General features: G+C 31.8%; 3 protein-coding genes, 1 long non-coding RNA gene and 1 pseudogene across 6 annotated transcripts in view; 1 reads left to right on the top strand and 4 right to left on the bottom strand.

The window, feature by feature from the left end:
• The first annotated feature begins 5344 nt into the window (after positions 1 to 5344).
• LOC146923443 (uncharacterized) lies at positions 5345 to 7860 on the top strand. Its single transcript, XR_015009731.1, has 4 exons — positions 5345 to 5780; positions 6303 to 6436; positions 6946 to 7056; positions 7407 to 7860. It is a non-coding gene; the product is annotated as an uncharacterized LOC146923443 (long non-coding RNA).
• A 7043-nt stretch (positions 7861 to 14903) lies between these two features.
• LOC146923444 (WRKY transcription factor WRKY24-like) lies at positions 14904 to 18917 on the bottom strand. The gene is made up of 5 exons (XM_085708589.1): positions 18540 to 18917; positions 17819 to 18004; positions 16736 to 17373; positions 16285 to 16449; positions 14904 to 15554 (listed from the first exon to the last, which is right to left on the bottom strand). The coding sequence occupies exons 1-5, from the start codon at positions 18855 to 18857 to the stop codon at positions 15122 to 15124; spliced, it is 1740 nt and encodes a 579-aa protein (XP_085564715.1). The 5' UTR covers positions 18858 to 18917; the 3' UTR covers positions 14904 to 15121.
• A 12575-nt stretch (positions 18918 to 31492) lies between these two features.
• LOC146923445 (U2 small nuclear ribonucleoprotein B'' 2-like) lies at positions 31493 to 37325 on the bottom strand. 2 transcript variants are annotated; one of them, XM_085708591.1, is made up of 5 exons: positions 37197 to 37325; positions 35077 to 35249; positions 34481 to 34574; positions 32558 to 32643; positions 31493 to 32076 (listed from the first exon to the last, which is right to left on the bottom strand). In XM_085708591.1, the coding sequence occupies exons 1-5, from the start codon at positions 37267 to 37269 to the stop codon at positions 31801 to 31803; spliced, it is 702 nt and encodes a 233-aa protein (XP_085564717.1). In that variant the 5' UTR covers positions 37270 to 37325; the 3' UTR covers positions 31493 to 31800. The 2 variants fall into 2 exon arrangements, with proteins under 2 accessions (XP_085564717.1, XP_085564716.1); XM_085708590.1 differs by having other exon boundaries at positions 31493 to 32079.
• An 11293-nt stretch (positions 37326 to 48618) lies between these two features.
• LOC146923446 (senescence associated gene 20 pseudogene) lies at positions 48619 to 49645 on the bottom strand (annotated as a pseudogene).
• Positions 49646 to 56760: 7115 nt separating this feature from the next.
• The window catches only part of LOC146923447 (HEAT/U-box domain-containing protein), a 17161-nt gene continuing 1832 nt past the window's right edge, over positions 56761 to 72089 (bottom strand). Inside the window, exons 4-16 of one of the 2 annotated variants that reach the window (XM_085708592.1) lie at positions 70674 to 70751; positions 70303 to 70394; positions 69705 to 69807; positions 68135 to 68287; positions 65186 to 65838; positions 64591 to 65065; positions 63343 to 63872; positions 62057 to 62729; positions 61017 to 61698; positions 59711 to 60744; positions 58818 to 59276; positions 57908 to 58138; positions 56761 to 57538 (exon numbers count right to left, since the gene is read on the bottom strand). In XM_085708592.1, the coding sequence (XP_085564718.1) occupies positions 57311 to 57538; positions 57908 to 58138; positions 58818 to 59276; positions 59711 to 60744; positions 61017 to 61698; positions 62057 to 62729; positions 63343 to 63872; positions 64591 to 65065; positions 65186 to 65838; positions 68135 to 68287; positions 69705 to 69807; positions 70303 to 70394; positions 70674 to 70751 (5391 nt within the window). In that variant the 3' untranslated portion in view covers positions 56761 to 57310. Of the gene's footprint in view, positions 57539 to 57907; positions 58139 to 58817; positions 59277 to 59710; positions 60745 to 61016; positions 61699 to 62056; positions 62730 to 63342; positions 63873 to 64590; positions 65066 to 65185; positions 65839 to 68134; positions 68288 to 69704; positions 69808 to 70302; positions 70395 to 70673; positions 70752 to 72089 lie in introns of those variants that run through there. The other variant, XM_085708593.1, reaches the window with a different exon arrangement.

Raw genomic sequence — 72089 nt, forward strand, 5'->3', positions numbered from 1 at the left:
TCCAGGAAATTGGAGCAGCACCAATCATGAAGAGGTAGTCTGAAATACTCTTCTTATCCTCTTGATCTCCGCCGGAGTCAGAATCTAAATATCCATAGATTGTTGCCTTCTTATCTGGGTTTCTTTTATGAGGCACTAGTAACATACCCGTGCATCCGCACAGGTACTGGTTGATCGTGGATGATTTTGTGCAGTCTGAACTCGACAATATGTATTTGTGAGCAGTATAAATTTAGACCATTTAAAAGTTAATTATTATTAATTTTGTAATTTATAGAAAATGTATATAAAAAATAGTCTTTATTAAAAAAAATAGAATCTTAAAAAATGTATAGAGTAGTTTGGGATAATTTTGAGTAGTTTGAACTATATAGTTTGATCTATTTCTGAGATTTTAGTCCATGCTCACTTACCCCGTGCATTTTAGTTTATTAGAGTTCAATATCATTCTAGAATTGAAGGGATGTGATATTCTAAATAGTATAAACGTTTTATCAAGAACAATATTTTATAAATGAAAACTTGTCCCGTGTATCAAAGTTAGTTTATCCAGTAACAACTTCTCCCGTTTATTTGAGTTAATTCTAAAAATTTATTAATGAAATATTGTCAACTACATAATAGTTTATTTTAATCAATATCAACTTCTCTCCTGCAATTTATTAATGACAACATGTATCGTTTATGATTATACTATTTAATCAATGCCAGTTTCTCCTATGTACTTTGATTATTTCTGAAATTATTGTACATGGTCACTTATCCCATGTATTCAATATCATTGTAGAATTGAAGTAAGGTGATATTTTAAACAATAGAAACATTTTAGCAGGTTTTTTTTATTTATAAATTACAATTTTTCCCGTATATGAAAGTTAGTTTATTTAATCAATGTCAGTTTCTCCTATGTCACTTAATTTATTTACGATATTATAGACAATGTCCATTTATCCCGTGCATTTTAGTTAATGAGGGTTCAATATAATTATAGAGTTAAAGTGATATGATATTCTAAATAGTATAAACGTTTTTATTAAAAAAAAAATTATTAATAACAATTTGTCCCGTGTATCAAACATCGTTTAGTCAAAAACAACTTATCCAGTGCATTTGAGTAACTTTTGAATTTTTGTCAATCCTCACTTCTCCTATGCATTTTAGTTATTTACAAAATTTTATACAATGTCCACATATCTCGTGCATTTTAGTTGATGACTGTTCAATGTCATTGTAGAATTGAAGCGAGGTGATATTCTAAATAGTATAAACATTTTATCAAGAACAGTTTTTTATAAATGAAAACTTGTCCCGCTTATCAAAGTTAGTTTAGCCAATGACAACGTAACTTCTCCCATATATTTGAGTTAATTCTGAAAAAAAAAATTAATGAAAAATTGTCAAGTGCATGTAGTTTAATTTAATCAATGTCAATTTCTCTCATATATTTTATTAAAGACGACTTGTATCATGTATGACTTTACTATTCAATCAATGTCAACTTCTCCTATCTAATTTGATTATTTTTGAAATTTTAGTCCATGGTCACTTATCTCATGTATTTTAGTCGATGATGATTCAATATAATTGTAGAATTGAAGTGAGGTGATATTCTAAACAATATAAACATTTCAGCAGGATTTTTTTTTATAAATTATAGTTGTCCCGTATATCAAAATTAGTTTTGTTCGTGGCAACTTCTCCCATGCATTTGAGTTAATTTTGAAATTTTACTAAATACTCTCTTCTCTCATGCATTTTATTTATTTACGATATTATAGGCAATGTCCATTTATCTCGTTCATTTTAGTTGATGAGGGTTTAATATAATTATAGAGTTAAAGTGATATGATATTCTAAATAGTATAAACGTTTTTGTAAGAACAATTGATTTATTAATAACTTGTCACATGTATTAAACTTAGTTTAGTAAGTGACAACTTATCCGGTGCATTTGAGTTACTTTTGAATTTTTGCTAATGCCCACTTCTCCCGTGCATTTTAGTTATTTACAAATTTTTAGACAATGTCCACTTATCTCGTGCATTTTAGTTGATGACGGTTCATTGTCATTGTAGAATTGAATATCAAAGTTACAAATTTTAGTTGATGACGGTTCACTTATTTACAAATTTTTTTATAACTTATTATTTGTCCTGTATATCAAAGTTAGTTTTGTTAGTGACAACTTCTCCCATGCATTTGAGTTAATTTTGAAATTTTAGTAAATGCTCTTTTCTCTCATGCATTTGATTTATTTACGATATTGTTGACAATGTCCATTTATCTCGTGCATTTTAGTTGATGAGAGTTCAATATAATTATAGAATTAAAGTGATGTGATATTCTAAATAGTATAAACGTTTTTGTAAGAAAAATTGTTTTATTAATAACAACTTGTCACATGTATCAAACTTAGTTTAGTCAGTGACAACTTATCCGGTGCATTTGAGTTACTTTTGAATTTTTGCTAATGCCCACTTCTCCCATGCATTTTATTTATTTACAAAATTTTAGACAATGTCCACTTATCTCGTGCATTTTAGTTGATGACGGTTCAATGTCATTGTAGAATTGAAGCGATGTGATATACTAAATAGTTTAAACGTTCTATTAAGAACAATTTTGTATAAATAAAAACTTGTCCCGTGTATAAAAGTTAGTTAACCCAATGACAACTTATCCCATTTATTTCAGTTAATTCTGAAAATTTATTAATGAAAATTGTCAAGTGCATGACAGTTTAATTTAATCATTGTCAACTTCTCTCCTACAATTTATTAATGACAACTTCTATCGTATATGATTGTACTATTTAATCAATGCCAACTCCTCCTATGTATTTTGGTTATTTCTGAAATTTTAGTCCTGGTCACTTATCCCATGTATTTTATTCGATGATGGTTCAATATCATTGTAGAATTGAAGTGAGGTGATATTTTAAACAGTAGAAACGTTATAGAAGGTTTTTTATTTTATTTTTATAAATTACAGTTTGTCCCGTATATGAAAGTTAGTTTAGTTAGTGACAACTTATCGCATGCATTTGAGTTAATTTTTAAATTTTAGTAAATGGTCGTTTCTCTCTTGCATTTTATTTATTTACAAAATTATAGACAATATCAATTTATCCCATGCATTCTTTTTTTTTTTTTGGTACAATTTATCCCATGCATTCTAGTTGATGATGGTTCAATATAATTATAATGTTAAAGTGATGTGATATTTTAAATAGTATAAACGTTTTTGCACGAACAATTTTTTTTATTAATAACAACTTGTCCCGTGTATCAAACTTCGTTTAGTCAGTGACAACTTATCTCGTGCGTTTGAGTAACTTTTGAATTTTTGTCAATGTCCACTTCTCCTATGCATTTTAGTTATTTACAAAATTTTAGATAATATCCACTTATCCCATGCATTTTAGTTGATGACAGTTCAATGTCATTGTAGAACTGAAGCGAGGTGATATTCTAAATAGTATGAACATTTTATCAAGAACGGTTTTTTATAAATGAAAACTTGTCTTGTGTATCAAAGTTAGTTTAGCCAATGACAATTTCCCCCATTTATTTGAGTTAATTCTGAAAATTTATCAATGAAAAATTGTCAAGTGCATGATAGTTTAATTTAATCAATCTCAACTTCTGTCGTGCATTTTATTAATGACAACTTGTATTGTGTATGATTGTACTATTTAATCAATGTCAACTTCTCTTATGTATTTTGGTTATTTCTGAAATTTTAGTCCATAGTCACTTATCCCATGTATTTTAGTCGATGATGATTCAATATAACTGTAGAATTGAAGTGAGGTGATATTCTAAACATTAGAAACGTTTTAAAAGAATATATTTTTTTTATATAAATTACAGTTTGTCCCTTATATCAAAGTTAGTTTGGTTAATGACATTTTATCCCATGCATTTGAGTTAATTTCGAAATTTTAGACAATGCACGCCTCTCTCAAGCATTTTATTTATTTACGATATTATAGACAATATCCATTTATCTCATGCATTTTAGTTAATGAGGTTCAATATAATTATAGAGTTTAAGTGATTTGATATTCTAAATAGTATACACGTTTTTGTAAGGCCAGATTTTTATTGATAACAACTTGTCATGTATATCAAACTTAGTTTAGTCAGTGACAACTTATCCCGTGAATTTGAGTTACTTTTGAATTTTTTTGTCAATGCCCACTTCTCATGAGTATTTTAGTTATTTACAAAATTTTAGACAATGACAATGCTAACTTATCCTGTGAATTTAAGTTGATGGGGGTTCAATATTATTATAGAATTAAATTGATGCGATATTCTAAATACTATAAACTTTTTGGCAAGAACATTTTTATTTGTAAATAACAACTTGCACATGCATAAATATTAGTTGAGTCAGTGACAACTTATCTTGTTTATTTGAGTTAATGCAATAAAATTTATTACCGAAAAATTGTTAAGTGAATGATAGTTTAATTTAATCAATGTCAAGTTTCCTCTACATTTTATTAAAAGTAAATTACATTCCCCTTCATCAAGTATGCTTGAATTACACTCTCCTATCCTCTTGTGTTATAATATACATTCACTCATCTCTTATTCAAAACATATTAGAAAACATTTCATCTTGAATTACATTTTTTTCCCTCTTATGTTAAAATCAACACTTTACTCCATCAATAATTATTATATTTCTAATAATTTTACAAATAAATAATAATCTAAACACATCGAAAAATAGTATTGTGTGTCTATTTTAATATAATCAAAATATAAATACATATTTTTCGCTATTTTTATTCACAATTTCATTAAATATAGTTTTAAACACTATTATAGGGGATGTGAGTATAAAGTTTACTTTTCAAGAAAATGAAGTGTGTATTTTAACATAAGAGAAGATATGAGTGTAATTCAAGCTTCTTTTAGTGGAAGGGAGCGTAAATTACTCTTTTATTAATGACAACTTTTCTCATGTGTGATTGTTCTATTTAATCAATGTCAACTTCTCCTATACATTTTGGTTATTTTTGAAATTTTAATCAACGGTCACTTATCCCATTTATAAATGTTTACTTTTATGTTGTCGTAAAAAAAATGTTTACTTCTAAATATTATTCTCCTTTCTTAAAAAAAAAAAAAAACTCCTTAAACAAATATATTATTTATTATTTATTTAGATCAAGCCACTTAATTTTTTTTAAGGATAAGCCATTCAAAATATTAGTATTTAATTTAATTTTAATCTAATTGTTATGGTACGTACACTGCCAAGCTTTTCATTTTAAGTTTTCAATTTTTTCCTCTAAAAAAAAAATCAATTTTATTTCTCTCAATCTCTCTTATTTTCCACCGTCACTCTCTCATTTGGTATTTTATTTCTCTCTCTTCAACAAAATGAAACTTGAGAAGCTCTCTTCCCCAACAAACCCTAGCCGCCGCAAGAACACTGTTAACGGTGTTCTTAGTCCATTTTGACCGCCTTTGGCCAAGTTACCCTCACAATCTTCATCTATTTCTTCTCTTCCATCATCCTATTAAGTTTATTTTCAGATCTGATAGACATTTAAACATCCGAACCACCATCTTCTCTGATAGATCTAGACCAACATAAACAATATTTTGAAAAACTATCACCATAAAAAGACTCTCCTCTGTCTCCTCTACAAAACCCACAAAGAAAATCATATATCGAAATACCTTCGCCGGCGACCACCGTGCCGGAAATCGCAGCCGCCGCTGTTATGGTCTGAAATTTCTGGGTTGGTGTATCATTAGGTCATGTTCTTCACATCTTATGTCTCTATTCACCTCTTTTACTTTCCCTCCATCAATTTTTTTTACTTCCTTTTTTCTTTCATCATTCTGTCATTTTTATTTTCTTTCTGTTTAGAGGTTTAATTTTATTCACAGAAGGAAAATTCGTACTTTCTCTAATATTGGTATGAGTAGTTATTTATGGTAAAAAAAAAAGTTATGATATTTAATTTTTTCTTTCGCATCATTCTTATTTTGGTTATTCTTAGTTTTTTTTTTAAAAATATTTTTACCAGAAGACTCAGACATATTTAAGCGCTAAACTTTCTTCTTGTTAAATCTACAACCTGAAATCTAAACCTAAACTTATAAAAGGTGATGTTTAAAAAAAAAAACAGCCAAATATTGATATGTTATATGTTATATTGTCATTCATGTGACTTTCCAGTGTTTACTTGAGTCCTTAAACCTTGTCCATTCCAAATCCGAAAATTATTGAAAATTATTGATAGGACTGATAATATTTGAGTTTCTGTGTTGCAGATAATTTGAACTTACAAACTTCATGTCCACAAAATTCCATGTTTTGTTTGAAACTCTCATTTTGTTTCTATGTTTAAAATCACCATTGTTTGTTGGTGGTAATGACATGGATTTACATCTCAGTTAATGTTACTGTAAGTTCAGAACCTCTTCCTTCTTTATCTCTTTTTTTGTAAATATATCATGTTTTTTGTCTGACATTTTAATGTAAGAGTTCAAAATCAAAATTTCTACCTTACATTGTACTAATTTTTGTTCTTTCACCAATCAGTGATTCTTTTTGCCAGACATCATTACTCTTTGCCAAAATTTCTCCACCGTGAGCCACCAACACCCACCCTCATTCCGGCAACCTTTACTAAAAAATCATATTATTTTTTTTTTTGAGAGAAAAAATCATATTATTTATCAACCCATTCTACTATTTGTTTCTATTAAACCATATTATCAAATTTTCAGAAAAAGTTAACATGAAAATTTTGTTTTCATCTATCTATCTTTGGATGCACCACAGCTAAACTCTTTTCTTATATATATTTTTTCATAAAAACTATATTCACACAATATTTCATAATTAAACATTCAAAATCAAACTCTCCCCGTTGTTTCCTCATCATTTATTTAGACATGTCTTTCTTTGTAGTTTCTTGGAGGGACACCATCATTCGAGTTTCCTGCAAAACAAAACCATTTGTTGGAGTGACAGAACTTCATTTGAAGATGAAATATGCAAATAATGAATATGAACATAAAGGTACAATAAGTCTCTTACCCATCATTTATTTATGCTTGTAGTTTGTTAATCTATTGATGTAGATTTTTTTTCTTACAAACGAAATTATATGTATTTTCTCGAAGAAAGTTTAAATGTTATTTTTGAGTTGTTGGAGTGTTTAGTTGCATCTTTTTTTGCTTCTAGATTCTGTTCAAATCTTTTTGTAGAATTTTCATAATGATGAAGTTGAAGAAAAACAGAAGTTGTAGTATGTTAAAGATGATATGAACAAAATAAAAAATAATAATGAAGAATGCATATGTGTACAACTAAAAAATTGTGAAAAATTGGTGTTATGTCTTTTACTTACCCCTTTCTTGGTTGTGCAGAGACGAAAATCTTCAAGTTTTTTGCAAAAAATATCATCAGTTGGATATTGGAGTTTAAGATTACAAAGGGAGGAGAAAAATGAAGAGCAAAATGATAGATATGGAGGAGGAAAATAAAGAGCAAAATGATAGATATGGAGGAGGAAAAAGGCAATTTGAAATGAAAGAGATGTAGAGAGAAAAAGAAACTGAAAAAGAGATAAATAGTGTGAAGAAATAATGAAATTTGTGGGAAACCTATGTATGAGCAAAAGAAATTTGAATTTCAAATTTGAGAGCCACAATTCGAATTTGACAGCCAAGCATTATTCTAATCTGTAAATGTTGGTATCTGTGAGAATTTTGAATCACATGTTCTCTCAAAGTGGATTTGTTTTGTAAAAGGCAAATACTTGGTTACTTCTCAAGGAAAATGTGTTGTAATATGTAGTGAAAGTAAACTTTATGGTTACATGACATCATTAGAGTTGGATGACATAATCTTGTTAGAAAAAGTAATATTTAGACATGATTTACCCTTAAAAAAGTGATGTGGCAGAAATTCATTAAAGGTTAAATTTGTGTTTTCCACAACATGTTTTGTTCTTATATTAAGGAGGATTAGTGCTCTTCTGATGCAGAAGAAATATGCAGAAGATATTCTTCTGATGCAAACAAAAACTCCACCTATTGTACTCACAAACTCCATTCCCAGGAAATATGACAAGTTTCCTAAGTCAAACATCTCAAACTCAAGCACTAAACTAGCCTTGAATTTTCTTCAACTCATCAGTATTTGATCTTGTAAAGAGCAAATCATCTACATGTCATACAGATATAAAATGACTTGATTCTTTATATTTGAGCCTTTAACATATACTCCATGTTCAGATATGCACTTAGTTAATTCTGAGTTTGTGAGAAAGTTGTCCGTTCTTTTGTTCTAGGCTTTGGGTGCTTGCTTTAAACCATACAAAACTTTTCTCAGCCTATACACTTTCCTTTCATGACCTTTGATCTCAAAACCAAGTGGTTGCTTGACATATACGTCTTCTTTCTAATGGTCCATTCAGAAAAGCAGACTTTACATAAGTTGATGCATCTTCTGGCCTCTGTATGTTGTTATTGCAACCACTTTCTAATAGTTTCAATCCTTGCTACTAGAGCATATACTTCATTAAAATCAATACGAGGATTTTGTAGGAATCGTCTTGCTACCAGTCTTGCTTTATACTAAGCAATCACACCATTTGATCTCAACTTCAGCTTATAGACCCATTTTACATCTATAGCCCTCTTATCTGACATGTTAACAAGATCCCATGTCCTATTCTTTGTAGCTTTAATATCCTCTTTCATAGCAACTAACCAGTTTCGATCCATCATTGCTTGATTCAAATTTATTGGTTCTGATTCTGCTAGCATCGCTTCTTCTATTAGATTACCTTCTTCATCAACTGATTAATCAGGAAATCTATCGTACTCATTCAGTTTCACTGATTGAGTTCTGACTCTAGTTGACTTTCTTAAATATTGATCAGGCTCAACCTCACCAAATTGTTCTTCTTCTTCTTCTTCTTCTTCTTTATCTAACACATTTCCAACTTTATTTGTGTTTCCAGCATCCTTCTTTGAGATATTTGAATTCTGATGTCAATGCCAGCTTTTACTCTTTTCAGAAAGTTAAGAAATAGCTTTATGAAAGTTAAGTTGAATTCACCAGAAGGATGCAACTACCTCTGGTGAGCCTTCCAGCATCCTTCTTTGAGACATACATCTGGGGAATTCATCTATGAAAGTTAAGAAATAGCAACTACCTCCAAGCGATTTCACCTCAAATAGTCCACAGACATCTGAATGTACCACCTTTAACTTGTGCTTTGACTTCATAAGCAAGTCATTATTGAATGACTTCCTTGCTTGCTGAGCAACACATCATTCTTCGCACAACTGCTTAGGCACCTTAATCTGAGGGAGACCATATACTATTTTCCTGTTATGCATTAGGTTCAGGCTCTTTAAATTCAAGTGACCATACCTTTGATGCCAGATCCAATTCAGATCATCAGTTACTATTGAGATCATTATTTCGAAATTTTTATTGTTGGACAAAGGAGTTTTCAAAATCAACCTTGTTTATGCATCAAACCTTCAGTTCCTTGTTTTCTAGCTACATGGTATAATTCTTATCAAACAATTGACATAAACTTATCTTATTACTTGACATGGAAGGAACATATAACACATCACTTATGATTGCTTCATGACCATCTTTTCTGATCTTCACAAGAATGTTCCACATATCATCAAAAGTAACTTGGCTATTACCAGTCTTATTTGTCTAGATACAACACATTAGCATTTAAGCATAAATTCTAGATAGTAACAAACAAATAACAAATTTGTGCTAATCTAAAGTATATATATCACAACAACTATACACTAGATTACTGCACCAATGCATTCTCTATGATGATCCTCTATACCTCTAGATATATCATCTGCACCTCTAGAATGAATTACTTCAAGTCCTAACATATTTCAATCGCAATTAAATTTAGTAACTGGTTAATAAAAAAAATTTATGTTTATTATATATATTCTTAATTTTTGTAGAAATTTTAATTTCTTTTTCTCCTAAATCATTACAGTAGATTTCTGGTATAGTACCTCGATAGGTAGGTGGATACCCAACTACTACGTAAAATTCATCTCAAAAAAATGGAGATATACACGGTCACGGTCAAGTTTTATTGGCCTTTACTCCATATGTCACATTATGAAGGTAATTAATATACACATTTAAAGCACAGCAATTGATTTAGGCCTCAAAATTGTGCTCCCTCCGTTCAAAATACATGTCCAAGTCAACCACTTTACATATGTCAATGCACAATTTTGACTGTTAATATTTTTAGTTATCTAAAGTAAAAAAATTATAAAAATTTAATATTTTGAAAATATTTGTCAAGACAAATCAAACAACATCTTACATGCTAATATTTGTATTTATACATTAGCTAAAAAGTATGGTCAAAGTAAGTCAAGTGAATAGTGCAAATTGCGAAAATTGGGCATGTATTTTGAAATGGATGGAGTATTTATGTTTTAATTGCTTCATAGTATTAATTTTATCGATTAATTAATTAATTTGCTACTAATAAATTTAATAAAAAATTATTTATCATGACTCCAAAAAAAAAATTAAGTATGACAACAAAAAACTTATTAACCATGTAGATATATTTAATATTTATTTTTGCATTGCTTAATATTGTAAAAATCAGTTAGATTTTTAACTTTTAATTTACTATTTTTTTTACTAAGATTTAATTTTACTAATGTTACTTGTTATTATGTAAAAGGTAAAACTTCAAAATTCACTTTAGATCTTTAGATTTGTTGGGCTGACTTGGTAGAAATTCGATCATTTATAGTTCACTAATTTTCATGATAAAATGAGCTTCAATTATTCCAACAAAAAAATGAGTTTCAATCACTAAAATGGTTCTCATTTTCCAATGTGTTTAAATTGCAAAACAATTGATCCCAAAACTCACGAAATAATACGTGTTTAATTTTTAAAATGTTGGTCAAACTTTCAATTTATTTCCTTCGTATTTAAATATATTGTATATCGCAGTCAATCACTTCATACATGTCAATACACAACTTTGACATTAAATATTTAATTATCTATAATAATTGATTTATAAAAACTTGAGTATTGTAAAAATATTCATTGAAACAAATCAAATAACTTCTTACATAATAACATTTATAATTATATATATTAGTTCAAAAATATGATCAAAATAAATTAAATAAATAATGTACATTGTAAAATTGTGACATGCTGTATTTAAAAACAGATGAATTATAAGTTTACAGAAATCATGGAGGAGTGTGGGTGAAATTGGCCAACAAGATAGTGGTGTTATTTTGTATGAACAAGGTCGGCCTAATAATTTTTGAAAATAAGTGGGGCTTAAAGTAAGGTTGAATATATATATGGGGCCTTTTTTTATTAGAATATGATGTTTTTTTCTTGTAAAATCTAATGAAAAATAATTTTTTGTTGGGGGTTCTAAAGCGAGGGCTTTGGTGGTCTTATTCTTAGGTCGGCCCTGCGGACAACCCACTTATACACTTTAAAAAATTGAATTTCTAATCAATAAACTATTGGGTTAATTATGTTTTTGGTCCCTACAAAATTGCAACCTTGTAAGTTTAGTTCTTACTTAATTTTAATAGCATTTTTAATCCCTACAACAAAAAAAAATTACTTATAATTTTAGTCTCTGCTAAAATAAATTTTGTTTAATTATCCTTAAACTCTTAAATTTTTTAACGATTCTTTTTATACAAGTTTAGAACACTATGAACGGTTCATTTACTAAAATCTATAATTTTTTAACATGAAATAAATTAAATATGAATTTTTTAAAACGACAAAAGTTTAAGATATAAGTAACAAAAATATGGACGTAGAAATCAAATTTTTGCGATATTTTTTTCCGAGGACCTTTTAATAACGTTCTTAACACGCCTGTAAAAAATTGTTGAAAAACTTGAGAGTTTAAGCATAAATTAAACAAATTTGGATTGAGTAAGGACTAATATTGAGTACAGAAATTTTTTGTAGGGATTAAAAATGCTATTAAAATTAAGTAAGTACTAAATTTACAAGGTCGCCATTTTGTAGGGACCAAAAACATAATTAACCCTAAACTATTTGATAAAAAAAAATTAAAGTCAATAAGTAAAAATATATTAATAGAAAAAGCACCACAAAAAAAAAATATCAATAGAAAAAGACGTTTGGCGATGACATGAATATGTGATTGCATTGTTCATATGTCCCAAGACATAAGACATGTGAAGGACCTCTTTCATTTCCTAGACAAGGTACAAGGATATGGCTTAATCTTTTAAGGTATATCTCTTATCTCCATTCTCTTTAACGGCTACCATCCCCTGTTTGTTGGATATCCACCAATCTCAACATATATAATCCACATTTTATACATGCAACACGATTTATTATTAAAGCATTGTAGTCACATTAAAACTTTAATCTTTTGATGAATTTTGGTTTTGACAATATTTTGGGTTTCCAAAAAATGCAACTTTTTCATCCCCTACACTGCGTCATTGTTGCAAATGCATTGCAAATTGCTGACATTATCAATGGTGTCATTATACGTCATCAGCATATTTATGAACACGGCACTAACTTTTTTTAATTAGATCTCATGATCTTATCTACAGATGTTACCTATTCAACTTGATTTTGGATCTCACAAAATAAATGAATATTAAAGACCCTGTTAACATACTTCCTACGGCTTATAAACAAATATGGTTATGTTAATAACAAATGTTATAAGAATATTATCAGGTTTAACTTGAGTAGAGATATTAAGATATTGGAAGAGATCCTTTTAACATGTACCAAAAAATGCTCTAAGGGAGTAATCAAAAAAAAAAAAATGCTCCAAGGGCATTGTTGAATACATAAAAAAGAAAAATTTGTTTTAAGAATATAAGTAAAAGTAGTCTTAAAATAATGATTAGGTCACCTTTTATAAAATAAATTACCTCTTTAGTTGCTTAAAGGTTTTTTGTTAGCATTTTCCATAAACAAAAATCTTCATAATTACTTCAAAAAAAATTGTTTTTCCTCAAATATGAGTAAGTGTCAAACTAATCTACCGCGTTTAAAGTTTGTTCGCGAGCACAATAAGTTAAATTATAGTTGATAGATATATTTTTTCCTGACCAAAAAAAAAATATACTTTTTAAGCTCATGCGATTAAAATAGATATATTCGATAACCATCATTTTTCCTCGAATCTATAATTTATATTTATTATCATATGCTTCCTCGGTGTTTTATTATAGATCCTTTTACATTTTCACTTATATTAAGAAATGTAGTTTATTTTGTATTGAAAAAAAAATTATTAGTGATTTTGCAAAATTGTCTTTTATTAATGACATAAGACCATCTACAACAGAACACTCTATTAAAGTTATTTCTTTCAACCAAAGATTCTTTCACGCAAATTAGAACACAAATCATCATTTATCAATATCTTTGTTAAGTGAACAAAAGTCATTTTTTTAGTCGACTCATCGAAAGCCAAAGAAATACCTAAAATCCATAAAGTTTCAAACAAAATTTTAGGCTACATAATTTAGTGTGACTCGTTTAAATTTTAACCAATTAAAAACTAATACTTGGGAATATGTTGATGTCCCTCCTCTAACAAAACAAAAAAAATTATTCCCTCCGGTCTCAAATGTAAAAAAAACTTTTCACTTTTTAGATTCATTCAATAAATGATGTATGTGGTCTATAAATGAATCTAAAATGTAAAAAATTTCTTACATTTTAGACTGGAAGGAGTAAACCTTAAACAACCATACACACTAGATTAATTGCGTGAATCCCTCTTTCCTTCAAATTTAATATCCTTGATGTCATGTACGGCAAAATATAATTGGATGGGCTCAAAAATAAGCTAGGTCGGCGGGGAGGGAAACTTGGGAAAGCATGTGTAACTAACGTGATGACAATAAGCTAAGGACAAATCTATTTGCACTATTTGGCATCAAGCATAATAAAGATACTAATAAAAAAGCCATCAACAAAAAAAAGCATAAGGATACTAATAACGTGTGCATCACGTAAATGTCCCTATCATTTCCACTTGTCCTACATTATTACATCTCTCATTAAAGAGAAACTTCCAAAAAATCTTTCTGCAAAATTACCCTTTTCACACTTGGCATTTTGTATAGTGTACTAGGATAAGGAAAAAGGGTAATCATGTCTTTTTAAGTGTAAATGATAATATTGACGGCTACCCCACTTGGAATAGATGAAGGTGGTAACCTGGAAACATCCATTTATGTATAGAGAAATTAAAAAAAGTAGGATACTATACCAAAATTGACCTTGACCAGCTTGCCAAGCAAGAAAAATGTACAATCTAGTAGCACCCATATTTGACCAAGTTTGGTACCAAATTAAATTCATAACAAGAGTCACATTTGCATACCAATTATCACATCTAAGTCACACGTATTTAATACACATTTTTCAAGTGAAATATTTTGACATTTTGTAGATTATTACCACATGAACAACAATATTAATTATTTTGATGTATATGTAATTTAACACATTAGTATTTAAAATTGCATTAGCAATATTGAATCAAGGTTCCATTCGATCCTCCTAAAAATTGTAACACGAAAATTACAAATTTGGTTTCATGTTGTCAAAGGTTTGGCTTGTCCGATCAAGATCAAGACAGACGGTCTAGATTTTATGATTTGAATTATGGATATAAAAAAAATAAATCAAATTTTACAATGATAATTTAACAGTCCAATCTTGATCGCACATGCCAAATGCGGTTAACTACATCCAATCAACCCACAAATGATTAAATATGAAGCTCTCTTCCTAACTAACGCCAAGAGAAGCCACAAACTAATGAAAAAAAATGCACAAAAACCTTGTGTATTGGAAAATAAAAGTTGTGAAATGTATACCAAACCAAACCCATCCTGTAGAAACTTTACAAGAAAAAACCAAACATCCAAAAAAACAAATGCAATAAATGGAATGAAGTTTATCTTATTTGTAAAAATAAAGAAAATCCTAGACCCACTTTCCAAAATTTCCAACCTTCCATGTATCTACTAAAAATGAAAGAATCTTTTCAGCAAAGCAAAGATTCAAGGAACATGTCATCTTTAGGTTCTTCCTTAGCTCTAGAGGAAAAACCATTTTCAGCCATTTGTTGTTGTTGCTGCTGCTGTTGATTCATGTATGGCACCATTTGATTCTCAAACCTCGAGAATCCATAATTTCCTTGGCCCTGCAGCATTTGAAGGTTGAATGGTGATTGTCCTTGAGGTGCTTGTTGTGGCCTCTGACTCTGAAGAGGCCTTATGGCCATTGCTCCATTGTTTGGATTTGAAGGGTTGTTTGGCATTGGTCTGTTCACAGAATGGCTTCCACTTCCACGAGCAGCGGGGACATCATGGTTATGCTTTCCCTCATAAGTTGTGATCACAGCCCTTAAATCATGTGAGGCACGTTCGACATGCTTCCTCACTGGACAGTTAGGGTGTGTGCATTTGTAGTAACTCCTACAAGTCATAAATTAAACACAAAATTAAATAACACAATCTAGAACATATAAAGCACCGACACAGAACGGACATAACATGGACACCAACACAGACATTGACAAGTCAACGTTGATAATAATTTGAGAAAATGAAATAACTATATGTAACCATATCTGTCAGTGTCATGTCGGCGTCACACACGTGTTCAATTTGAAGTGTATGTGATATATATAGTCTAGAACTACTATTCTTTTTCTAGAAGCATGCAAATTTGAGAATATTATAGTTGCCAAATTTGACCAAGAAATAACCAAATTAGAAAAGGCAAGGAAAATTGGTACAGGTTTAGCCTATAGTAGAGTTTCCAAAAAGAAACAAGCAATGATGCTAAAGTACCTAAAACAGATAGAGAAACAAATACTCCCTCCGGTCACATTTATAAGCAACTTTTGCTTTTTTAGGTTCATTAAATAACTAATGTATCTAGAATATAATATAGTCTAGATACATCACTTATTTAATGAATCTAAAAAAGTAAAAGTTGCTTATAAATGTGACCAGAGGGAGTACAATTCATTACACAATTTTAACTTTTTACCACATTTGACCAAGTAATATTTGTAAACTGCTATCATGGGAGTGAGGAAATCCATCATTGGATACTCAAATTAACTAGTAGTACTTTTGAAATGAACTTCAAAACAGTATAAATTTCAAGAAGTAAACATAAAGTTAGTTATTTTTTTACCTTGGATTTGGATTTCCCTTAACAACTTTCTGTCCATATTTCCTCCATCTGTAACCATCATCCAGGATATCAATGTCACTTGTTGTCTGAACTACAACTCTAGGTTCTCTCACAGTTCTACTTGCAGGTTGTGCTGATATACCCTCATTTTCACCTTCATTTTTCCTGAAAATTTTATGTAAACTTAAATTAGCCATGAAATAAAACCTACATAAATGAATATATCAAGACAAGACCATAGTAGTTTTAAATTGCAGTCCACAACCACAATATAATAATATATGAGCAACGACATCACAACTGCAATTGCGGCCGCATCAGCCTGCATTTTACTTCAACATAAAGGCTCGTGACATAATAAAATTGCGACCGCATCAGCAATTTAAGAACTTCAATAAAACATGGAATCATATTTATGGTGCTAAGTGTTAAAATAAAATAAAAAATTTACCATCTTTTAGCCTCAGGTTCCTCTTCATCAAATTCATCACCAGCACCACCAGATCGACTCCTTTGGTGAGAACTCTGCTCAAAATCATCATCACCTCCAATTGATATTGAAGAATTCTCAGGAGTAGCAGCAGAATCCATTTGTCCATTACCATGTGATGCATATGACTGATCATGGATTTCATTGATTGGATTAACAGGAACAACCACGAGAGCATTAGAAGATGATGACGAGTTTCTCCTTGTGCATTGAGGCTTAGCATGATTATGAGTACCCTTATAAACTATCTCAGTAACTTGTCCCTCAATTGATCTCTCAACTTTCTTCTTAGTAGGACAGTTAGGGTAAGTGCATTTGTAGTAACTTCTCGGATTTTCACTTCCCTTAACTTGCTTTTGTCCATATTTTCGCCAATTGTATCCATCATCTGATCTTCGGCTTAAGGTTTGAGTTGGTTGCTGTGGTTGCTGGTAACTGGAGTAGTCTGATTGAAATCCATTGTTGGTGTTGTTGGTTTGAACACTAGCAATCTCAGGTGAAAAACTCTGCATCGAAGAGTTGTTTTCAGTTTGTATCATATTCTTTTCGGATGAAAAAGCATTCTGATTTGTGTTCTCTTGATAACTCCATTGCTGTTGCTGTTACATGAAAAAGTTGAACATTTTTAGAGAAAATAACTTTTTCATTTCAAAAACCAATAAGATAAAAGACATAGGTTCAAAAAGTTGATCACATTATTTTTGTTGGATTTGGATTAGTTCTAGTCATAACTTCAAAACATCGATGATCATTGGATCAAGATCAAACAGTGCAGAAAGAAAGCGCATTTTGATTAAATAATATTAAATCGCAAAATTCTAAACTTGCAATCTAGACTGTCCAATCTAGACTAATGGACCGTCAATAATGTACTGACTACATGAATGTGTGACATTTGTAAGTGCAACAAATCCAACTTCAATTTTTTTAATCTCTAAAGTAAAGCTTAGCTTTTGTTAAATCACAATCACATACAGTAACTCAGCTTAACATACAAAGAATCCAAACATGCAATAAATGCTTAAAAAATTGGTTACAACATACTTGTTGAACTCCACCAACAGTTGATGATTGAAAAGTTGTTGTGGATGCAGTAACAGCAGCAGGCCCTTGTTGTTGGGTTTGAAAAGAGAAATTTTCCTTTCTCATTTGCTGATTCCCCTCAGAATTGTTCATCCAATTGTAGTTGCTTTGAGCAGCAAAAGCACCAGTTGTAGGTGATGGCAAAATCTGCATCAAAACAAACAAAAACAATATTGACACATGCCCATAAATTCAGTAACAGCATTAAAATAGACAAAGAAACAAAAATCACCAAAAAAAAAAAAACTAAAGCATGTTCATATTCAACCTTCAATTGATTAAAAATAAATGAAAAGCTCTTCTTCAACATCAAAACCATTGAACATATGTCAAAAAAATGAAATTAATTATTTAGTCAACTCCAAAAAAGTCTAAACTTTCCTTTGTTCAAATTTTTCTTAGCATAAAAAATCAATAGTCAACAAAAACCAAACACAAAAAAGAACAATCTTAACAACAACAAAAAAAAAAACATGTTTTCTGTCAAAAACAAAAACAAAAACCAAAAAACATGTTCAAACTTCACTTGTTTATAATCAAACCATTTAAACATAGATGATGAAAAACCAAGACAACCCATGTCAAAAAATAACATAAAGTTCAAAACTTTACTCTCTAAAAACAAAAAAAAAACTGAAAAAAACATCAAACAAAAAAAGTGAAGAAAATGAAAGAAACTAACATTGGAAGAGTTAAGCATAACAGGAGAATCAAGAAGGTCAGCAGGGCTTAAACCAGGAGGAATAGCAAAGTAAGAAGAAGGAGAAACAGGGGGAGGTGACAAAGGCAAAGAAGGAGGGGGTGTAGACTTGAATTTTGGCACACCCCTTGAATTGTTATTATCATCTGAAGAAGCAGCAGAAGGAGAAGCTAAAAGATCAGAGAAAGTTGTTGACATGAAAGGGTGAGTTGAGAAAGTGAAATTGTTGAATGAGTTCAAAGAGTTTTGATTATTATTATTATTATTATTTTCAAAACTAGTTGTTGATGAAGATGCCATAAGAAAGAGAAGAGAAAAGGGTGGTGAAGTTTGTTTTTGTTTTTGGTTTTGGAAAATTTTGATGTTGAGAAATGGAAGGGGTTAATATAAAGAGAGAAAAAAATGGGTTATGTTCATGTATGGACGTAATGTTTAAGGTTTGTGTTTCTATTGGGTGGCGTTATTTCTTAGAAGGTTGTAAAATACTGTATGAGTGGTTTTTGTTTTGTTTTTTTTTGAGCAAGTTTTTGTTATATATTTGGAACCTTGTATTGTTATATATTTTTTGGGATTGTTTTTATTTAATTTAATTAATGTTTTTTTTATTTTATTTATGGGTCAAAGGTTCTAAGTTTGACTAGATTATTGGCAGATAGCACTAAGATTTGCTTCTTTGTGTGTATGTAAAATGCAATGTATGTGCTTCTTTATCCTTAAAATGACATAAATTCTCTTTTTAACACTCTCTTTATAATAGTAGTTATTGTGTCATTTTATTGGGTAAAATTAATATGATTCATTTTTTTTGACAGAATTAATATGATTCATGTACATTGAAAATAGATCCTATATAAATACACCCTCCGGTCACAAATATAAGCAAAATTTCATATTATAGATACATTTAATAAATAATGTATGTTGTCTACAATAAAGACTACATACATCATTTATTGAATGAATCTAAAACATGAATTTTTGCTTATATTTGTGACCGGAGGGTGTATGTATTTATATTTGTCTTTTCGATAGTTTTTTTTAAGAACTATTCATCCAAGGTCACACATGTCAGAATGCATATAGGTTAAAAAGGAAAATAAAACTAAAAAAAGTTTTGGATTCATTTTAATATTATATATGTAAGACTTTTTGAGGTCATCGTATTTTATTATTTTTTTCAATCGGTTACTTATGCTAGAAGTTGAAACTTTTCTTAAGAAAATATGTCATTGCTTATTTTACTGTCAATTATTTAACCTTATTTTATTGTATTTCAATACTCTATAAAAAAAATAGTTTATATTCTATCTGTAAAATGCAATTTATGTGGCACATGGTAAGTAATCTAGAATGTGTATGGAAGCTTTATCATATATTTTAAAAAGGAAAAGGAAATTAAAATAGTTTTTCTTAAGGGGAAAATTGAAACACTGTATAGAGTTTATTTTAATATATTATATCTACGACTTTTTTATAATATCATTATATTTTATATTTTACTTTAATGGGTTACTTATGTCAGAAGTTGACTCTGATATTTTATGCATACATTATCTCTACCAACTGAGCTAAGTTCACTTGGACAGTTGACTCTGACATTTATCAATACTTATTCTACTATTGTTATTTTGAAAATAAAATAAAAAAAAATCTTGATATTCAATCAAATAACCGACTAATACGAACAATTTAACCGACTCTCTATTTGTGGTCTCCATTTAAAGTCAGAGTTAGTCTTAGCCCATGGAAATTGGAATCGTGGAAAATTAAACATGAGAAGCACAATCCAATGTCTCAAGCAAACATCTCTAGCACAATCCAATGTCTCAAGCAAACATCTCTAGGTCAATCTCAAATGAATTTTTATTGTTAATTATTTAATCATATTTTTGTTTTATTTCAATACTCTACAAAAAAAAATTAGTTAACCTTGTGTGTGAAAAATGCAATGTATGTGCTATATGGCATTGGTTGGCATTGGTAATCTAGAATTTGTAACTATATCGAAGCTTTATATTTCTATAGCTGAGACTGTGGGTATAAAGATTGATTCATCGATGTCACACGAGTCATGCATATTGGTTAAAAAGAAAAAGGAAAAGAAAATTAAAATAGTTATGAGTTATTTAAATATTATATTTTTTTGTTGAGAGAATTTAAATATTATATATGTAAGACTTTCTAAACGTCATTAATTATATTTTATTTTTTACTAAAACTAAATTTGGAACCTTGTGTTTATTTTATTTTTTTGGGGATTGTTTTTCTTTTAATTTAATATTTTTAATACTTTTTTATGGTCAAAGGTTTTGGGTTTGACAGGATATATGGCTTCTAGCACTATGATACGCTTTTCTGTGTGTGAAAAATGCAATGCATGGGTTGCTCTAGTTTTTGGATACTATGATATTTGTACAAAGTTTTTACTTTTATTTAATAATGGTTAATCTTTGTCGGAAATTTCGTAGGACACACAATATAGATCCTCTTTTTTCTAATTGATTTTTTTCTATACGTAAAAACTAGAAATCGAACTCCTAACCACATATTAAGGACTCCAAGTTTATTATCATTTGGACCAATCCATTCTTAGTTATGTGTTACCCTTTCTATTTGTCTTTAATTATAAGAGCATTTATAAAAAAAAAATAAGATTAAAAATGTTTTGGATTTATTTTAACATTATATATGTAAGACTTTTTTGAGGTCAACATATTTTATTATTACTTTAATCGGTTACTTCTGCTGAAAGTTGAAACTATTTTTTAAGGAAATACTCTTTTCGAATGAAATATAATAAAAAAGGATAATTAAAAAGTTGATGTATGTGCACTAAATTTTTAACCACATTCATTGACATTTCAACTACCTTTTTTGCTTATATTTCATTACAGATGGAGTATGTCATTGCTTAATTTATTGTCAAATATTTAACCTTGTTTTTATTCTATTTCAATACTCTATGTAAAAAAAATAAAAAATTAGTTTACCTTGTTTCTGAAAAATGCAATTTATGTGGCATATGGTAAGTAAGTAGATCTAGGATGAATGTGTAACTACATGGAAGCCTTATCTTTATATAGCCAGCGGGTATAAGATTCATTCACCAGTGTTACTATTATATGTAAGGAACAGAAAATTCAAATATGTATGGTCGTCATATTTTATTTTTTTACTTTAACGGGTTAAGTTGAAACTGTAATATATCATTGTTTATTTTATTGCAAATTATTTAATCTTGTTTTTATTGCATTTCAACTCTCTAAAAAATTAGCTAATATTGCGTGTGAAAAATGCAATGCATTTGCTATATGGTAATCTAGAATGTGTAACTATATGGTAATCTAGAATGTGTAACTATCTAGAATGCGACAACATAAGCATCGTAAGCTATTTCTCTAGAGCTCAACCTACATTATAGCTTTACTATTGGAAGGAAAATTCACCCATGCATTTAGTACATTCAAACACTACATGGCAATTTGCTTGTGACATATTCATTTGGCCGAAAAATACCCACATGTAGATGGGTCCCAGACATTGTTCACCAACAATCTCTCACTTGAAGACTGATTTCAATCGGTTTTCACACCTCGATCATGCAACAACCTTCTCTAGTTCTTACTCTAACAAACCAACTAAAGTTGAACACAACTTCAATTTGTCGATAGTTACGACTTGTTAACACATCTGCTAGATTCTTACATCCTTGAATTATGATCAATGTTAGCACCTCATTCTCAAGAAGAGATCTAATGAAGTTATAATGAAGACCAATGTGTTTTGTTCTCAAATGAAATGTTGAATATTTGCCAATTGTATCGCACTTTGACTATCATTGTACAATCCTTGAAGCCATATCAATTCTTTGTTGGCTTTTGTTAACAATCCTTGAAGCCATATCAATTCTTTGTTGACTTTTGTTAATGCTACATACTCAACCTTTGTAGTGGATAAAGTAACAATCCTTTGTATTCATGACATATGTGTCAACAATAAATATATAACTAGTTGTACTTCTACAGTGATCAACCTCACCAACAAACAGGGGCGGACCTGGACTTGCAATATCACTGGGGCAAAAAAAAAATTTCCTTCAAATAATTAAATAATAATAAATTTCAATAACCAAAACCTAAAAGCTAAAATCAATTTCAATTTAGTATTGTTGTCACTACTACTTTCACTATCTGTATTCATTTTCAATTTTAAATTTCTGATTCAATTACTCCCATCTCACTACTACTATCAATTTCAATATAGTAATGTCAAAACTGACATGGAAGAAGAGAGGAGATGAGATGGGCTGAGAGAGGAGAGGAGAGTGGCAGTACATGGTTGGTTGGTTTGTGGTGGTGGTGTTGTTGTGAGAAATTAGAAGGAAAACACATACATGAGGTTAGAAAAGAATAAGGAAAGGAAACGTGTGACAAATAGAAATCAGAAAAGGAAAGTTGATGGGCTGGGCTGTTGATTGAGTCCCTTTCTAAAAAAAATATTAAAAAGAATTGGGCCTAAGCTGGTGTGGCTATTGCCACACCCTGCCCTGCTCAGGTCCGCCCCTGCCAACAAAGTCGGCATCTACAAAGCCTTCTACTTTTATCTCTCTTTTGCCAAAGTACAAATATGTAGATACCTAAAAATCTACTTAACCACTTCCCAATGAGGATTTACTTAAATTTGACATAAATTTAATAACAAGTCCCACTGCATGGCCAATGTTTGGCCTCATATAGACCATTGCGTACATCAAACTTTCAATTGTTGAAGCATATGGAATCATGGCCATGAGTTCTCTTTCTTCCTTCGTTTGAGGTGATTGTTCCTTGTGTATGAGAAAAAGACTCGACAAAGGTGTAATAACCGGTTTGGTATCGCCCATGTTGAATCTTGCAGAACACGGTTGATGCACTCTGCTTGAGATAACTGCAAAACTCCTTTTTGCCTATCTCCCATGATTTGCATACCACGAATTTTCTTTGTCGGACATAAGTGCTTCATGTCAAATTCTTTTGACAATTGTGTCTTCAGGTTATTGATCTCGTCAATGTCTGAGCCTGCTACTAACATATCTTCAACATAAAGTGGAAAAATGATATAACCATACTTTTATCTCTTGAAGAAACAACAACGGTCGCGATTGCACTTCTGAGTCCATGAAGCCTTCAAACTTCATATACCACTGTCTTGGAGCTTATTTTAGACCATACAAGCTCCTCCTCCTCCTCCTCCTCCTCCTCCTCGCTATTATAAGTAAAAATCAACATTTTAGATTTATTTATTAAATGATGTATGTGGTATATAATAAAGATCATATACATCATTAATGAAAAATATTAACCAGTGCCCCTGGGGCACTAGTTAAGGAAACTAAATATAGTATGAGTATCTTGGAACTTGTGTAGTCAAAGTTTAAAAAGTGTAAAAGATGATGTTTTCAATGCAAATATTTCTCTTTTTGTTTCCTTAACTAGTGTCCCGGGGGCAAACAAGACCCGTTGAATTAATATAAAATGTTGATTTTTATTTATAACAGTGACGGGGTGTATATATGAGTTAGACTACTTATATACTATGTTACTTGAGATACAAGTTAGCTCTCGTAATAAAACCTTATAACAAACTTTTCAAACTAATTTTAGAAACTTCTAACGGTGTATTTTGATGTTAGCATTCAAATGTTATTAGTTTTGCATCAAAATAAAATATACAACTCAAGATGTTGTCAAGTTACGAAACATTACTCAAACCAACAAATTCAGCACAATGTTTCCAAATTACTGTGGCTTTTTCACCAAGATGTGGAGGCCAAATTTTGTTCTAGTTCCATAATTTTTTTTATGTCCACAACTCTAGTACTAAAAATTACTATCCCATGGTTCAATATTTGTTATAACTTTAATATTTTGATTTCTTCATGAAAGTTGTATTACATTTTCTTATATTTCCAACACGATAAAGCTAATCACCAAAAAACCACATCTAGAAGTCTAGAACATGGGTTATACCGAAAAGATAAACAGGTATAGGTTGCATGGGTTAGACTCGCGCTTAATTGATAGATTTGTTTAGGGTTGGATCCACTTTGTGGATTTTTTATTTTATTTTATTGTATTTTATTTTATTTTCGTCTGTTAGGGTTGTTGATTGGGTCAGGTTTTATGTTCCCCCAGTTTTATATAAAAAAAAAAAATTAATAATATTTATATGAGCAACTGACAACATATTAGAGCAGGGTTCCAACTTAGTTGGATACTATTCTTTTTGATGTCATTTTTTCTTTTTGATGTCATTTTGCTTTGGCTTATAAAAAAAATAAAAGATTGAACATATGTAAGTATATAATCCACTTTGTTTGGTTTTGTAAATTATTATTAAGGTTACTTCAGAAAGGTTTTTATGCATGAGGATAACAATAGGGATATAAACTTTGAAATAAATATTGATGAAAGACGTAGTTTTACATAAGAAAACGAATAAGGAGAGCTAGATTTGATTTATCAAATCTAGTTTGGAGAATAAATTTGGAATACCTAGTTTTACATAAAAATTGAATAGTGAGAGTACAATCAAAACTTATATAGTTTTGATGATCTCAATACTTAGCAACAATCAATTCGTCATGACAATTTTATGTAAAACCTGAATTAATTATGAGATTTGATATCAATATGCTTATATGCAACATCAAATAAAATGACAATCAATTTACTTTGAATAGAAATAAAAACAAACTATATAAGTATACAGTTACCCTAGACAAAATTTTATTGGCTGAAAATGATCATTATCTTATTGCCATCAAGGGGAAGTTAGGCACCTTTTTTGCATTTTCAACGCAGGAATAGTTTGAGAAGATAGGATGAAAGAAAAAAGAGTAATGATATTTTGACATCCATTTGATGACAACTTTGTTGACAACCTTGTTTTTCTCACTTTTTATTGATCAAAAACAATGGAGAGAGAAAAAAGAAGAGAGAGGATAACAACATCATGTGAGTATGAGAGAGAAAGTTGTCCAAAAATTGTCAAAAAGTGGTTGTCAAAATATCATTTCTCAAGAAAAAAATGGGAAAAATGCAAAAGGTAGCAAATTGATATTTTGGGATTTAGATTGATCCAATTTGGTAGGCAATCTTACTATATTCTAGAAGATGATGAAGTGTGACATGTCCATGTGACGTACTTGAGAAGATTAGGATTGTATTGTCTTTTCTTATTGTCATTATAATGCATTGGCAATATCCAAGAAGCCGCCATTAGCTTGGGCTATAAGAAGCCACCTCACTGAGAGAGATTCATCACTTTAGATCAATTTTTTAGGTACATTCCCTACCTATGAAGCCCGGATACTCCAAAATGGTGCCGTACCCGTGTCGGATACGTATCGGATACCGATACTCCGCGGATACTCCCGGATACGTATCCCAGAAGTATCCGAATGATTTAATTTAATTTTTATTTAAAAATATATTGGATACCTTAAGGATACGTTAAGGATACTCCCGGATACGTATCCCAGAAGTATCCGAATGATTTAATTTAATTTAATTTAATTTTTATTTAAAATTTTTATTTGTATTTTGATCACAAGTATTAATTTTTGTAAATTGGGATCATTATATTGGCCATTACTTGTAAAGGGTGACTATCTTCATACTACCTTGGTATCATCATATTGCAGGTTGTTTATATGGTTGTTTTGGTTTAAAGGATGCTATCTTAGTTGGTGAATGGTCCATTGTATTTTGACTTGGTGTAATTAGTTTTAAGATTTCACCCTATTTATTTTTTGTGCGTTTATGTCTAATATATATATTAAAAAAATTGTAAACGTATCCAAGCCGTATCGTATCCTAAATTTCAAATTTTTGACGTATTCGCGTACCCGTATCGTATCGTACCCGTATCCGTATCCGTATCGGGGCTTCATAGTTCCCTACACCTTAGATAATGATTTATTCGAATGAGAATATGTTTTTCCTACAAATTATCTTCACTTAAGTTAATTTTATTCGAGATATTATAAAAACTAAATAAAATAGAGATAACTCATTCGATTTGAATGCAAATTTTGATACATTGTATTACGAGATTGATCCGAACAATCCATGTTGGTAGGTTATTTGATATAGTAAAAAAAATTGTAATTAAATAAAATGTATAATAAATATATATTTTATAATATAAACTTAAGAGTGGATTGTTTTTCTCTTGTCTAAATTTCCATTGTTATAAGTATCACATTTGATTGTTTTACTGAAATATTTCAAACATGAGTCTTGACTTTAGACAGAGGTTATTATTTTTATTTTTATTACCAAAACAGAGGTTATTATATTAAATTCATAATTTTTGTTAAGGAGTTTTATGTCCACTTTGACCATTGTAGTTTCTGAAAAGTCAACAATCCAAATCTTTGACTAGCCTGACATACCTTCAATTTTATTTCATTCTATCATATGTTGAGACAAGATAAGCCAGAGTGACAAGAATTTCATAACATAGTTAATTAATTTCAGAAGTGCCAAATTAATAAAGATTTGGCATAATAGTTTTGTTTCAAAAAATTCCTTAGACTTTCACTTTCTGACAAATTGTAAAACAAATAGTAAACATTTAGACCTTTTTGACGTCATTTGCAAACATGACTGATGATTTCCTTTCTAGCATTCTTGTGTGGTAGCAATAATAATTAATTATTTAAACCCGTTTAAGTAAGTGGCTTTCATTTACTAGTTAATTGGCTCCACTAAGCATCTTATCGGATGAGGTACTATTTGCATCTCTTGGGACCCTCTAAAGAATTGTTCATGTCTTTTTATAGGACCCAAATCAATGTAATAACATCATGAAAATTGCTCTTCTCCTATCAAAAATTGTGCACTCTCATGCAAACCGTTAAAGCGTGACTTAAGTCATGTAAGTATTAAACGTAACGTGACTCAAGTCACGTTGAAGTCAGCGTGAGTTAGGTTACGCTGATTACAGGCCAATATGAGTTAACTCACGATATAGCAGCAAGCAACATTGAATGTCACTAACCAAGTAATTAATGACCCGTAATCTTTACACATTCATAATTTATCCGAATTACACCAGTTTAACAACATAATCACACATAATCTTGTTGGCTCTTCTCCTATCAAAAATTGTGCACTCATACAAACCGTTAAAGCGTGACTTAAGTCATGTATGTATTAAACGTCATGTAAGTATTAAACGCAACGTGACTCAAGTCACGTTGAACTCGATGTGAGTTAGGTTACGCTGATTACAGGCCAATGTGAGTTAACTCACGATATAGCAGCTAACAACATTGAATGTCACTAACTAAGTAATTAATGACCCGTAATCTTTACGCATTCATAATTTATCCGAATACACCAGTTTAACAACATAATCACACATAATCGATAGAAATTTCACAAAATCGTCGTTAACCACACAATCATATAATCATGCATAAACGATTCAAATTACACTAATTCGTCGTTAATCATGCATAATGACTTAATCACACTTAATGACACATAAACGATCCAAATTACACAATTTTTTCGTTAAATATACAAAATCACACATAAACAATCCAAATTATACAATTTCGTTGTTAAATTACACATAACATAAATTCATTAAAATTCAACATTAATTTCAGAACATTCATTAAAATTCATTAAAATTCAGCATCAATAATCCAAATCTTTTTTTTTTTGAGTAATAATAATCCAAATCTTTTTTTTGAGTAATAATAATCCAAATCTTTAACTAGCCTGATATACCTCCAATTTTATTCCATTCCATCATATGTGGAGACAAAAGATAACCTAAACTGACATATATAATTGTTTTGATGCAAAAAAAATCCTTAGACTTTTACTTTCTGACTAAAATGTACAAAAAAAAATAGTGAACATTTAGACCTTTTTGAGAAGTCAATTGCAAGCCCAAGCATGACTTAACTTGACATTTTATTGAATTTATCTTTGAAGATTTCCTTTCAATCATTCTCTGCATGATAGCAATAATAATTAATTATTTTAACCCACTTGGGTTGGCCCAGTGGTATTGGCTTGGGACCCGGGAGTGTGCTCCTCCTCGAGGTCTCAGGTTCGATTCTCACTGGTGTCAATTTAGGTGGGCTAATTTAACTTATTTAAAAAAAATAATAATTATTTTAACCCGTTTGAGTAAGGGTGTGTTTGTTTCAGCTTTAAAAAAAATAGATTTTGTGTCAAAAGAATCTAGAGATTTTTGTTTAGAGACTTTAAAAAAAATCTGAAGTTATTTGTGTTTGCCTACTATCATAAAAATCCATTTTAAAAAAAAAATGAGTTCTAACATGCACATGTGTTATCTCCTTGTTGTTGAAAAAAATAAATTTTGAGAAAAGCTAATCTTAGGGTCAAAATAGATTTTTTGATCCTAAACAAACACTTAAAAATGAAAAAAGTGATTTTTTTAAGGGAAAAAATAGATTTTTTTTTGAAAAATTTGAAACAAACGGCCCCTAAGTGGCTTCCATTTTATAGGTCTACTCTAACCTGTTATAAATGTGCATGGATTCCTCTAAGATGTGATAAATAGTAAAACAATAGTTGTTTAGATATCTTCTCAATCATCATTTGTAGTTCTAAGAAAAAATTTAAATTATTGAAAATCAATTTAGAATGCAGAACAATGAAGTTGCGTATTGAATATGTTTATTTTAACTTTTCCCTAATGTTGTACTATTTCTATCTCTTAGGACCCTCTAAACAATTTTTCACGTCTCTTTTATAGGTCCCTTTGTCCATGATTCCAATCAAACTCGAAGAGATAATGAAGATAGACACTAATTTCGTGCAAAAAAATTGACACATCATTACTGTTTTACATGCTGCCATCAACGGCGAAGCTAGAAAAAAATTACGCATGGGCCAACTATAGTGAAAAAAAATTGAAACAAACATATTAAATTATAACTTTTTTAGATTTAGTCCTTACAAAAATTTTATTCAATTTTTGTCTCAATGTTTATAAAATTTTACACAAAAAAAAGTGTTTAGTCTTGCATTTAATCTCTAACAAAAAATAAAGGACTAAAATTAAACAAATCTTAGGAACTCAACACAAAAATCACTATTTAGAAACGTTGGACAAAATGCGCTTCAAAAAACCAATTTTATCCATAATTGAGTGTTTACTAAATAAATTTATAATGTTTTTTTCAATGTAAATAACTAGGTTATTTCCAAGAAATTCATTGTCTATTTAATTTGTCTATTACAATTGTCATGATAATTTTTATTGTTGAAATAATTTTCTCTATAGTTATTATTGAAACCGGAAGTATCAAACCAATACAAATAAATCTATCAATCATGTAGTATTTTTTTTACTTATATGCTAATTTTTGACAACCAAATTTATTTGGGGTAGCTCAATCTTTATTACATGGGGTAGCCGGATATAAATACATACCAATCAATTCAAGAATAATTTTGTTTTTGGGGTAGCCAAGGCTAGCTCTCCTACAAGAGAGGCTACACCTCTGGCTGCCATTATCAACAAATCGTCAAATGTTTCAAGACTTTTTTACACGAAATTAGTGTCTATGTTCATTATTTTCTATATTGACACACACGAATTAACTGATCTCCACCGTTGATTTGAGATTAATTGGCTTATATCACATCTTCATCAAACTATTTTTCTTTTCCTTTTTTTTAACAAGACATCAAATCCATTGATTTGAGACCAGACAACTAAAATTAATTATTGCATCACACATTTATTGCATGGTATCCAAATTCGTCCTCACTTGTTGACTTGATTTTTGGTGACAAAGCTCAACAATCCTCTTTCTTCCACAATAGACGCCAACATTTTGGGGTCCCTTTGATTAGAGGTTTTTAGGAGGATATGGGTGTTGGATTGAAAAAGTTAAACACTAATGTGTGAGATTAATAGCAATTTAGAAGAAGAATGAGAGTCTCAATGAATAATTACGTAAATTATATTGAATGGAAAAGAATATTATTTTACAAGTGCAATAACCATTTTTTTAGAATGGGTTATGTTAACTTACTGTTGTTACTTGACTAACAAGTAAACCTATGATCAAGTTATTCACTAACTAACTAACTCAATCTTATTTAACATACTTCTGACTCACGTAACTAAATCTTTAGTGTATATAGCAACACAACTATGCACTAGAGTATCAAACCACCACATCCTCTATAGTGTATCATCTAGGGTGATCCTCTGTGGTGATTCACTGGGGTGATCCTTTGGGGTACATCATCTGGTGCCTAGTTTAACACAAGTAACTAACAATCTAGTTTGAGAGGAGATATTTCTAATAAAGTGTGTTTGGTTCAACCTTTTAATATGGGGAGGGGAGGGAAGGGGAAATAAAGCTTTTTTTTTTTATCTCTAAATGGGAGTTTTTTTTTGGAGAGGATGGGGAGGGATGTAAAAAAGTAACATTATATTGACAAAATTACCCACAATTTTTTTGTTAAAATCCTAGATTATCGTTTTTGAAATAATAAAATCATATTTATCCTGTTTTACTTAATTCATTCTTTTTAACATCAATTTTTTTCGTTAACATCAAACACAGTACACTAAAGTTGTCCTGTCTAGTCTCTTGTTTCTTAGCCGATCAAACAGACCCAAAGGTCGACCAAGAATTCAAAATTATTTAGCATTTAGAACAACAAAAATTCACACTCAAGTTTGCGCAGAAACTACACATTGGAGTGGTTGGTGACCTTCGAGCATGTGTTCAGTATTATACTGCCGAGTTTTTCTTAATCTCAATATGTTGAGTATTATCAACTCGTTACTTGATTGTTCGATCAGTGACTTATGTCAATGGCCGGTTAAAGTTAATTTGACAATAAGCAAACCATGGACATGGGGGGGGGGGAATGGAATTGCAATAACGTAAAAACCATAGCATTGTCTAGGTCAATGAAAATGAAATGAAACAGCTAATAGAACCTAGTTTACAAAGTAACTGAGAAAAATGTTATACAGAGAAAATGAAAATAAACCACATACAATCAATAGACATCATTATACCAAGCACTATCTCAATCTTCCCACAAATGTGATAGATTTCTCACTTTCCGTCTACTTTAATCTAACTTCCTGTAAACTTACAACTTCTGCAATTTGTTTTGAAAAGATCTACACCAATACAGTACGCAAAATTTGCTTTGAATATTGGCTGCAGAAAATCGATTAGTTACTTCTTAGCAAAGTTTATAATCATGGGATTTTGAGGGGTGATTTTGAAGCCTTGTAGAGCCTGCATTGCCATGGATGATTGTGCCTCATCTTCAAAATCTACAAATGCGATACCTGGCTTTGCTTCGATCAAGCGCACTTCCTTAAAACCTGGGTATTGTTCGAAGAGCATTTCGAGCATCCTGCCGGTAGTTTCATAAGGCAAATTCTCTATGAACAAAATATTGTTGGGAGCAGCTGCCTCTTGGGCACCGGACCCTGGACGGAATGAGGCCTGCTGATATAAGAGTACATTTCACGTGTTAGTTGCATGCAAATTGTAATATCAAAATACGAGCACGAAATTCAACATTACTATCATATCCACGAGTTAAATTGAAACATATTGTGACAAAAATAATCATTCTTTACTTGCTTCTTAAGTGCTCACGAGACTAATGATACAAACATTGACCCGATGACCCAATTTTAGTGTTGTGAATTGCAGATTGTGGAAAATAGCAGTTTGTTCAAACTCGGCTACACAACAATGGTATAGCACCTCCATAACCGCTATTTCACAATATTACGTACTAAATAGCGTATCAGGGAACAATAGTGATTTGTTCAAATTCCGCTATGCAATAGCGCCATAGCACTACTGTAGCCGTTATTTAACAACGTTTAACAATAGTAAACTCTATGCAATCTAGAGGCAAAGTTTTTGCTGGAGAGAAAATCAGGAATAATAATCAACATAGATTAAAGGAACTTACTGTTGAGCCACCATTACTTGCACCATGTGTTCCACCATTAGGCACAGAAGATTGTTTTGATTCATCAGCATACCTCTTTTTCTCAGCTGTACAGACGAAATAAAAGTAAAAAAAAGACAATGAGAAAATACTTCCAATTCAATAAAGAAACTAACGATAATTCTTAAGCAACAAGATCAGAAAGTGATGATGGGAGGCATACTTAAGGGTTTGTTTGGGAGTTAAAGAGGGGAGGAGAGTGCTTAGGGTAAAAGGAAGAAGGAAAGAGAAATGGATGAAAAGATAATCCCTAATTTGAATGAGGGAGTTTATTTTCCTTCATACTACAAAATCGCCCATATTTGGGGGAACTCAAGAAATGTATTGGAGGAAGCTTTTGGAGGGCTTAAATAAATTCTTCAAATCCAATCTATGTTGTTATAATATGTCAAAATTAGAAATATATTAATCAGAAGCATTCATTTATCATTCTCTACAAAAATACTCTATCAAAAAACGCTAAAGATTTTTCTCTCTTACCCTCTACTTCCCTCCCCCCAAAGCCCTCCACTACAAACTCGCAACTAGAGCATAAGATCCTTAAAATATAAAGTATATACAGCTTAACAGTTTATGTCTGGAGTTTGAAGTTTTGATATTGTTCTCTTAAAAATGTTTAATATGAGTAATCATACTGCTAATAAATCATGTACACAAAATAGGTAGCCTAGTTTTCCATATTGTGTGGGAGGGAACATGGGGTGGATTTTTTTTAGGTGGGGGATGAGGAAACTGATGGATGAGACACATACACCACATTGCAAAATAATGAATTTATAATCGCAACCGTGACATGTTGACTACTAGTGGGTTAACTTAATAAGGTTGGGCACAGTTCAGTTCAGTTCACCAAATAAACCAATCAGAACCAAACCAGAAATATGGTTCAGTTGAACTAAACCAAGTTAGTTGCATATCAGTTGCACTGAGCAGAATTAGTTCTTTGGTATGAAGAACTAGTTTACCAGAACAGACCTAATGATAGGTTAGCTCAAAAAGCTTGGTCAACCACATTTAACAAAATTAGAGAAGAGGTATAGGATAAAACTCTGAAAAATCTCTACTCAACAAATTATGAGGCAATTTGCCCCTCTTCCCTCCCCTCTCTTTCTCACATACTCACACAAACACATATATATTATGCACATGTATATATATTACATTAAAAAATACAATAAAATACACACATTCAGCGAAAAATTAATGTTTAGTACAAAAGGTTATTGTAGTATGTTTTACACAATTGTACATTGTCGTGTATTAACCACCAAGCAATATATGAGGCACAATTGTCTTGTGAGCTGTGACTATTTGTTCTGAACTATTCTGCTTGTATAGTATCATAGTGTGTCTGAAATGCATCCGAAGGTTTTTTTGGGAGTTAGGTGGAGACAGGAAAGGAAGATAGTTCCCCATGGAGGAACTCGAACATGAATTGAGAGAAGACTTGGAAATGTTTTGGAGAATTTTAAATGTTATCCATATCCTTTCCCTCTTCTTATATTACTCTCAATAAAGAAAACGCCACTCGTAAGCCTCCTTCTCGACTGCTCACCTCTAAAAACACACCCAAACAAGGCGAGGTATTCCCCCTCGTCTCTCCCTAAAGCTCTCACCTCCCTTTATCTCCTAACTTGCAAACAAAGACTAAAGGAATATTATAACTTTCCTAATATTTTCTATCATTTTTGGTTCTAATGAATGACTAGTATTGGAATGCTAAAATCTTACATTATATATCATCGTTCAGTGATTGCAAACAGACATTACCACTTCAAAGGGATAAATGATAATGGTAGATTTAATGTGCAACAACCCAAATAATAATTCAAAAAGTGAGGATGATTATGGTTTGAAAGGAAAAAATAAATGACCATTCTTCACCTTTCTCCTCTTGTTTCTTTTTCTTCTCCCTTGGAACAAAGCTTCCCTCTTCTTTAGCAATACAATCTGACTTTGTTTTTGCATATTGAATTCTCTGCACAAATTATTTACAACAAAAGCTTTCAGAAGCATATCATTGATGGAAAAATAGACAGATCAAAATACCCCGTAACTTCATACGAAAACAAGAGAAAAGTAAAGAACATGAAATATATATCATCCACATCTTTCATTCTCATTCTTGATATTGAACATACTGCCAACAGGACAAAAGATTTCAAACCAAAGAAAGCTAAACATAATATTTAATTAAGAATTCTTACAAGATAATGAACATACACTGCATACAGAGCAATACATGTTCAGACAAAAGTAAATTAAACCATAATGTTTAACCAAGAATTCTTACAAGCGGCTATATTTGGGCATGATTAAACAGAATTCATGATGTCCAATGGACATTAAGAGAAATTACAAGATTCAAAATTAAACACTGTAAGATAACTTGAGCAGGCAACAAGAAAACGTGATAAAACACAACAGGTTTATGATAACTGTACACAAATTAACAGATATAGGCAGTATAACTTTAATACCATAGGTTTTTCATAAAATGGGAAGTTTTGCATCTGTCGCACTGCATTACTGGCAGCAGTTACTTCGCTAAAACAAACCCATGCCTGTCCTCGAAGCTTAGGCGTCTTTAGAGCAATAATGTCCAAAATCCTTCCATATTGAGAGAATAAGCAATACAGAGATCTCTTTAACTCTGCCACAACGACAACAAATAGAACATAAATCATAATGCTAAATTGTCATAGTCAAAGTTGTTTATTTAATTTGATAAACATAAAAAGAAACCCCCAAGACCAGCAAAACAAAATCCAATTACAATATCCCCCCGAAATGGAAAATCAAGAGCAATCACCATACAAGTCCAATATATATATGGGGACCGAGTCCTCTATCATACGTCAAGATTAACATTGTTTAATAAAAGCACGTAAGACGTTAATCTTGACATATCTCAATGATATACAATAACAACAACAACAACAACCAAGCCTTATCCCACCAAGTGGGGTCGGCTACATACATCAAACGAAACCATAGTGTTCTACCGAAAACCATGTCTTTCTCCAACTCATAGATATCTAGATCCTTCTTGATAGTTTCTCTAATAGTTTTTGTAGGTCTTCCCTTACCTCTAGTGATTTGACTCCCCACTAATCTACTCTCCTAACTACAGCATCCCCAGGTCTTCTCTCTACATGCCCAAACCACCTAAGTCTAGTTTCTACCATCTTTTCTAATAGGTGCTACCTCACCTTTCTCTAATGTTGTCATTTCTAATTTTATCCAGTCTAGTCTTACCACACATCCAATGCAAGTATGCAACATCCTCATCTCTGCTACGCTTAATTTATTTTCATGTTGATTCTTTACCGTCCAACCCTTTGTCCCGTACATATGACAATGATATATCAAATAATTCTTGGATTTAGTAAATATTTATACATAAGGTCTAATATGATATTAACTCCCATCCAACATTGAATTTTGTAATACATATATCCAGTAAAAAAGTTATTCAACGATATAACAGTACCCATGTATTACACTGATATACTCCCTACATATAGGATCTGTTATATCATTGTATAACTTTTTACCGGATATAGATACTCCCTATATATATGATCTGTTATATCATTGCATAACTTTTTACCGGATACAGGATACCTGTATCACAAAACTCACAGTTGAAGTGACAGTATATATATCAAGTTACTCGAAGAGTAACTTTGAGCAGGGTTACTCTGCTTACTAACTCAATATAAACCCTTAATTTCATCAATTCAACCATCAAATTAAAGGTTCTTATTAACTACATCATCGCCACAATTTTCATTAACTTTTTAAAACCATGCGAGACTTCATAAAATAAGTTCGAATAGACACATAATAAGCTTTTCAAAAATTTAAGTTAATAATATCAAGTATTAAATAAGTACTCTGTACACAGCTGCAAATTTCTAATTTATATAATACTTTGAGTGCTTCATCATTATTAATTAATATAACCAACAATAGATTGGCAATTCAATGTTTATAATGAGAGTTATTAAGCAGAGTAACTCTGATCAGAGTTACTCTTAAAGTAACTTGATCCCTTTTCTCATACATAATAAGCCCATTTGGATTGGCTTATTTTTAAGCTTAAGAAAAATAGCTTACGCAAATAAATAAGCTTTTAAGTTAATTCATAAGTTCTCACTCGCTAACAAAAATTGTAGCTTCATAAGATGTTCTTTCATAAACTACCTTGACAACCTTATGAATAATACATAAAAGCTTAATTATTCGCATAATCTCAAAAATAAGTCAATCCAAACGGACCCATTGTCCAACTAAGAAATGCCCAGTTAAATTAAACTAAATTTTCAACATCTTAACCTAAAAACATTCAGCATTAGAAACACGAGAATCAATAACACTAATCCTAACACAAATCCAAAACTACCCTAATAATTCAACAAAAAACACTAACCCAGTTAAAATTTCTAACCATAACTCTCAAGCAACGTAATTTTACACATAACTAACTTCAAAAAATTACCAAGAACCGTTGAAACCTAAAAAAGTAGTAAAAAGCAAAATTGAAGTAGAAAAGTAAGAAAAAAATGGGAATGTAAACGGTGTTGAAGAAAGTTACCGTCTTTCTTGATCTTTTCATTGAGATTCTTAATGTAAATGGTTTGATTTGGAGGTATATCCCCTGAAAGCATCCTCTCTGGTTTGGTTCTGATGGAAAGAGCGATGAACGTTTAAGCCCTAGCTCGATAGTCGAGACTCGAGTGTGTTACATAGTTTGTTTTTGGGCTTTTTTTTATTGAAAGTTCAAAGTTTGTAACATGGGCTTGGCCCATGTTTTATAACTAATTACTTAGATGCTATTCTTACCACCAACTACTTGTTATATGAGTACATCTCTGTACGAAAGACTGCAGAGACATTTGATTAGAGGTGTTAGTGATAGTTTAAATTAGTTTTGAAACAAAAAAAATTATTTGATACAAAGATTGAAAACATGAGGTTTGGTTTAGTATGGATAACTCGTTTTAAAAAAAATATGATCTGACCCAATTTAATGTGGTTTAATTTTTATCAATTTTATGATATTGAAATTAAGATTGTATAATTTTCTATTAATATTAAAAGAAAAATACGCTCTTGAAATTTGTGTGATCAACTTTTTAAAAGTGTAAAAATGCTCTTTTCATTAGTGTACACAAATTGTGAAATAATAATGTAATATGTTTTATTATTTCACCCAAAAATAATAGTTTACAAATATTTCATTGATTGATAATGTATCAAAATTAATCCGTCAACTTTTAAAAAAATTACTTGTGCATTTTTTTTGTGAAGTTAAATTAGTCCGTCCAAATTGACATCGTTGAGAATCAAACTTGAGACATTGACGAGGAGCACACTCCAAGATCCCAAGGCAACACCATCAGATCAATCCAAGTGGGTTTTACCGGTGCATGTTACGAGATTTTTTTTTTAAAAAAAAATTAATTTCTAAACTTGTTAAACTTATTGTTTCTATGAAAAAATTTGATAAATTTATTATTTATTTTCTAAGAAAACAAATGTCACTTGTTTTTTAAAATACAACAAAATAATTATTAGAAACAATAATAAATATTAGAAATTTGTTTGTAAGGCTTAACTTAACTGTCAATATAGATGTTATTAGGCTTGTCATTTTATCTATAAAAAAATAGTTTTAAAATATAACATAATAGATACCAAAAATCCTATAAAAATAAACCGAAGATAATTAAAAAAGATTTTTTTTTTGAGGAATTAGAAAAGATTATCTCCCATATAATTTAAGTGTCGCAAATTAACTAATCTCAAAATCTAAAGTTGAAATACACTTTTAGTCATTTTATTTTAACTAAACAAGATTTTAGTCCTCCATCTTTCAAACATAAAATAAAATTCAGTCGTAAGTTTTACTATAATTTTAAGGGTTTTTTTTTCCACAATTCAATTTGGGCCTAATTGTTTATGTCGTGTAATATTATTAATGATATGTAATTATATTTAATGGTGTGACTTTGTTGATTTTTTCTGCTGAATATATTGACCGCTCAAAAGGACAAACGAGTTAAGGTCTTGGAGAGTAATGATGTGGGAAGGTAGTGGTTGTCGGGTAAAAAACATCGAGTGTTGTCTCTTTATTTTAGAGATTAAGTTGTGTGTATACTAAACATTACACATAAGAGTTGTGATAAAGTTTGTGATCTCTCCGGTGAGGATGGATGAGAGGCAACGGTGGCGAAAAGTGCTCTCATATGTTGGCGATGAATCTTTGCGGTGGAACAAAGGTGTCTGCAGACACTCCAACACTCAAGTCAATAATGGAATTAAGAAAGTGTGTGTAGAAAGTGTTGTGAAAAGTGAATCATACATCGAGGGTGAAGCAAAGTCACCCTTATATAGGCGCACATTGAGGATAACCGTCTCTAGATTTTGCGGCTTGTGATTAGGGAGCGGTTAGAGAACACGTGTAGGGTGATCCTCGCGCGGAGACGTGCTTGGATGCGGTGTGATGCACTAAAGTTGGTGTGTTCCCTCAGACGTGGGGCCTTAAGACGGTGCAAGTTTAGACCACGTCTCAATGTCTTCTGATCGGTCTAGAACAGTTGGTCATAGTGTAAACCTTTAATTTTGAATGGTACTGACGAGTTGATGATAAACTAGTATAACATCTTCTATGTAATTTGGAATAACGTTGCTGTATAAATTGGATGAAATGAAACTCTTAAAAGTTAATTGGAAATTAAGTTAGAACTAAATAAGAGCTTATGATAACAAAAAGGTATTTTAGCCAATATTTATAAGGAGTTTTTTTATGCATATAAAAAAAACATACTATTTCATACAATTTTTTACATGATTAATACACTTTTTATTATTGACTTATTTATTTATTACAAATATGAAATAACAGTCAAATGACAATTTTTTTACATAACTGTAAGTCTTTTTTTCTTTTGGTAAATTAAGGTAATCTTTGCACGAAATTACATAGACGTAATTGTAATTTCTTCAAGGAGTTAACCTCTCTCAACATATGGTTGACACGTGATGAATTCTTGAAAAAAATTTGCATAGAATAATATACAATTTATTTATGAGATTAATCCTTTCGGTCAAAATTAGGGATGTCAATGGGTACCCATGGGTACGGATAGTATGATATCCGTGTCTGCCCCGTTGGATAAATATGATACCCGTGCCCGCCCCGTACCCTCGTGGGTACCCACTGTGCGAGTACCCGTATGTATTGAGGTATTCATGGGTATTCATGGGTACCCATGGATTTTTGATATTTTTTTTGTACAAACAATAAATTTTTCTTAGTTACCAAAAAACTTCAACTTTTAAACATTCATACATAATTCATTCAAAATTTCATAAATCGTACATAATCCATAGGAAATTCATGATTTTTACATAATCCATATGATATGTTTTATGATGTGAATGAAGTAGAAACGTGAACTTAATAAGATGAATTAAAAAGATTGAAAATAAAAATAGGTTGTTAACGAGGAATCTTAGGTCGGCCGTAAAATTTCCTTCAATAAGGTAACAACTTTAAGTAATAAGATAAGATATATAAGAATATTTTAGTGATTTACTTAATTTATTATCGGGTATGGGTACAATCAAATCCGTGTCCATATCCATATAATAATGGGTAGTCAAATACCCGTTGACTATACCCGTGGATACCCGTTTAGCTACCCGCCCCGTGCCCGTGATGGATTTTACCCACGGGTACCCGTGGGCATGGGTATTTTTGCCACCCCTAGTCAAAATGACATTAATAATGTTTAAAATTATAATAGAAAAATTAATTAGTGTTTCGGTGAAACTGTAAAATGACATATAATATCACAATCATTGTTTTAAAATGACCTATAATTCAGAATAATTTTTTAGCAATTATATTGCATAACATAACACAAGATATTTTTAATTAAAATTCTTGTATTTATTATTTCATACTACCTTTTACAAAGGCAACATTTGTAGATACACTTTTACGAACATATTCCTAAAGTACTACTATGTTGCATGGAGGTGAGAAACCCATCACAACAACATTTACTTCCCTCACACTCTCCATGATAGCCACTTTTTGCACACAAATTGCAACAATCAGCATCACTACCCGGACATCCCGCAAAGCTGGAGCAAACTCTATTGAAACTATTTATCAAATCATTTACTCTTTCCCCTGCTAATCAAAATTTTGTCATTATAAATTGAATATGCATCAAAATTATAAAAATGATAAGTTTCATCAAAATAGGTTATATTTCATAACTAGAACAAGCATTGTTAATGTTGATTGACGAATCTATAATTCTACTGGATATGGAACAGTAATTTATTTAGAAAAAAATATTCATCTTTTCTAGATAATTTGATATAATTTTAGTCAAAATAATAAAAATTTGATAAAATTAATAAATATAAATGGCATTTTTTTTTTTACAACAAATGACATATTTCTAAAATGATATCAGATCTAAAATAAACTTGGAGCTACGAACCCAAGAAGCATAAAGTAGAAAACGAATTTGATCGAGAACACAAAAAGGAGATGCATATCAAGTGAAACAACATTAAGAAATATAATATACTCAATATTTTCTTGTAAGAAAATTTTGACATGTCAAACACATTATATATATACATGTTGAATGGCAAACCGAACACATTGTAGATTTTCAGAACAATGGATTCTTAAGACAAAAATGATTTTGTATTTTAAACACCATTTTACACGTTATCATTATATGCATGTTTTTGTAAAATAACTTAACTACGTTAGGAAGTTGGTTTGTTACCTGAAGCTATGATCGAAGCAATGCACATAATTGCTAAAATAAAACTGAGACTCTTGATATTGGTTGCCATTTTACTTTGAAAGGTTGATTATCAAGTTCTTACAATAAGGTATTTAAGATGGTTAGAGAAGTTAATTGAATGAATTTTTTTTATTACCATAGTCAATTCAATGGATTAAGATTAAGAAATTGGTCTAAGTTATAAGGATTGCATTTCAAAACATGTTGAAAATGACAAGGATTCAAAGAAAATATATAGTCAGTCAAAGAACAAAATATTAAAATAATTTTTTTATTAATTTTGATATGGAAAACACAATAAAATAAATCAAATATATGTTAAAGAACTATAAAATGCGATTTATTTTAAAATTTGTAAATCATGGATGCATTGTACCTATAAGAGCATCCACATCAGAATTCCTCCATTTTTGAGATGTATAAATGGGTCACATATGACATATGAAAATTGCTGTTGACACATTAGCTTTGGCTAGGACACACATGTAAAAGACGTTTTTACCACTTCGGTAGTTAACTGCCGAATTATGAAACCGGCTGCAGTTAACTACCGAGGAAAACTTCGGCAGTAAACTACCGAGGAAAATTGAAAACTTCGGCAGTTAACTGCCGAGGAAACCTCAAACCTGTTTTTTTTTTTTTTTTGACAAAAACCATTAATTCTTTAGACCTAAATTTTCCTTAATTAAATTTAATTCTTTAATTATTTTATGGAATTAAACATAATTCTTTTTATGATTTCATTAATGTGATTTTGTTGCCATAATGAAGAAATATGGATTTTGTTGCCATTAAATACACGATTCTTTTTATAAAGTTGTTGATTTCATTCATATAATTTTGTTGCCATAAATAAAAAAAATGAGATCCTATAATTACTACATATTCAATCACGTTTCTTAATTAAAAAGAGGTTTTTTTTTTTTAAGAATAGAAAAGTGGTTTTATTTGTACAAAAAAAAAGGTATTATTGATAGAATAATTACAAATATAATTATTTGAAAGAGAGATGAATAATATTTGAAATATTATAATTTGTCAACAACAAAAAAAATCTGAAATATTATAATTAATTACTAATAATTACAAATATAATTATTCTATCATTTGTAACGTTTTTGTTGTTGCATTTTTTTTATTGAATCATCATTTTAGGTCCATTAACTACTGATTGCATATATTATTCATCTCTCGTATTTCTTCATTTATGGCAACAAAATCACATGAATGAAATCATAAAAATAATTATGTTTAATTCCTTAAAAGGATTAAAGAATTAAATTTAATTAAGGAAAATTTAGGTCTAAAGAATAAAAAGAATTAATGGTTTTTGTCAAAAAAAAAACAGGTTTGAGGTTTCCTCGGCAGTTAACTGCCGAAGTTTTCAATTTTCCTCGGTAGTTTACTGCCGAAGTTTTCCTCGGTAGTTAACTGCAGCCGGTTTCATAATTCGGCAGTTAACTACCGAAGGGGTAAAAACGTCTTTTACATGTGTGTCCTAGCCAAAGCTAATGTGTCAACAGCAATTTTCATGACATATACACACATCATTCTTTATAATTTTTTTAATATTTATACTTAATAAGAAATCAATTCCTTGAACCTAACACCTCAAAAAAATTATCAAATGATTCTCACTAATAAATATTAGGCTTAAGTGTACTTTTCCCCCCTAACTTTCAAAAACTTGCAATTTTGAGCCCCTAAGTACAAAAACTACAATTTTGGCCCCCTATGATTTAGTCCCATTGCATATTTGGTCCTTTTAGTCAATTTTGACTTATTCAACGCCTACGTGGCAGGCCACGTGTGTAATTAATTAATTAAATAATTTAAAAAACAAAAAAAATCAATTTTTAAATTAAATAAATTAAAAAAAGAATTAAAAAATCAGAAAAAAAATAAAAAAAAATTACTATGGAAAGGAAGAAGCAGAGGCACGTGAAAATCCAGAAAAACTTCATCTTCCAAAAAATTAAAACTTCATCATTTTCATAAATTCATCAAACAAATTTCACACAAAATTATAACACCACAATACAAATCCTTGAATACCTATGGCACAACACCAAAATTACTATCCATCTCCACTTCACCTCCCTTCAATTCCTCTACGTATATCTCACAAACCTTCCAGATTCAACATTTCACTGTTGATCCCTCAGATCTGCAACTATCATAGAGTACATAGAAGAAGAGGAACGCAACATGGCAGTGCCGGAAACTGAGACTCCGTTGATTCCGGAAGAAGCGCGATGGTGGAGGACGACGGCGTTGATGGGAGGAATGTGGAAGGTGCTTGCTGCACACCATGACGCCAACACTCTCTCTAGATTCGCTTAGACATGACGCATTTCACGTTGCCATCGTCATAATCTTAATCAACCTTTACCTATGTTTACCAAAGGCTGAAGCATATAGATTAGGATTCAACTTTTATGTTGCTGCTAGTTGGATTAATTTTTTCATTGGCTGTTCGGTACTGGGAAGAGCGTATATAGCTTTTTCTCTTTAGATTTTTTGGCTATGTCCCTATACTGTACTGTTATTTTCCTGCCTGTTTCCCTTTGTTGCTGCGAGTTATAATGTAGCGAGGGGGAGCTGTTTGTATTGGCTTTTGCTTGCCTTTTATGCACTTCTTGGGGGTTGTAGACTTGTAGCTACTATGGAGTACTTGGGGGTTTTGTTGGGAAGGTGATGGGTTCAAGTGGAAGAAGAAGAAGCCATTGGAATGGAAGGTGGTGCTGGTGGCTGGGGTTAGTAGAGAGAAAGAAGGGAGATTGAACCAACCAAACCAAACACATAGATTCGAAGAAGCCATTGGAAGTGAAAAGAATTGATTTTTTTTATTTTTTTCTGATTTTTAAATTCTTTTTTTAATTTATTTAATTTAAAAATTGATTTTTTTGTTTTTTAAATTATTTAATTAATTAATTACACACGTGGTCTGCCACGTAGGCGTTGAATAAGTCAAAATTGACCAAAAGGACCAAATATGCAATGGGGCTAAATCATAGGGGGTCAAAATTGTAGTTTTTGTATTTAGGGGGCTAAAATTGCAAGTTTTTGAAAGTTGGGGGGAAAAAGTGCACTTTAGCCTAAATATTATATCATTACGGTTCAACAATAATCATTTATTTTTTAATATAATTTATTAAGTGAGACTAGAAAAAAAGTGAGGTGAGAGTGCTTATATAGTCATCATTATTTATAACCACCCAACCAAACAATTGGACTGCAGTGGTAAATAAACTTCATCGAAGAATAAATTGTTTGAGAGAACCCAAGTTTGAGTGGAACAATTAAACTCTGGAATATTATGACCACTTTCTCTGAGAACCGAAGGGTTAACAAAAAAAAAATCTCTATAAACAACCAAATTTCAACTTCACAATATGAGGCGTCTATTTAACCCAACGCTAAGTATGTGAAATAGTACCCACTATTGTAGATGTTGTAATTGAAGGGAAATCATGATCATAAAGACAGCGTAAATTACACTTTTTAATTTCCTTTCCTTGGATCATTAAGTGCAGAAAAGGATTTTGATCACAGCATAGCAACATAGCAGTGCCTCTACTCGTCTACGCGAACAGCTCTCCTCTGGTTCCCGGTGCTAGCCAAACAATAAGAGGTTCAGAGAGAACTAGAGTTTTGATTGCGGTATTAGGGTTTCTGTAAAGTGATGTATCTTGTTTCAACACAAGGGTTCTATCTATAAAACCACTTGTGTGCTCTGCAAGTCAAACAATCACTACTGAGATTCTGTAAGCCTAGTAACTCATTAGCCTTTGCTAACTACTTCATTTGCTAATTCCACCCCAAGTTATAAGTCTTGCTTATATCTCTCCTTTTAACTGTTCTTTTGTATGTGATCGTATATGTTCTAGTAACGTTAAAACCACTTGTGTGCTCTGCAAGTCAAACAATCACTAGTGAGATTCTGTAAGCCCAGTAACTCATTAGCCTTTGCTAACTACTTCATTTGCTAATTCCACCCCAAGTTATAAGTCTTGCTTATATTTCTCCTTTTAATTGTTCTTTTGTATGTGACCGTATATGTTCTAGTAATGTTGGTAATAACATGAAATCTTATATTTAATATTATAAATAGTGAGCGTTATCTATCAACACATCAGTGATACCCAAGTGACAAGAATGTAAGTGATATGACAAAACCTTTTTCATGATATATAATGTTATGTGTATAATTACCCATTTTCTCTTTATACTATATTGAACACAAGACATAGGTTGTGTCACCCTTATATAACTCGACATTTATATTTCTTGATCCCGAAATATATTGAGTAATGAATAAGTCTAATATCTCATATTGACTTAATTTGGCATGATCATGCAATTTTACAGTCATATTTCATCAAGATGCCTAAAGATATATATCCTTTTATGCAAGAGGGGAAAATACCATCTAGAACAGTCATGTCCCTCAACATGATTTGTCAACTGTCCATTAACCAACTTTAACATTATCCTGTTATAGATAACGTTTGGATGAGAATAAAACACTTGAGTCCACATCTAGGGATCATAGTGGTTTCATGTCTAAGAGCAGCATGCACTATTATCACTATGAGAATATCGTGTGACACTTTCATAACATACTATGTAGTATTCTCATGGCAGGTCAATCGAGTATAAATATTACTCCTAATATTTATACAAATGTATAAACTTAATATCTCATATATATGATCCATGATACGTAGTCAGCAATCTACATACATAATAGTCTCTACAGTTTACTATTGACTCAACTTATAATAGCTTGACCACAAATACTTTTAAGAATAATGTTTTTTATGTTAATGTAATCTCACGATTAACTCTCACTTAATGTTCCATCACAACAAACTATATATTCTAGGAACTTTATTAATTAATCTTAAAACAAATATAATAAAGAATGTCTTATTTTATTTAAGGGTCTTGCTAACCAGTGTCATCAGGGCAATGGTTAAGGAATCTATAAATAGAAAATTTCTTGAAAATATAAGTTTTGACTTTTGATTAAGTAATAATTACACTACTTTTAATAAAAAGTTACTTGTTTTTGTTGCTTAATCAATGCCTTGAGGGCACTGTTTAACATTCTCCTTTATATAAAAATAAAAGTCATGATACATAACATAAGTTTAACATAAACTATTGATCTCTAAGGCTTACACCAACAATAATATAGTTATAAAAATTTATAAAATTCATAAATCTGTTTTGACATAAAAATCATATAAAAATTTATATTAAATTGAATAGTATAAAGTAAATATTTAATGTAATACATTTAACGAATAAATTAACCAATATTACTAAAATAAGCTTAACTAATAAAGACTATCAATTATTTTATGAAATGTCATTAGCTCTTTAAATTGAAGACTGTCAATTAATTTAGTCTTTTTATCATTGAATTTTGATGTAAAAAGATATGGTAATTAACTAAGAAAGTGTAATTTAAAAAAAAAGTAAGAAAATGTGTAAGATTACTTATCAATTAAACAACGTGTTAGCTAAATGATTGATATCAAGCAGTTATTGAGTTTGAGTTAAAGATGAATTATTCGAAACAATTTTGAACTTTACTTACTTCATGGTTGAACTCTAAATCATTAAGGTCCTCTTTCCTTAGAAAACATATGATTAATACCAAAAGAATTGGCATTATGTGAGAGAGGTTATCTTCCTTCTCTATAGAAACTCACCTCTTAACCTTCAACTAAAAGCCTTTGCCCTCACATATCTCTTCCCCCTTCATCCAAATCAAACCCAACAAGATGTAGTCATGGTTTTGGTGGTGTGATGCCTTTTCATGGCCGTACCACCACCGCTTAGTGTCCGGCGTTGCGCCGCCGCGACTACAGTTTCGAGATCTATAGCTTGACTGCTTTGGATATGGGTTACATAAAAACGTGATGGTGGCAAACAACTTGCTAACGGCGGCATCAACTTGTTGATTCGTGGCTGGAGGTCATGTTTATGGTTCTTTTTAATGACACTCCACTCTCACTTCAGTGGTTGGATGGGTCGTCGTCAGTTTCTGGTGGTTTGTTGGTCGTGCGAACTGTTTGTGGTGTTTAATGACGCGTCTCCCTTACTGGGTTGATGCGGGGTGGCTCATCTACCTTTGTCCGCCTCCGTGCCGTCACTTGTGGGTGTGCTGCCTTTGATCTCTGATTCATCCAGATATGTTGAGATATGTAATTTTCTTTGGTTGTGGTGTGTCGTTGTTGGGTGGGTTGGATAGGCTCGTGGTCGTCATCGTCTTCAAATATGGTTTGGTCCGTTGCGATTGAATTGGATAATTTCGCCAGAAATGGCTCTTTAAGTTTGATGTTGTGAGCAAATTGTGTGTGTACGGACTCGTTACCGTGTTGGCGGTTGAACGAGTTCAAGCACCATTATAAAAAATTCGACTTCATTGTTTATCGGTTCATACCCTTTTTTTTTTTTTTGCAATTTGGTTTCGAACACATGGGCGGATCTATTGGATTGTGCTGGTGGTGTGCGGCTGATTACTTTGAATTAGAATTTTTTGGTTGTTTTGTTTCAAATCACCTTTGGGGGTTTGTTTTTTGCTACACTATATATGGTTTTATGTCCCTCCAGTCTTGTACAATTTCTTTTAGTTTTAATCTACTTAGGGTGCCCCAAATTCTTCTGCGCCCCATTTGCTAAAACATAATTACCAAAAAAATAAAACAGGCATGTATATAAGCAAAAATTGCATCCTTCAAGATAAAAATGACATTCATTTCTTCATTTTCTTTCATTAATTAAAATTTAAAAAATTGATCTTTTTCTTATTAATACCCACGTCATCATTGTCATGGCCACATCCACATAGATATTTTTTTCAACGGGAATTATTATTATTTTTTGTCAAGTTTTCAACGAGAATTCTAAAAAATGCCAATGATGTTAATTAATGTTATGAAAGTTCAATGATATATTTTTTTTTACAACAAAAAGAAGAGATCAAGTTTTCACTGAAATCCTACTTAGACACTCTAAATCAGTTCGATAATATTCATATCATCATCGTTATGACCATTACTGACATTTTTTACAACGAAAATTCTAAAAAAAATGCCAACTTCGTTAATATATAAGTATTACAACAAGACATATTTTGATTTAATACAACGAAAATTCTAAAAAAAATGTCAACTTCGTTAATATATAAGTATTACAACAAGACATATTTTGATTTACTTTAAATATATCAATACTTTTTTTTTGACAAGATTAAATATCAATACTTATAAAATATTAGGTTGGACTTATTATTTTCATTAATGACGAAATAGGAGAGAGAATAGTACTTTTTTTTTTTTATTAATCAAGAGAGAATAATACTTGTAAAGACTAAAAATTAGAGTTTCAAATTAAAAAGTTCTATTGAATAGGTTGGATGTTTTGGAAGTAGTACTCCACTTTGAGGGAAACCTTTTCCACAAAGGAAATTTCTCATTCTCAAACTTCTCCTAAACTTACCCCAATAGTAGTTAACTACCATTCAACACTTTTTAGAACAGTTCAATCATTTTTTAAATCGGTGTGTCGAACAACGTTTAACTGCCGTTTGGACCAACGACAGTTGGAAAAAAGTGAAATTTGAGAAGTAAGAAGTAATTTTCTTCTACTAGATTGTGAGAATGAGTCCAGGAACAGAACCATCACAAAGCTTACTTTGCCAAATGCACCTACAAGTGGAACCAACAACAACATCTTCTGAATGCAAACCAAGCCTAGTAACAGTAACCGAAGTGTTAACATACTCTCTAACCTCAGTGATAACTCCGTTAGAAATTGACCAAGCATGAACCCACCATACCATATTTTTTTCATCATAGCCTTCAGCAACAATCACTGATCCAAATCCAATTATAAGATTAGGAACTAAAGATTTTTGAGATATTGATGATGATGAGCCTGTGAGGATAGGGACCAAATAGTGACGATGACATGGTGGACCATGGAACCACCATTCCAAATCTGAGGCAAGAAGATGTTGCATTGTGTATGTGTCTTTGGAGACTAAGGCTTTGTATAAATCAGTTACTAATTTCTTGTTGTGTTCCTCTTGCTCTAGAGGCATGTCTTTGAGTTACAAAGATTTGGAATACCAAAAGATATTGTATTAGTTAGGCTTATTAATTGATATATTTGCTAGAATTTTAGGGGAAATATGAGAATGGTAGAAATGAGTGGGAGGGGGTGGTCTTATATATTGTTATGGAGGTGACATGAGATGAGTGATAGGAAAATAACAATTAAAATATATTTGAATTAATTAATTAGTCCACCACTATCTTTATGTGACTGGTTTTTATGAAAATTTAATAAATAAATTACTTGTTTAAGAATGTAGAGCATTCAAAATATTTTGTTAATAATGAAATATGCAAAATTCAATTTGATTTTGAGTTTGAAAAAAATGATAAATGGTGTGGAGATTTTTTTAGAGATGTGAAGAAATATTTTTATATATTATATTTAGATGATTCCATATACTATACACTATAACCTAAATAATTTTTAAAAAATTAAACAGTATAACGTTTCGGAAATACAAGCAACTCAACAATAATTGATTAGGTCCTTGAAAAAAACAATGAGTGATTAGGTGACGAATTAAGCAAACATTGCTTTCAAAGAAATTAAAGCAGATAAGTGTAAGGTGTTTTTTTTTACAATATATCAATGATTGACTAAGAAAACAATAAGATAGTTAAAAGTTGAAACCAATTAAATAAGGTGAATGATAATGATTTTCTTTCTGTTACAAAAATGAAAAGTTTTGTAACTAAAACTTGCACTAAGAATTTAAGATATAGAATAAGAGAGGATATCAAGTTGTTAATAGTGTAAGAAAGCTTTTTAGAGGTGCCATATAGGTACAATACTTGCATAAGAACCATGCAAGTTTCCTTTACAAAGATATATAGATATAGATAGATAGATAGATAGATAGATAGATGGTCAAATTGTGATATCTCTTAAGAATATTATTCATTTAGGCAATCTCTTAACAATAATTATCTAGTAGTAATATAATGTTGGTCTATCAAAGAGTTTCATATGGAGTAGAAAATTGATAAGTGAGAGTCTCATAAACCTAATATTTTAAGGTTTTGAATTAAGATGTGGTGTCAAATTATATTATTGTGATTTTCAAAGTTCAATGTGATGATCCTTGAACCACTTTATGACTCATCAATGGTACCAGAGCCGATGGTTCTACCGACTCAGTGTATTGAAAGTCTTATTGACCAAACCACCTTGTGACCCAACCCAACAATGATATCAAAGTGAATAGTTCGACTGACTCCTTGTATCGAAAGTCTTACTAACCAAGATGTTCAAGTAGCATGTCTCATTGATTGAGTTAAGTAACAACGATCCAAGCGTGTAGATGAAATAGCTACAGTTCGAGCAGAAACATACCATAAAAATGAATGGACTTACACTTGAGAAAGATATTGTTGGTATATCAAGTACGAATAAGAGTGTCACATGTGATTGAAAAATAGACATTGAACATTATATAAATAAGATGACTTCTTTCAAAAAAAATAATAATAAGATGACTTACAAACCTTTCTTCAAAATAAGATGATTTATAAATCTAATGTTTAAGTTTAAGATTAAAATGGAGTGTCTAATTACACTTATGTGATTGCTCAAAAGTCAAAATACAATGTGATATCCTCAAACCACACTCATGACCTAACATATAAAAACATATGTATAATTGGTAGTAAGTAAAAGATTCAATACAATGTTTTTTACTTTGGACAACACTATTGAAGTAGATGATATAATATATATTGTTTTTGAAACATAGAATATAGGACGGGTTTTACAATTTACACCGTTGATAACAATATTCTATATTGCATTTGACTCTTAGATTATTGCGAATTGCCATACATTATATAAAAGGGTGTAATTTTTGGTGAGTAAATAGTCGATTATCCCGTTGAAATTGCAACTTTCGTCAAAATTTCCCCCTCAATTTTGTGAAATTTAAAAAGTTCCCTTGATTTTGTCAAACGTCTGTTAAATCTCCCGCTCCATCCGTTTTTGTCATAGACCCTATGACGTGGCCGTTAAATGCTCACATGACACCTCAAAGTGGACTGAATGTTATGCCACATCGAAAGGGGTAATTGACTTTTTTGCTTTTTAACATAAACCAAGTTTTATGATTAAGAGTGTAATTTCCACATAAGTTTTAAATTTGAGGGGGGTATGTATATTTTATGATTAAGAGTATAATTTCCACATAAGTTTTAAATTTGAGGGGGTATGTATGTATACATAAGTGTTAAATTTAAGGGGAGTTATTTGCTTATTTTATAATCACATATTTTCTACAAAAATAGGTTAATTACCCCATGTGACATGATATAACTTTCAATCTACGTGGAGGCGCGCCACGTTTGACAAAATCAAGGGTTTTTTTGTTTTTTTTTTTTTTTTTAAGTTTCGCAAAATTGAGAAAGACTTTTGACGAAAGTTACAATTTTCAGTGGACCATAATTCATTATGTTTACATTCAATTATTCATTCATTCCACAACTTCTCTATACAAAGGGGATTTTGAGGAGGATTTTTAACGGGAAAAATTATCATTACAAACTCAATACAAGTTTTGACTTGGACCACTTTTATAGTTCAAAATAAACCGAGCTAAGTTTTACTTAGCTTATTTTCTATAATTAAATGGGGTACATGAAACCAAAAATATTTTTAGCACTAAACTTTTAGAAAATAGTCTTATATGTGCTTGTGTTTCAACGCGTCGCTTTCATCCTAATGAACATAAAATTTAACTAAAAGATCTAATGATTTCTTCAAAAAAAAAAACTAAAAGATCTAATGATAGATTCAATATAAAAGTATATTTTTCACACTTCTTGATTCACGTTAATTAAATAAAATTTGATTAAAGAAGCTTTAAGGGATCATGAGATCGTGGTTGATTTCCGACCAGATACACCGGCCTAAACAAGAACGAACCAATTAGAAAAGCCTTAATTGGACTCATAATTTAACTTCAAATATTAGAAAAGTCTTAATTGGGGTACATTATGTTCACTAATGCTCGTTTGTTCATAATTTATTTGTCATGTTGGATTTATCCTTTCTTGTCATCACATTTGGTAGGCAATAACTGGTAATGGGTTTTTCTTTATTAATTTAGTGCTGTGAAAAATATTGTATTTCAAAGTCCCCACAATCATAAGTAAGTTTACTAACCATACTAAATTTAACTATAACGGTACACACTTGTATAATGCACCAATAATAGATTACCTCTATTTTATAGTAGATGGTCCAATTTATAGGCACCACGTAATTCTACAAATAGAGGTGCCCCCAAAATCTCCTTTTTTGAAAGGGTGTTTACTGGATTTATTATTAGGAATGTCTTTCTTGAAATATAAGGAAGAAAATTTTATTTCTAGATATTTTTAAGAAAAAATGTATATTTAATATTATAATGTTTTATTGAAAAAATAATATTATATAATGTTTTCAAGAACCAAAGATGTTTACAGGTAATTACACATGAATTTACTATCATTTTTATGAAAACTTTATTCTCACCTTTTTTGAATAATTTTCTATCCTCAAAAACATTTTATAATCAAGAATAAAATTTAATAAACTCATAACAAACATAAAAATGTATATTTATATCATTTTTTTTTATCAAGAGTCTATAAAGACAATTTAAAGCAAACACACCATAACATAACAGTCTAACTTTGTTACCGTTTAAAAATATAAATGACTTTTTTTTAAGCTAAGAAAGCATTAAAAACCGTTTAAAACTTCAAATTAAGTTTAAAAAAACATCATAATCTTTCCTTAAAATAACATGAAATTCTAAGATTTTTGCATGAGCATCAAAAGTAAATACCTAACGGGAATGCCCCACCAAAATATGAAGAATTACGTGGTGTCTTACACGTCACATTGCATGAATTTGTGGCTCTAGTTTTATAGTATCAGGTCCAATTTAAGGAAATTTAGGCATGCATGCTCAATGTTTTTTTATGACAAATATAGACAAAAATCCATGATTCTTTGAGTACTAGTGCTTCTCTGCGGGAAAACTTTGTCATTCCACTTCTTTACAATCATTTCATAGCCAAACATTGCCTTGTTAATTGTCTATCCATTTTCCACTAAAATGACTTTGCCACTATTTCTTTCCTTTTAAGAGAGGATGTTATTTTACATTTCAATTTTAAAGTCAAAACATATGATATTATAATAGGATTAAAAAAAAATATATATAAACTATTTTGCATTATAAAGTCAAAACTTATGATATTCCGTTAGTGCTAAGAATCAAATTTTCACGTTATAATGTTATTTTTTTTTCTAATATCATTTTCGAACTTTTTGCTTATTGGCCAAAGGAGACTTATTCTGTTGGTAAAGTTAACTTGTATTCGTCTGTGACCTTAATTCAGTTGGTAGAGATATTGTATGATATATATAAAGCATGGTTCGAACCAGTGTGACAATATTTTTTGTTGACGATTTATAAGTACCTTTGAGGTTTGAGATTTGTGTGGATTTATACGCACCTTTAGGTTTTGAAGTCTATCTTGATCTTAGTGAGTATTCGGGACCCAATTCACCTAAATTTTATTTAATATTTTTTTTTTCCTTATTGGAATTATTTTCTTCATCAAAATTAGACAGCAAAATCAATGTATATGTTTTCTATCAAGATAATGTACTTTTTTTCTATGAGTGATGAAGTAGTTTTGCATCAAAAACAAGATAAGTATTTGTATCGTCTCCACAGGGATTAGTGCGACATCACGGATATTTCAACATCAAATATCATTCTAAGTAAAAAGGGTGATTGTTTGTTTGAATTTACAACTATGTTAACTAAATGCAAAAAGTAAAAGATGAGATTAATAAGGATTGAAACTTGTTAGGAGTAGCGTTCCTTAACCAAGCGTCACACGTAAACTAATGATCCATACGAATTCTAGCTTTATAAACAACATTATCACAATCAATTCTAAACTATCCTTCGTGTCCAAAGCGATATAATTAATTCTAAGGTATCGTTTAAACATTCGTGTCCAAATCCCTTAAACGATAACAAAGTCGATCGAATAACCTAATCGACCGTGTCCAGCTTGATTAAGTATCCGAAAGCATTTAACTCTTGATTATGGTGATTATCACAAGATTAACAAACTTGTCAAGAATGATATAACCTAAGATATATTGCTACTCTAGCTCTAGATTCAAGAGTTTGTGTCCAAATCATCTTGAATCTCATTGAAAGCATTAACACAAGAATAACAACAATATTGAATATAAATTGCTAGAATCATATTTTGCAAGATCAAAAGATTACATGTTAGCAAGAATCAAGTACCTCTCATCCCAACAAAGAGTGTTTAGCTACACATCATCATGGAAGCCTTGCAAGGATGGATTGAAAAGGAAGGAACCATTACACTTGTGATGTCTCAACAAAGGAATAAGGATCCAACTTCCAAAATCACTCTCACTTCATATGATCTACCCTATTTTCTCTCTAAGATATTACAATGAAAACTAAGAGAAAAGCTATGAAAAACTCTAAGTTACTAAGACTAATATGAACTATATATCTCTCTAATGAAATTCTAATAATATATAATATATCAAGCCCAAAATATCTAAATAATATCTAACATAATATCTAATGGAATAGTAAATATCTAAAATAATATCTAACATAATATCTAACATAATATCTAAATAATATCTAACATAATATCTAATGGAATAGTAAATATCTAAAAGAGAGGTAAACTTTTATTTTAAAGGGCTGAGTTTTTACACCTACGCTAATAGCGACATATACGCTATTAGCGAAGTAGGTCGGCCTAAATGGTGGCCAATGAGATTCTGCCACGTTGCTCCTTTTGCCCTGCTTCGCCCAAATCACGCTAATAGCGTGATTTTCTGGAGCTTTTACGCTAATAGCGTAATATACGCGAATAGCGTATTTCTTCAAACCCAGCTTCTGCTTCGCTCCAGGTACGCTAATGGCGTACCTCTCTGGACCAATTTCGCTAATAGCGTGGAACACGCTAATAGCGAATTCTTCAAAACCAGCTTTTGCTAATTTGCACTTTTTCATGATTTTTGGTCTTTGCTCAGTGTCTTGGGGTAAATTTCTGCATAAAAGGATAGAGTAAGATATATAAAGCGTAATAAGGCATTTAACGCTAATTTCTCGGCTTTTCCTTCAATAACTTGCAAAACAAGTAACAAAAAGTGCTTAAAATATAACACGAAATTAACACTTTTTAGCACTTATCAATGAGCCTCAAAATAATACACGAAATCAATACATGTTGAATTGCTTATTTAGTTGTTACATCGCATCACAACTATACAATAAAAAATAACATTGTTTAACATGTACAAGCAAAATGGTCTTGTACCATACACAAGTGTCTTTCTCATCATTGGATCAATAAATCATATCATATCTCATTTAATTTAATAGTCAAATTTATTGATCAAATGACGAAAACTAGTTTATGCATGATGCAAAATTTGTCGCACTTGTACATCATAGAATTAACCATGAAAAATTTATTGAAGTATTTTTTTTCTAAAAAAGATCCCTATAATGCAAGTTATTCGCACTCTAGATTAGACCTTGAAAGGCTCTTTGCCATGTTTTTGGTGGTGCCCACAACTAGTAAAGAAAAAATGTTAAGGTCAGACATAACAACAATGAGTGATTTCTCTCCTTGACGAGAGGTGGCAGATCATTAGGTAGCTTTGAAATGCAATGAACCCCTAGAGTAGTGTCATGAAGAAAGGAAGAGGAAGATGGATAATGGTTTTTACTTTTGTTCTTATGTGTAGGACACTTCACAAAAAAAATAGTAAACATAGTTCATAACAAGTACCTTTCTACATCAAACATACACTCAATATAATCCTATTGTCATATTTTCATGGACAAAAGAAAACATTGTAATAAGTTAAAGAAAACATTGTAATAAGTTAAAGAACAATATAAGCATCACTTCATGCACCTAAACCATATGCAAACTCATATCTGGACTTTGTCTACTAAAACTCAGATGTGTGGGCAATGCATGCTACACTTTTAATACAGGAAAATGCTAATACTCCTTTCAACACACGATTTTATTATACAATAAAATTCATCTGTTGCAGTAAATCACTTGAATCTAACCCAATTTGGCAAGACTCGTGTAAATTTCAACCCCAACCATGATGTGCTGAAAGTGTCAACATTTATATTCATCAAGAGTATGTGCTATTTGCTATAGTCATGGATAATATAGATATTTCTCATAAGACATATAATAACTATTCTTACGGGTAATTTTCTAATTGTTACATTGTCAATATGTAAACGCAGATATACAAACACTCTTGCTCAGACAACCTCCCATCGTCAAAACTGACCTTTTCTAAGTACAAATAAAACTCTGTATATCTAACTGCTACAAACCACCAAGGGAGATCTAAATATAGAAAAGAAATTTGATACGTGAAAAAGGAATCGGAAAACCACTACCCAGCTTCCATTTTAAAATCAAGGAGTTAGAGCTGTCTGCTTCACGTGAAGCATATCGGAAAAATGCAGGAAATCATTTAAGTTTCATGAGCCATTGGTATTTTAGCATTGCCTTGATCATGCATTGATCCCCAGACATTGTATTGATTCTCATGTATCAACATATTCTCATCTAGCGCTAATAATTTCAGTCGAAGATAACTCCAGTGAGCAAAATTGGTAAATTTCAACATTCCGGGTGTAATCTCAGAACGGAGATTGACACAAGGGGCAAGATGATTTGTGAGATGTTGAAAACCATTTATAAAGGCAAGCAGAGTGAAATTTGTGTTTGCATGTCCTGCAAGCAAGGCGAGGAAGGCCGTGGTTTGTGGTGTGGATAACACTGTAACAGATCGGACACTCCTCAACACCTTCAAATTCTTTATCAAAATTGCGCTTCCAAATTCCAATAGCTTCTGCTAAAGCACCATTCTGCAAGAGAAAGAAATTGTTACAAACCTCATAATAGTTACTAATTCCGACATTAGTATTTTCTAAAGTATTTCACAATATAAGTGAGCATTCAGTAGCAACGAAAAAAATGTAGTCATCTTAGAAATTGTGGTTGGGCATAACACAACCTCACAAAACCGGTTTGTGAGGCGAGGATAGCACCCACTTATAAACACTTATTCATGTCATCTCTCAACCGATGTAGAACAGGAAAGGCTTTTTCATAACTGTTATACGTGAATTAATCATTCGTTACATACAGAAAAGAGTAATTTATATCTGAAGCATTGTACAAAAGAAGGCAGCAGAAGCCATCGGCAAAATATAATACTGAGCATAAAAAATTACCTGATTACGAACAAATAGCATCATTGACATTAACCATTTCCTTTGCTTGACCTCACTAATTCCAAGGCTTCGAGTGCAATCAACATCTACAGGCCTAAGTGGATAAGATGCAGGGAGACGAATGACCAGATCCATTCCTGTTTCATCCTTAGTGTAAGTAGCAACAACCTCATTTGCTGATTTGCTTACACTAACTGTGAAGTTCTCATCACGAAAGTTGGCTTTCTTAATCTGCATCGGAGACGATATAAACATCCATATCAGAACTGGAATGTGACTAAAGTTACTGCATGCCATAAACATCTAAAGCTTTTTCCTCACAAGGTGAGGACAGTTACATTACATGGATTAAATAATGTTAACTGCTTGAGCAAAAACCAAGTCTCAGAGGTCCCTTTTAATAATTGCATGTTGTTCTAACTAAAAACATATTCTCTGTAAATATCACAATGATTGTCCGTAATTTACAGCACAAAATCAGGTTGGCTGTTGAACTTTAAGAAACAATAAAAACAAATTTCAGATATCCAGCTCATTCGGTCCTTGCAAATGGCACAGATTATGCAAATGAGGCAGTAAAATCATAGGATTCTAGATGTGCACGGCAAACAGATTAGCAAATATACATGAGAAACAGCATGGAAGTAGACTCAGGGAACTACTTCAAACATGTGGTGTTGTTTAGAATATGCAAAGATATGTACTTTATCACAATATAGCATAGTATGACAGTCGTGAACTCAATATTGCACTAAAATGTTTCATTAACTTCTCTGCTTTTTCTCTCATTATTTCCCCTCCCCTTCACTAAATATGTACCGAGGAAATTGTGCAACTTAACAAAATCAGGCAGTTTAACAAAAAAATAAAACAGAACTGTACTTTATGTGGACATGAAACTACACCATACCTGGGACAATTCATTTGCAATGAGAGGAGGGCTGCAGCAAGTCCTGGTAAAGGATTCAATGGCAGTTGATATGTTACGATCGCGCAAATCATTAAACCAGCCACGGACATAAGCAGGAAGAACATGAAGCATTAAGCCATATATTGCTCCAGCAAGTGATGAAATTTTCTCCGACTCAATAGGCCAAAGAGATTGCACAGAGAACAAGAGTGAACCAGTGTTGGTGGCTAGGGTTGCAGCACTTGCAGATTTTGATAAGCTACCAGAAAGCTCTGCATCTTTCTTCTTCAGACTCTGATTCATGGAAATGTCTACAGGAATATGCTGAAAAAGGCAATCTAAAATAACCGGAGTAGCAGAATCTTGAATGTACTGGATCAGTCTCTCCCTGTCAGATGATGATGAAGGTAATGACCATAGATGTGATATCAACAAAGACCAAGCCAGGAAGAGATTTACCTGCAGTAGATTTTTTAGACCATTGGTGCACCAATGGACAGATACAGTAAGTAAATAAACATCAAAATGTTTGACATATTGGTAGGTAACCTCTTAATTAGCTAGTGAGTTTGTTAGTCAGTTAGTTTGTGGTGTTAGATGAGAAAGTTTTAAATTAAGGAGGGATTAGAGTGTTTTTCGGTTTGAAAGGAAATTAGAATGCAAAAGAATCCCGTCTCTCATGAAAACTGTATCAGAGCCATTTCCTTACAAACCCAAAGATACTCTACCTAATACATCCTATTATTCATAGCCTCTCATCTCACACTCCTAACTAATTGACTTACTTTTTTTTGAAAAGGAACTAATTGACTTACTAACTAGCTCAAAGTTAACTAAGATAATCTATCACAAATAATAGAGTTCAACTATGTTTCCAAATAAATTATACTTACTCGTTGATGCGAATGTAAGTCCATTTCAAGAACCTCATATGGTGCCCTTTCGACCATGTAAGATATTTCCTCTTTCAAACTGACCTTTTCTTCTATTGACGTGTCAAAACGGCTGGAATCCTGGTCACTAGCAGCATTTATGTCTGAGTTGCAAGCATTATCTTCAACGACAGCCATGTTTAAAACAGGCTCATTTGAAAGAACATAATATGCAGCAAACTGCAACAAAGGAATTGGCTTGGAAGTAAAAAGTATAGCATACAATGAGCTGATAGACCCTTTGCTTAGTCCCCAAAATGCAATTGATTTCACTGCTCTATCTCTAGCCTGCGGAGAGGAATTAAGGACAGCAGAAGCTACAAATTCCCAAAAAGATGCATGTTGAACCCGTGACAATGCAATAACTGATGCAGCTTCTTTGAAGTATGCATTTGCAATAGCCTCGGATATGCCAGTGCAAAATAGTAAGCGCAGTATACCTTCTACAATCCGATCTTTAGCAGAATCCAACTTTTCTGTTTTCATTGTATTTAAATTATCCATCTCTTCAGTTTGTTGATGTTTACAATGCTTAAGGAAAAGTGAAAAGGATAAAAGGGCATTTTCAGAAATCTTTATGGGAAAAGGATCTGAAATCAAAATAATTTTCTCAATTTTCTTACACATTACATCCAAACTACCAGATGAATCGTCAACTAAACCATTTACATTTTCTGTTACATCCTCCATCATAACAACTACTGATTGAATCCAACACCTTAGGTTAGACAACAGAAAGTCCCAATCTTCTTCACTAAATTCATTCCAGCAATAACCTACTGAAACAACCATAAGTTTTGATAGCAGCACCTGAACTACTGGAAGCTGGTTGGTCATTGCAGATCCTCCAGCAACAAGCTTCTGCTTCAGAAATAATTGATATAAAAGTTTCCTCTCATCAGGGCTGATAATTCTAGCTGGCTTTAATGTTTGTGGACCACCAATTGCGCTGAAAGGATAACAGGCAATTACCAATTGAAGCCAATCTTCCATATCTACAAGAGTCATGACCAATTTCATTAATACAATCAATTATCCATAATTTATGACTAAAGAAATTTTTGAATAAAAAATTATGTTAAAAAATGTTTTTAAATGAAATGAACTATTAGCACTGTTGCAAATAAGCACAAGCCATAAATGCAAACACTAATACACAAAACACAATTTTATCTGAACCTTCTATACCTGCTGATAAAAAATGTCAATTCAGGACTCTAATGAATTAGCATGTTGTGTTCCATTTACAAGAAGAGGAGGTATTTACCTTGTCCTGTTGTCCATGTGACCAAAGGTGGAAGCCTTAGAGCCCTCTCAAGCCAGTCTATCATGGTGTTTTGCACAAATCTTTCTACTAAAGAACAAGGTTCAACACCTTTACCGGGCTCCACATATCCATAAAATGGTTCTAGAAGTACACTAATAAGAAAAGGAAGAATCCTAAGACAATTTGTATTTACTTCTTCACCAAGAAATAGTTTATTGGCAAGAAGCTCAATAAGATAGGATGCCTTCTTAGTCCCCCATATGTTCTCTTTAAACAAAGTAGACAGAAAGGAAACAAGCGCTCTCAAGAATGGTTCTTCAATTCCTTCTATTTCATCAGCTGGAACTGGCCACATACTCACAGAACTCTTCGTGCTATCCGCTCCATAAATAAGAGAACCATCAAGCAAGATGCTCAGTATGTCATCTAATAGGCTTTCCTGGGGAGAATCACTTCTTTTGGCGTATGCACACAGTGAAGGTAAGAAAGAAGACAAAGCACTGTTTTCTGGCCATCTCCATGTGCATAGTATTTCAGCAGCTAGCCATGCAGATGATGCAATCTCTTGACCTCTTTCAAGCATAGACGAATTAGGCATTGCACACCCAGCAATAACTCTATCTATTCCAATTTTTTGGATTAACTTGTCAATTAGAGCTACAAATTTCTGGTGTCCTGAAGCCTGCAGACGGTAAAAACTGGAGATTAAATGTACTACCTTGTTTTCTTTATATCTTAGGCAGGATCTTCAATTACATGTTACATGTATTAACAACATATTTCATATAAACAAGTCATGACTAGTTTCATCTGTAACATACTATTTGATATTGGATAAAGCATTAAAAATTTAAAATGCAGATTGTCTGGCTGGTAAAGCCTACCATAGCTCACTTACCAATAATGACATTGATGTCCCAATTTATATAGCAATACAGACCAACACAACATACTCTGTATTCTATTATGTAAACGCAAGTGCGTAATACAAAACAAGATTCTTCTATTAAATAGAGACAAGTAACCATATGTGTGAATACCTTTGTTGAGCTGAACTTGTGTACTACAAACACAGGCCATCTGTCCTCTTTTCTCAGCAGCTGGTGTAGAAGATTCTGTTCATCATTTTCATCCACACAGACACACTCGAGTATTTCATGTACCCATGTACAGCATAACGATGTGATCCCGTTACTAACACGACTATCTTCAACAAATATTGCAGACTTGACTGATTCAATTAAGACTGTCCACAGGCTCCTGTAGTTCTCTATGCATAAGCTTTTTAAAAAGGGGACATTTATCTTGTTATGGAAAGTGTGTGCATATTCCCCTAATGATTGTCTGGCACTGCCATCAAGTGAATAGTCCAAAGCTTTACTTGAATTACACTCCCACTTGATGACAAAGATTGCTGCTAAAATTCCTGATACAATTCTACCTACCCCATCCAGTGTCTTCAGGCAAAAGAAACTGCCATCAAGTATCTCAAGGGAGACCTTAGCCATCTCAACAATGTTAAGAGAACTATCATGTTCTACAGAGATTTTTGCAACAATGCTTAACATAGAAGCTGCATCTTGTGCCCAAGAAAAAGACGAATCATGTATAAATCTGACCAACTTCCTGAGAATTTCCTCATAGACGACGATCAATGCATCTACGGACAGAAAAGGAATAGATCTTCCTTCTTCTGAACCACCAAGAAGAGAGCTGCATATAAAAAGTTTAAGATCAGAGTTAAGACCACTCCAGCCAATTAATCTTATATATCTCTAGATTGGGTTCAACACAAAATTGAGTAAATGATATATACAACTTCACATAGTGCTCTCCTTTAACAGCAAAATGTCTTTATTTAATAACCATTAGCAGTTTTAGACTTGGACATGCTATGGCTTTCAGACACGCAAACATATATGGAGACAGCAGAAAAGCCCCAAAATACTACAAATCCATCAAGCTCAAATGTGAGAAGTTAGGGTTTTCTAATAGATTAAAAAAACATGTATTAGAACAAAACAACCCCAAACACAGCATAATTTCCCTATAATACAACGATGTGTGTGTGTAAGTTACTACCAACAGATGCTTTCCTTTGTAGCTCACTTTTTTATTATTTTCTTGCTGTATGACTATCCATATTCAAACTGTCGCATGCAAGGCATGGGGACTAAAGACCTATTTACGAGTGAACACAACTGAACATAAATTCAGAAACAACACAAATGAGTATATTACATTGTTGACATTCAGTTTCAATGGGTATATTTATAGTATAAGACATTTTCTGCATGATGCCTCTGAAAAATCTGTATTGACATACCACATAAACTGCACATGAGAAGTGCTATACGGAGGCAGATAATGGGAAGCAGCAATAGCATATGATTCCAGACATTCATGATGCCAATCTCCAGCATTAGCTCCTGGTCTATAACTGGAGCCATCTCTCACCTTCCTCTTCATACTCTCGTCCCTTGCTTTTTCAAGGAGCATGGCAAACATTGCTGTTTGGTCAGAGTTTATCAAACCTGCTGGGCATCCAGAATTACTTTGGTTAATCACATAATTGACAATGAAAGACCATTGTTCTGAGAAATGCCTATCATCCAGCAAGGTCAACAACAGATCTAAACGAGCATTAGTTGAGGAACTATTTGGCTGCAGACACCAAGGGACAAAGGTATCCTTGAAGATTTGCAGAAATTCTTCAGCTTCCAATAATTCATCTCCACCATATGAAAGCTGACTACTATAGTGCCCTCTTTTCTGATTAAAAACTTCTTGGACTGTTTTTTGTGGTCCAAATATTGAAACAGCAACGGATAGAAGTTTTACAGTATTTTCTGAATCCTGATAGAAAACATCCATTAATTCTATTAAAATAGTCCTCCAGATAATACTAAATCAAAAAATATCATAGCCTATGCAACATCAACCCCCCTTTTATTAACAGGCTAAATCAACAACAAAGTTGACGTCGTAACTAATTCCCTCAAATTGATGATTAATAATCATCATGATATACTTATTTTATTTTTCTTGAAGAAGGCAAACTAGCCCACCAAAATTGGCACTAGGGAGAATCGAACCTAAGACCTTGAGAGGAGCAGACTCCAAGGTCCCAAGCCAAAACCATCAGGCCAACCGAAGTGGGTTAGATGATATACTTATTCATACTCTAACTATGCACAGAATTAGCCTCCTCACGAAGACCAAAAAAGCGGATATCCTTTTTGTATACCACCCGTTTGAAGATATGTTAAAAAACCTAAAACATAATCCCGAAGTGTGAAAAAGAGACTAATTCAGTGATTCTACAATAACCAAACACTTTCCTACTCCATATGCATAATTAAGATATAAATAAGTATACCAGAAGATAATTACAATGTGAGCATGTGGGAACAGGAACTCTAAATTGACTAAAATGAATATATTAAACAATAAGCTCCATTATGCAGATGTAATGTCAAAAATTTCATGATCAGCCCCAATAATTACCATCAGTATATCATATAAATAAATTAAAAACAGAGTGGCAAACAAGTTTGTAATAATATCAACTTACAGAAGACCTAATGATTGGGAAAGACTTCGCCAACATTGGTCCAACAATATAGACCAAGGGCCAAGTTGCACCTTCCATAATTGCATGTTTCTCCAGCAATAACATGAACGAAATGATTTGTTCAACCATCTCCACATAGCCTGCTTGCTGAAGAACACTCATGCAGTTATCTTCAAGTTCCACAGTAAAAACAGATAGAAGCTTGATATCTAATACATGAATGCCTAAAAGGATTTCAACAAAGCACTTTCCCATGGCTTGCAAATAGGGCATTGGATATTTCGTATTTTGCACATCCACTTTCTTGCTATGAGAAAGGTTTTTCTCAGATGAATCAGATTCTTTTCCTGTGTTGATTATATCATAACCTTTGGAGCTTCCAGTTGTAAGGAAATCCCTCCATATAAGCTTTACTAGGATATTATCAATGAGAGTGACTCGGAAATGACTGATCGAGTCGTCTCCATCATTATATCTGATACAAACAGACGACAGTTTGGTTACAGAAAAAACAAACATTGGATATCAGGCAATTTAAGCATGGAGTAAATGAATCCAAGTACAGACAACCACTATCAAAAGGAAAAATACGTACCTTGAAGCATTTTTCAAGGACCAAAGAAAACACTCTTCAAATGCCTGGAAAAATGCCAATCTATCTGCTGATAGAGAAGTTTTCCTTCCCACCCACAAGCTTTTGAAAAATTCAAGAAAAAACTTATCCCCCTGAACAGCTTTAGGAGGCACGTTGTCTAAAAATAAAACCAAAGCTGGGTACGAGACCTGTTGGGAACCGAAGCACCCATTCCTAAGAAAATTGCAAAAAGGATTCAGTATGTTTTTCTGAACATTTAAGGAACTCCAACTCCCTGGGAATCTTCTAGAAAAAAGTAATATTACATCCCACATTGAAGGATGACATGTTGGATCTTTCTCATTGAAAGCACCAAGAATTGCACCCGCAAGACTTCTTATATTTCCTTCAGTAATAGCATGTGGCATATTTTTTATAAAACTCTTCAAAACAGTATACGTAGCAGATCGGATAGTAGGTCGTTGAGACTTCAAGAAATCTAAGAAGTGCTTATGATCTATTAACAGCTTTTCACCAAACGATACAGCCGCCACCCTGGCCTTTGAAGCATGTTTAGGTTCAGTAGTTATATTCTCAACAGCAGGTTGCTCTTGTTGTGGGGATATTAAAACATCAAGAAGAGAGGCCAATGCCAATAATGTTGATGATATCACCTGTAAGAACAAAATAGAGAATAAATTTCATGAAGTAAAAGTACATGGCCCAAAATCGAAAAATTGAACATGTCAGATACATCATATAACTAAACCATTAAAATGTAACCAAAGAGAAGGCTATCTGGGCTGAAGATGGACCATGTGATAGAGCCAAAGATAGTACATGGCCCAAAATCGAAAAATTGAACATGTCAAATACATCATATAACTAAACCATTAAAATGTAACCAAAGAGAAGGCTATCTGGGTTGAAGATGGACCATGTGATAGAGCCAAAGAGAGTTTCAGTTAAATCTTGGGTCAAATCAACCAAAGCCCTAGAGGTATAGAGTGTAACCATGAAGGAATTCTGGTACTCATGGAAAGCAAAAGAAAGGGCAATCTTGTGCTGAATGGCTGTTCTATTAAGGGTAATGGAAGGATTTAAATATACAGACATGGAACACAAGGGGAAGTCGGTGAGGAAATTTGGCTTTGGGTTCGATACTCCATAGCTCTGCTAGTTGAAAACATTGCTCATTGTTCACTCTTTACAAAGTAATTTATGCATTATTTGAGTGAATTTCATTGCTAAACTGCAGTGTGTGTGACTGAATATTTTGGGTTCTGCGCTTCATCAACATAAGAGCCAACAAAACCAGCTACTACTAAGCCAAGACAATGGGCAGAAAACAGACCATAAACCATCCATATTACTTTTGACTTATGTGCCAATGAAGTTAAAAAAAGTTTAGTCCAAGAAGAGGACAAAGGCTAGTAAGTAGCAACTGAAGTATGTAATAATTGAATCTCACATGGACACAAGGGACTGTGTTTACAAGATTAATACAGCTATAGTAATTTTAATTTACACCCAGAAGAGATCAATGAAAATAAAGTCAAGTAATTTCTTTCCAATTCTAGGTAAATATAGCTCTCCTACGACACTAGGATCAGTAACGGAGCAACTATGGAGGCCCACCTGGGCCATAGTCCCTCTTAAAATCATAGTTTTGTTTAACATTAACATATATGTATATAATATTATAATGTGTGGCCCCATTCTTGACCCTATACATTTTACATAAAACATAGATCTTTCACCACAACTGTGATATCTTCTCGGTATTAATAATAGTCAAATACAATTCTAGCTAGGTGTCATTGTGTCACTATACTTCTCTATGGAGTAGGACTCTGTGTATTCATTTGAAGATATGCAAAATAATTCATTGATGTATATTTATCTTTTGAATGTAACCAATGAAAATGAGTTTATCTGGTTTGTCAGAATATCAAAAGTAATATTTTAGATCGAATTATATCTTAAGACATTATCAAATATGTATTCTGCATTTTTATTAATCGTTTGTTTTTGTAAGTAGTGTGACTCAAACTATAGTATACATAAAAGTTGGACTGTATCAATTTTTAATGGATTGGTGTTTGAGAAGATGGTTCCACTTGCTAGTCATTTAATCATTTTACTCAGTTGTGTCAGTGCAACTCAGATGCTCAAGGACTACAGGGACATTTGATGTGTTGGGGGTAGGGCTCCAACACAATACCTCTCTTATCCGCACTTAGGGTATGAGTGTTTTGCCGCTAACTTGAAACTAAAAAAAATATATATTTTACTCAAAAAATACTTCATTAGATTTTTTGCACATAATAAACATATGATAGCTTAAAATTTGTTTGCTAAATCATTCTTTTAAGTCATGGTCCTTTTGAGATCAAAATCCTGACTACGCTCCTGATTAGGATAACATGACACATTAGAGAAAAAGATAATGTAAAAAACTTAGAAATAGCTATTTGCACGATATTAGTTTCTAGTGTTAAACATATTCCTAGTCCCTGTAAAATATCCTATCTTTATTTTAGTCCCTACGATAAACTTTTAATCCCCACCTTTTATAAAAATGGGTGTTTTTAGTCACTCATTTTATAAAAATGGGGTGATTTTAGAGGGACCAATAGCACCCTGTTTTTATAAATGAGGGACTAAAAAAGGACATCAATTTTATAGGGACTACACCCTAAACTTTATAAGGACTAAACACGAAAGATCCGTAATTTTATCTGGACTAAAAACATAATTAAACCTTGTTTATAATTATTTATCCAGTCCTACCATGAAATAATAGCTATTCAAACCCAAAGCAAGATCTCTACCACTATTTTAGAATCCTTCCGTACCAATATAAGACATCCTACCATCAATATTTACCATACAGAACACATTTCCTTGTCCACTAAAAATGAGAACCATTGCAAACCAATAATAATTGAAGTGATTTTTATAGTATACCTGCTGGTACATCTCCTCCAACTCATCCATGGCTACAGCTTTGTCAGACAAACTTTGTGGCGTAAGCTTTAGGTTTTCTTCTAAATACATGAATATCTCTGTTGTGCATAAAATCAAAGCATCGAGCCTTTTTTCCTGTGCTGGAAAGATAGCCTAATACAATCAAACGAAGGATTAAAACAGGAATCACATGTGGCACAAATTTGGTAACAAACTTATTCAGGTACAAGGATAAAAGTTTCCATCACATGATATACTAAGGCAGGCCTGCACACTTGAGAGAATGAATGTTACAATACAGAAAAAATGACTCCTAAATGATTCAATTTAAGTGTATTAATATGTACTGCAATTTTGAAACATAACCAGGTAGTATAACAAAGCATACACAAAGCCTTTGTACAAATTTCTATATCACTCTGCAATTTCCAAAACGTCAAAGTTTTTCCAACAATGTGTTACGCTACAGAATAAAAGGGAGTTTGTTGGGGAAGTTAGAAAGTATCATGTATAAATAGCAGCACATATGAATAGAGGAGGATCATTATTGAGTATTTTAAACTTCTAGTGAATAGAGCAGTGGCTCTCTAGAAGAAGGGGAACCCTTGGAGGAGAGTTTTCTCTTTGGAGAGAGGCAAATGTAAATCCCTTTGAAGTGCCCTAAGGTCCTCCCTGCCTTGGACTGGGGCACCATCCCTTCACCCTAAATTTTTTTCATCAAAACAAAAAGAGTACCAACTCTGTTGAAATTTTGGGGCCCAACTCATCCTTACAAAACCAGCTTGTAGGGTGAGGAGTGTCTCCTCTTTATAAACTCTTCTCAAGAGTCCTATCCATCCGATGTGGGACTAAATCCACCCCCTCAAAGCCAACACAATGAAGGTGTTGGAAGCTGCAATGAAGGCAAACCAAAGGCCGTAATTTAGGCGACTAGGGGCGGACCCGATGTGGGACTAAATCCACCCCCTCAAAGCCAACACAATGAAGGTGTTGGAGGCTGCAATGAAGGCAAACCAAAGGCCTTAATTTAGGCGACTAGGGGCGGACCGCAATTAAGGCGGAATTTCCAACAAACTCTATTGTGAAGGGGAACCCCTTGGAGGAGAGATTATCTCCTATTATTTGTCCTATTTTTTAATAAAAGTGTTCTATCTTTGGAGTTCAACTCTTGGGTTCCTACCAGTATTTGACCTGTCTCAGCCTAACATATCACTAATAGCATAACGTCCCCCTAGAACGGTAGAACTCGAAAGCCATTCTGACTTTAGTAATAAAAGTAAAGATGGTTGGGGGGTAGCTCAACTGGTTTGAACCAAGGGTTAAAGGAGTTGGAGGTCATGGGTTCAATTCTGGATGAAGGAGTAAATATTATTCTAACAACTAACTACTAACATTTGCCATTAAAATAAATAAATAACAGTAAAGAAGGTATGACTCTTCGTATATATAGTATTCTCTTGTGTTAAACACATGAATTCCATCACACGTCTCGTCTCTTTCCCTCTCAACACCAACAATGAATAGAAATCGTTTAAAATAGAACTGTAAGATAAAAATTAATATAGCAAACCTGCAAAGACCTTTTTGCTGCCTGAGAAACTTCAGAAGCTGGATCAAATTGTGCAAACCACCATGGTCCCATCAAAGTCTTCAAATGCGGAGCTAAATCTCTCCTGAGAAGGGCGTGGGAAGTGAAGTTAACAACAAGTCTCAGACTATGTGAATTAAATTCACTCATTCAAAACATTAAGACTTCAGAAGGATCAGATTTCGTACCAAAAACCTATTTAACCCATAAAAAAAATCTTAAATTCAATAAAATTAAAATGCTCGAAACCAGTTAAATAGGTACATATTAAAAAAACCTATTTAATGTATATTTGGTAGGCTAAAATGTCCACGCCTGGTGGAAGACAGGATAAGGCCTTTGTTTATTAATTATTATTGGGTGGACTAGGCTGTGGACACCAATTTTTAAAAGATACATGGGTTCTTCTTCATACGCTACTGACACAAGAAACTTGCCAAAGCATGCATAAATTTATTCATAAAATAAAGCAACAACAAATTATCAAATTCCCAAGTATTCAAATACTTCAAATTATTTGGTTAAAAAGCAAGAAAGAAACATCAATAAATATTTCATTAAAATAGGTATAAGTTCTAACCCAACAGAAGTAACAAGTGTGGTCATGGTATCATGAGTAGCCCGCCTAACATCCCTATTGTAGTCCAGCAACAGCTTTTTATATTCAAACGCCTACACAAGAACAAATTAAATGATCAAGTCTATCAAATAAGTATATTTAAAAATTGAGACAAGAGCAATTATGAACTACTAGACCCTTAGAGGGAGAATAAAACTCTTTCGTTTTATATGGGAAAAATGAAAGTTGCCATTGAAAAGAACAACTTGTTCCATATTCAACACATAGATGTTCCTCATATATAAAGGGAAAGAGACCTAATACAGGAAATACATAGCCAAACATGCAATCTAATACATATAAATAACTAGATATATATTAAAAACACATACCCATTGGGGAATAATTGGAACAATTTCTTTTGCTGACCTTTGCTGAAGCAGCGTAGATAAAGCTGACAATGCCTTAAGCTGTTAAAAGAATTATATATAAAAAGACGGGTTAATAAGAATTATAAAAAATACAGGTTAATAAAAAGCCGACGAGATATTTAAGAGAAGAGATTCATCACCAGACAAAATAATTGCAATCATTGATTAATTTATTGCAACCAAATCAGAATAAAATCAATTATGGAAGACAAAATACTAGTAGAAACAGTAAACGTATGGACTCATGACCAATGTAGTCAGGATCGAGATCCTACGTAGGATTGGTCGGCCGGTGTAGGAACGTAAACACAAGGAACGTAACACGGTTCGTAAGAACCCACTCAAGGGAAAAATTGTAACTTCACATATACATGCACACACAAAAACATAAAAATTATAATACATGAACAAAATAACTTATAAATCACAACATTAAACTAAGTTAATTAATAGTATTTAATCATTTTTTGATACCATTATCTACTAGTAGTACTACATTTTTTTTAAATAAAAGGTAAGGTATATTTTTTGAATAAAAGGCAACGTATTATAAAATCCTGTTCCTGTGCATTCAGAGGAAGGTCACGTGTTTGGTTAAAGGTGTAAAGTGTTTTATAAAAGGAAAAGGAAGATATTTAGTATTGGGCCTTAGGGCCCACACAAGAGATAAGTCTTCTACAACTTAAACCTTATTTGACCGAGTCTTCTTCTTCCACCATGGAGCGCTGCAACAGCAGCAGAGAAAACATGAGAGTTTCAGATCTGAAATTAACAGCGATGAAAATCCTTGATTTCATCTTCATTCCTCCTCCTCTCTCTCTCTCCTTATCATTCTACTTCTCTGTCCAGACCTCGTTTTTTTATACGATTCTGGCAAAAAAAAACTCGATCTGCCCACGAAATCAACCAAAAACGACCCGGAGCAAGATTGAAGCTCGTTTGGGTGGGGAAAGCATGTAGGATCGGACGATCCTACGACCCGGGACTCGTTTTTGACTACATTGCTCATGACTAATACGGTCACAGACTAAATGAGAAAGAAATCAACTATACATTGAGAAGCTCAGCTATGATGCCCTATTGATAAATTATGTAAATGAAATGTATTGACAAAAAGGTACAGCACAGAAGTTCTTAAATCACAGGTAAAAAAATATGAAATTAAAAGAAAATTGCAGAACAGGTTTTATCGTTAAAACTCTGCCCCAGAGTTTGGGCAAAGGTGACAACTTGAACAGTCAGAAACTGGTTATGGACCTACTGGATTATGTCAAAACTTCAACAGCTAAGTAAATTCGTAATAGTACAGGTTCATTAGCATGACCAAAGACACTACTGAGAAAAGAACAGTAATGAAAATCTCACCTAACAGACAAC

The sequence above is a fragment of the Medicago sativa genome, chromosome 5 (assembly GCF_051527215.1).
Source record: "Medicago sativa cultivar Bolivia chromosome 5, Bolivia_mono, whole genome shotgun sequence".
In the NCBI taxonomy this organism is placed as follows: domain Eukaryota; kingdom Viridiplantae; phylum Streptophyta; class Magnoliopsida; order Fabales; family Fabaceae; genus Medicago; species Medicago sativa.

What these genes read in the sequence shown, in the direction of transcription:
- LOC146923444 (XM_085708589.1), bottom strand. Translation starts at nt 18,857, where the DNA reads ATGGCATCTTCATCAACAACTAGTTTTGAAAATAATAATAATAATAAT. An exon ending in CTGTTGGTGGAGTTCAACAA is followed by an intron (nt 17,374 to 17,818) that starts GTATGTTGTAAC and finishes TTCATGTAACAG; the next exon opens with CAACAGCAATGGAGTTATCA. An exon ending in GAACCTGAGGCTAAAAGATG is followed by an intron (nt 16,450 to 16,735) that starts GTAAATTTTTTA and finishes TAAAATTTTCAG; the next exon opens with GAAAAATGAAGGTGAAAATG.
- LOC146923445 (XM_085708590.1), bottom strand. Translation starts at nt 37,269, where the DNA reads ATGCTTTCAGGGGATATACCTCCAAATCAAACCATTTACATTAAGAAT. An exon ending in CATTTTATGAAAAACCTATG is followed by an intron (nt 34,575 to 35,076) that starts GTATTAAAGTTA and finishes TAATTTGTGCAG; the next exon opens with AGAATTCAATATGCAAAAAC. An exon ending in AAAGAAACAAGAGGAGAAAG is followed by an intron (nt 32,644 to 34,480) that starts GTGAAGAATGGT and finishes TCGTCTGTACAG; the next exon opens with CTGAGAAAAAGAGGTATGCT.